This window comes from Papaver somniferum, chromosome 9 (assembly GCF_003573695.1).
Source record: "Papaver somniferum cultivar HN1 chromosome 9, ASM357369v1, whole genome shotgun sequence".
Taxonomy (NCBI): Eukaryota; Viridiplantae; Streptophyta; class Magnoliopsida; order Ranunculales; family Papaveraceae; genus Papaver; species Papaver somniferum.
Window position 1 is genome coordinate 40,161,632 of NC_039366.1, and position 72,089 is coordinate 40,233,720.

The 72,089-nt window shown below is 38.0% G+C and overlaps 2 protein-coding genes and 1 pseudogene across 2 annotated transcripts; all 3 read left to right on the top strand.

Annotated features, from left to right (window-relative positions):
* Window positions 1-12,267: 12,267 nt before the first annotated feature.
* Window positions 12,268-16,971, top strand: LOC113308060 (glucomannan 4-beta-mannosyltransferase 9-like). Its single transcript, XM_026556532.1, has 8 exons — window positions 12,268-13,115; window positions 13,238-13,336; window positions 13,794-14,046; window positions 15,203-15,450; window positions 15,641-15,754; window positions 15,868-16,067; window positions 16,162-16,380; window positions 16,478-16,971. Exons 1-8 carry the CDS (start codon window positions 12,795-12,797, stop codon window positions 16,638-16,640), a joined length of 1,617 nt encoding a protein of 538 aa, XP_026412317.1. The 5' UTR covers window positions 12,268-12,794; the 3' UTR covers window positions 16,641-16,971.
* A 149-nt stretch (window positions 16,972-17,120) lies between these two features.
* Window positions 17,121-20,823, top strand: LOC113311838 (annotated as a pseudogene).
* A 25,755-nt stretch (window positions 20,824-46,578) lies between these two features.
* LOC113309515 lies at window positions 46,579-48,389 on the top strand. The gene is made up of 2 exons (XM_026557946.1): window positions 46,579-46,598; window positions 46,796-48,389. The coding sequence occupies exon 2, from the start codon at window positions 46,857-46,859 to the stop codon at window positions 47,802-47,804; it is 948 nt and encodes a 315-aa protein (XP_026413731.1). The 5' UTR covers window positions 46,579-46,598; window positions 46,796-46,856; the 3' UTR covers window positions 47,805-48,389.
* The last annotated feature ends 23,700 nt before the right edge of the window (window positions 48,390-72,089 follow it).

The following is a 72,089-nucleotide window of genomic DNA, read 5'->3' on the forward strand; positions in this document are numbered from 1 at the left end:
AAGATGCATTATCATTGATGTTAGCTTTGATAAAAAAACATTAATAAATGTTTCATCTCTTCGTGATGGACAATCATCCTCATGCTTTAGCATCGCGATGTTAATTTTAGGTTAATACACAGTTTTTTGGGATAGTAATGGATCACCTAAATTTTTTGGATCACATTTGGAAAGTTTTGTATCACAATGCAGGATTTTGAGTGGTGAGAATATTCCGGTCATAACAAAAGTTTTTAGGTTAAAATTCCAAAATTCAAGTTCGGAGCAAATTTTAGTTTATGTGGTGTAATACCCTGATTCGGTAGGTAGGGTTCTCCGATTGAAATATAGGTAATGGTTTGTCCTTTCTTAAAACCGAAGAATTTTCAACACAATTGACTTTAGAGTTCGCAGAAAAATCTGTAGTTAAGCGTGCTGGGGATGGAGTAATCCAGTGATGAGTGACCTCCCGGAAAGCTTCTGCTGGATGACCGCGGCGGTTCCCGTTGAAAACCCAACATTGCCGGAAAACTGCAGTGGCTAAGCGGGGATAATATTGGTGGAGGGACGGTTATTACAAATGGTATCAGAGTCGATGATGGGTCACCTATTGAGGTGAAGGAATACACTGGACGAAATGGCAGCACTAAGAGCATGGAACGTCGGAGATCTGGGCTTGCATACATCTACAGGAGCTGATGGCGGCTCTAATTTAAGTTGTTGGTATTGTAATACCCTGATTTGGAAGATCGGGTTCGCCGATTGGAATATAGGTAATGGTTTGTCCTTTCGTAACACTGAATCCTGTTCAGCATAATTGACTCTAGAGTTGACATAAAACTCTGCAGTTAAGCGTGCCCGGGTGGGAGCAATTTAGGAATTGGTAACATCCCGGAAAGCTGTTGTTGGATGACCGCAGCGGTGCCTGTTAAAAACTCCACACTGCCCGACAACCATAGTGGCTAAGTGGGGAAAGGATCGGTTGAGGGACGAGTCATTACATGTGGTACCTATTGGGCTAAAGTGCATAGGTTGTGTTATAGATATTGGACCACCTAGCAAATCCTAAGTCATGATTGTAGGTTTTGGATCATGGAGTAAATTTTGCGTCCTGGTGCGTACTTCGAATCATGAGACATATCTGATAGACAACTTTTGTGTTACAGTGACAATACTTCATAATGCAAATCAAGACTCAAAAGTAAAATCATATCATGTAACTTATGCTGAATCACGACATAAATTTTGAGAAAATAAAAGGGACAATTCTAGACATATTGAAAAGTACCGCAGAGATCTAACGGTGGTCTGGATTACCATTTATCATTGGGATATGTAATGAGAAAAAAAATACTCCAAGCCATTTTTCTCACATGGGATAATCCTACAATAAATCTAAATCGAGTCGAATTTCTTCCAGAAAAACCCTAAATGCCTAAAAACGAAAAACTTCACTGCCTGAGTGCGGCTTTGCTCAGATCGGCTCCTTTGGAGAAGAACTCAGCAAATTAATGACCATCATCAACCTTTCTGACCTTAATTCACTCTTCCCTGTAATTTTTTTCTTCAGTTTTCGTTTCCTTTTTGGGGTTAGTCGGTAATGTTATTGTTGTCTCTAGGTTTAGTTTTCTATTTGGACGATTAGATTATGGCTTATGATCTGATGAATAGAAGAAAGCAAGTCATTCAATCTTTTTCAATTTTTTACTCGGACCAAGTCGCTACAATAACGTCTCCAGCAACTTCTCTTTCAGATTCTGACATTATTTCTGTTTATGCTTTAGATTTACTTGTTTTACTTTTAGCATTATATCTTTTCAATATTAGATCAAGGGATTTGCTTCTAGACTTTAATCTTTGTTATATAGAACATGTGATCCTTCCTATTACTATGTTACTTTTGGTTGTTGATTGTTGTTTGATGTTTGTCTTCCTCACTTGTGATGTCCTGTATTACCACACATTTGATAGTGCTATATTACGGCGATTAATCAAGTTTCGACGAGCTTATTTTTCATCGAAAACAGAAAAAATGTTTCAAGTTTGGTTGTTTGGCAACTCTTCAGGAAAACAAAAACGGAAACCTTAATGGTGGATTTCATCTTCTCCCTGGTTTAGGGGTATTTTTATTTTACCTTTATTTGCCTTAACCTTAGATTTAGTAATATGTTTTATCTGTACTAGAAATTGGAGGTTGATTCTGGCATCAACTATAGCCAAGGAAACAACAACAACAAGATCAAGATCACTATATCAAGATCGACTTCAACAACTGTTACAAAATCTCCAACAACTGTTAATGCCTAAAAATGAAAAACTTCACTACCTGAGTGCTGCTCTGCTCAGATCGGCTCATTTGGAGCAGAACCCAGCAAATTAATGACCATCATCAACCTTTTTGACCTTACTTCACTCGTCCCTGTAATTTTCCTTAGTTTTCGTTTCCTGGATTAATCGGTAATGTTATTGCTTTCTCTAGGTTTGGTTTTCTATTTGGATGATTAGATTATGGTTTATGATCTGACGAATAGAAGAAAACAAGGCATTCAATCTTTTTCAGTTTTTTACTCGGATCAAGTCGCTACAATAACGTTTCCAGCAACTTCTCTTTCAGATTCCGGCATTATTTTTGTTTATGCTTTAGATTTACTTGTTTTACTTTTAGCATTATATCTTTTCAATATTAGATCAAGGGATTTTCTTCTAGAATTTAATCTTTGTTATCTAGAACATGTGATCTTCCTTTTACTACGTTACTTTTGGTTGTTGATTGTTGTTTGATGTTTGTCTTCCTCACTTGTGATGTCCTGTGTTACCACAAATTTGATAGTGCTATATTCCGGCGATTAATCAAGTTTCGACGAGCTTATTTTCATCGAAAACAGAAGAAATGTTTCAAGTTTGGTTGTTTGGAAACTCTTCAAGAAAACAGAAACGGAAACCTTAATGGTGGATTTCATTTTCTCCCTGGTTTAGGGGTATTTTTATTTTTATCTTTACTTGTCTTAACCATAGGTTTAGTAATATGTTTTATCTGTACTAGAAATAGGAGGTTGATTCTGGCATCAACTATAGCCAAGGAAACAACAACAGCAAGATCAAGATCATTATAGCAAGATCGACTTCAACCACTGTTACAAAAGCTCCAACAATTGTTCAATGCCTAAAAATGAAAAACTTCACTGCCTGAGTGCTGCTCTAATCAGATCGGCTCATTTGGAGCAGAACTCAGCAAATTAGTGACCATCATCAACCTTTCTGACCTTACTTCACTCGTCCCTGTAATTTTTCTTAGTTTTCGTTTCCTGGGTTAATCGGTAATGTTATTGCTTTCTCTAGGTTTGGTTTTCTATTTGGATGATTAGATTATGGTTTATGATCCGACAAATAGAAGAAAGCAAGGCATTCAATCTTTTTAAGTTTTTTACTCGGATCAAGTCGCTACAATAACGTTTCCAGCAACTTCTCTTTCAGATTCCGTCATTATTTTTGTTTATGCTTTAGATTTACTTGTTTTACTTTTAGCATTATATCTTTTCAATATTAGATCAAGGGATTTGCTTCTAGACTTTAATCTTTGTTATCTACAACATGTGATCTTCCTCTTACTACGTTACTTTTGGTTGTTGATTGTTTTTTGATGTTTGTCTTCCTCACTTGTGATGTCCTGTGTTACCACAAATTTGATAGTGCTATATTCCGGCGATTAATCAAGTTTAGAAGAGCTTATTTTTCATCGAAAACAGAAGAAAGGTTTCAAGTTTGGTTGTTTGGCAAATCTTCATAAAACAGAAACGAAAACCTTAATGGTGGATATCATCTTCTCCCTGGTTCAGGGGTATTTTTATCTTTACTTGTTTTAAGCTTAGGTTTGATAATATGTTTTATATGTACTGGAAATAGGAGGTTGATTCTAGCATCAACTATAGCCAAGGAAACAACAACAACAATATCAAGATCACTATACCAAGTTCATCGACTTCAAAAACTGTTACAAAAGCTCCAACAACTGATACAAAGATTCCAACGTCGATTCACTCCATTACATCCCGATCCATACATCAAAAGACTCGTTCAGAGTTACTGATACTTAAGACTCTGTTACTTAGATTTAGGTGTAGTATACCGTTACTTTAAAAAACTTAGTTTATATAAGCTAGACTTACATGTTCTTGAAAACACGTGGTTCAATTTGATCCAATCACTACTCTATGCAGTTAAACAAATTATTTTTGTTTCAAAACCAATTAGGCCATGTGATACCATTTGGTCCTTTTGGAGTTTTAGAATGGTTTTTAAGTCTGTAAAATTATGATGGATAGTCAAGAATTAGTGGAGATACTTTGAATCTGATGATAGTGTAATGATCTTGAAAAAATCATGTAACTGTTTCCGGTTTTCAAAATCGGCTACAATATTATGTGGTGTTGTGAGATTTTTTCTCTTTTATGAAAAAAAATGTTAAAAAATCTAAGAATGTTTGTATATTGTGCATTAAGGAGTAACACTGAAGAGTCCGTTTGCCACCCAAAATAGTTCGCAACAAACTTGTAGAGGAGCTTTTGAACATTTTCCGATGATTAAGAGCTCCATTTAGCACAATTAGATTTTCATTAAGTATCAGAAAAAAAAAGTGAATTCTCAAGGGAGAAAAAAGGACAAACGAACCAGAAAAAGAAAAAATAAACAAAGACAAAATCAGAAATAAATTAATGCTCCATTTAAGTTTTATTTCCTCACTTAAGAATGAGTGTCGGTGGCTGTTGTTGAGTGTGGAGCACAAGCCACAATACCTGTAATTTTCATGATAATGAGATGCCAACTTTCCACAAAAAAATCTGCCATGCAAGCAATAAAAAAAAAGACAATAATATATTTTTGGAAAGAAAAATGAACTGAAAAATGGGTCCGAATCTGATTAAGAAATGATGATAACTTGTTTAAGTTAATTTTGTACCTAAAGAAGGTGAAAAACGGGTCTGAGTTGTAACCCTCTTGAATGAGAAACCCCAAAAAAAGGACAACTTCAGTGTCTCATATCAGACAAGATTTATCCCTCCAGCATAGAGATGACAAAGTTTTATAGCATAATTTTTAACATAGAAGACAGGTGAAAAGAGAATATCCTCTAATTTTTGGTCCCATTATCATTTATTAACCTAGCTGCGGGGTGTCCCAAATTCTTGATTTTTCTAAGAGGACCCATTTGTCAATTTACACGTGTGATATGAACAAAAATTTGTGCTGATAAAAAAAGCATTCAAGAATAGAAGGCAAAGCATAAAGTTTTTCCCTAATCAAAGAATTATGCTTTGATCCCACAAGCATAGAATTCCTCTAAATTCTTCTAATTAACCAGGTGATTTTGTTCATTTAATATATTGTCTGTGGATCTTATAATCTTGACCTATCTTTTCATTTCCTTAATGGGTTTTCCTTTTACTTTTCTTACTTTCTACTTTGTTCTGTTTTCTCTCTTTTTCTTGGTGTTGTGTGTTTAACATGGAAGAAGAAAGTTCATTTGGTAGGGGGTAGTTGGTTCATTTAGGGTTCATAGTTTCATACTTTAAGCATCATTTTGTAGATGAGGATTTTGAAATGAGACATGCATAATTGGTCTATTACATGTATGTTTAGTAGTTGGAAATAAGGTGAGAGGCCCTTGTTTATGTGACACTAATTTATATACACTTGCATACTTTGACTCATGATATGAGTATTAACTAATGTTTAGGGTAGGGAACTATTCCAAACCGACACTCTCTAGTTTTTATGCAAAATAAAAATAAAAATAAAAATAAAAACAAAACAAGAAAAGGTTACCCACCTGTTTGTTCGCGATGATGTAACATGTTTTCGACTGTTTATTTCATGATGACCATGTATTCATCCAAGAATCAATCCGGGTGGGCTTTGAAAAAATTACCCACTTGTTCGTCGGTGATAATATTATATGTTTTCGAATGTTTATTTTCCTGATAATTATGTATTCAGCCAGGGATCAATCCAGGTGGGTTTTGAAAAACATGTTCTGAAGATTTTGAAAAGCATAGTTTCACCTCATAGTGTTTTTCGGTGCATTCCGTTTGGTAGATTTCTTGTTTTAAAGTTATTAAGATGTCTGCGTAGGAACGTATATGGGCGCACATTAAGAAACACCTGCACCATATATGATATTTTTTTTTGTATAAAGATAAAGAAAAAAGCAAAAAGGAAGGGAACAATTTTGCAAAAGATAATTTGCTTTTTTTTTTTGGGTGGTAACTGGTAACTGGGATTTGTACATTTTATCAGTGGATTTTATAACTGTTGGAGATCAATCTTTTTAACGGTTGTGCTGCTATAACAACTGTTTTAAATGATTCGTAGGTACAAGTGATAGTTGAGGTCAACCTCATCAATCAACATGGAAAATGGAAGCATCACAAGATACTTGATTAATTATCAGTCTCTTTTCTTTTCTTTTCCTCTTCTAGGGTTTTTTTCTAAAAGAAGAATTAGAGACAAATTAATGAGATGATGGGACATCATTTCTAGGTGTGCATTACAATGAGCCTAGCTATCCATCTGCCTATGAATCAACACAACAATGCCTTATTTAAAAACCCATACAACTACGATCATAAGAAGCAAAGTTAGGAGGAGCTACATTTTCACTTTCACTTCACCATTAAAGGAACTCTTATCTTAATTAGGTTATGTTTTCCCATACACAAGTACATTCATTTAGTTGATAATACCTTTTTTTTTGTTCTTTGGAAGCAAATGACAACATATCTAATTGATAGTACGCACACAAAAAACCTCTTAAATTTGCCAACAACAAAAATTAATAATAAAAAGAGGAAAAAAGTACCTGAAAAAAATATTTTACAACATTTACAAGATATAGAGTAGAAAAGAAAAAAATCAAAAGTCATCTGATGATCTGATGATACCAGTGAACCGAGTTTAAAACTCATCAGCACCAACTGAAGAGAGATCAACTGCCTTCACCCAAGCGAGTAAGAAAGTTCTTGCTTCAAAACTTAAATCACCATCCATTTGAAGTACATAATCTTTCTCAAATGTACGTTCGTTCCGTTCTCTCCAAATCACCCAAGAGATAGCGGCAACAATGACAGAACTATTTCTCTATTTATTGCATACAAAGAGAGGAAGGAAGGCTATGTATGAAAACTAATTTTCTCTCAAAATGTTTCTATGACTTTATTAAAATAAAAAAGCAGCCTAGGGCAACAAGAAGCTAGGAACACGCAAAGTGCTCTTTCGCAAAACCGCCCCTTGTTTCAGCTTTCTAGTCGTCTAAAATGATTTTTCTTGTTTATAAAAATAATTTATTTATTCAATGTGCACAAAATTTGAATATCTTTTAAATAAAATGATTCTTATTATACTTAGACCTTCAGACGTAGTTGATTTGGTGTTGCTTTGGTCTATTTAGTTTGGTAGATGAAGAAAGAACGTAATTAGAGCCAGGATTCACAAATTAATTGCAGACGTAACCATAACAAATACTAAATTAAACACATCATTTGGTTAAAAGTCTTGGTCTAATGATTTTGTTCTTTAGTCTCATAGTGCCCTGTCTTTCCAGTGACTATCAAACTTTATATCAGTATCTATGGACGGCATATATATTATACCGGCGTCAAATGAGGAGTTTAATTGAGGAATGTTTTTTTTTTATCTCAAAAGAATCCAAGAACCCATCATGTTTGATCGCACTAAAACAAAAATCTTGCATGAGCGAGACGTGCATAGGACCGCAATCGATCGCAATTTTCAGTAATTGGTTAGTACTTACATGCGAATGCCGACACTATAATCTCGATTATTAAGGGAAAACGAACAGCGATATCGTTGTCTATTAACAGTAATGATAAAAATTAATCTCAATAATTAGGAAAGATTGGAAATGTAATAGATGTCTACTAGTGGTGATGCGCAATTTTAACCTTGAATTAACGTGCATGATTAATTCTTTAATCCTATTGCTAATTGTGTCACTGAAAGCTCCGTTTTTCTCTTTTGCTCGTTTGTCATCTTTCCTTTATGCCCTTTCGTATTTTGTATGCACTGTCCACAAAAACAATTACCTTCTTTTGTACGGCTAAAGTCGAACACTTTTTCACTTTCCTGACGCGACAACATATACGACCCGGCCCCTGATATTGACTTTTCTTTTCATTCCAATGGTGTTTGCCATGGTGCATGTTTTCTTCGTTGTAAGCTGGTACAGGTTCCTCCTACACATCCTGATTATTTTTGAGCGAAAAAACATATAGACAGGCGACTAAATGCATATAAGTGAAAAATTGAAAGGTTTAAAATGTATTACGAGGTCTCTAATATCTAAGTAGCGTGTTTTCTATCATTCATGCTGAAAATGATTCTGATATCATAATCTTGCATTTTCTTGGTGATGGAAGCGTCAGACTCTGCATAATTATGGGATGAATTTAATATAGATGCATGTGTATATCTTGAGATATAGGGATCAACAACAACATGTGAGACGTTCAACAAAATGAGGCTGGTATTGCATTACGTACAGTAGAATAAGAATCTATTGGCCTCAACCGACAGTTGTTAATTAAGGGTAGTAGTAAATCAGCCATCATGAAGAATTAAAGTCTATTTCTTTAGAATCTTGTATATAAACAACAAAAAGAATATGTACACCATTGGAGAGTGTGGATTAAAGTATTATTTAGGGGTGGAATTTGATTTGATATTTTATAATACTATATTAGTGACATGATTAACCAGTTAAGTTATAGTACTAGTAGTACTAGGACTAAATTAGGGCTTAAGATCTGACCATAATGGGTGAGTAGTCTTAACAACAGTATTAGCTGTTGCCTCCTGTGAGATGAAACATCATAATCACCCAATTATATTTAATTAAGAAAGAAAGAAATTAGTACAGTATGAAACTAACTTACCATGAATTTTTATTTTGGAAATAAAACTTACCATAATATGCCTGCTAATAGGATCCAGTTTCGTGATTGAAAATGAAATTGATTTGGCTTGAATTGGTAACACTGAGGTCCCCCCATGGAAGGAATTGAGCTGGAGTGGATTCATGGAAAGCTTTGTTGCAACCTCTGGTCCAAACCCTGACCGAACAATCTATTGTTGCTGACAGTTTCGATTGTTAAAAAACCTGTTGTTGTTGACAGTTTCAATCACTGAGGGATTTAGTTCTCGTTGGAGCATGAAAATGATTTTCATGAGACATATAAAAAAGGTACACGACTCTACCTAGTTAATAAAAAGTTGAATTTCAACTTTGATTCAAAATTGTAGAGTTGTTGAGGAGATTATTAAATTCCACACGAAGGATCAATATCAAACAAAAAGCATCGTTTAATCATTTAGAATTCGGTAATCCCTGTAGAATTTGGCAACTTCCTATAAAAATTATGCAACACTGGTAACACTGTGGTTCCTCCATGGTAGCAACCGACTTGGATTCGATTCTTGGAAAGTTGTGTTCCAACCTTCGATCCAAATCCTGAACGAACAATCTGTTGTTATTGACATTTTCGATCATTGAAAAATGTGTTGCTATTGATAATTTTGATCACTGAGAAATCTAATTCTCATTGGAATGCGAAAATGATTTTTATGAGGCATGCATATAAACAATAAGACTCTACCTAGTTCAGACTGTTGAGCAGATTACTAAATTTCACGGGGTTTAGCGGTATCTAACAAAAACTACCTTTCAATCATGCAAATTTTGATAATCCTTGTGGAATTTAGTAACTCCAGTAATTATTATGATGAACTGGCTTTCATTCTTTGTAAACATCCAGAAAATTGAAAAAATAAAAACCGCGTGCACTTTCCGAATAGAATTATTATAAGCATCTTTTCATAAATCCGATTTCTAAATAAATTGGTTAGTTCATATGTTTTGAACCCCAAGTACAATCTCGATTCTCCTCCTAAGAGCTCTTTTTTTTTTCTTTCTTTTTGTTGCCTTTTTTACCATCTCACCTGAAAAACACCCATATTATGTGATTTACCAACAAACGTATGGTTGATCCATCCGTGCACACATGTATTCAATGGTGTAAAGCTAACGTCAGCAAGTGACCATAATGACAATCCAATTTCGCGCAAAAAAGAATTCCCATCCAGGAATAATTCTTTGCGGTTTTAGTTTGTGTGTTTGCATATTTATCCATAAGTCAAATCACATATGTAATTCTTGGAATAATTGTTGGAAGAGAAAATGGGTCATTTGTCCAAATATTTTTAAATCACGGTTCAAAAGGAGGAGTAAAAAATGGTCTGGGTGAAATGGCAAAAATAAATAAATAGCAAGGATGAAACTGGATTCATCCTAGCTTAAATTTAAAAAATAGCAAGGATGAAACTGGATACATCCTGTGTAAATTTAAAATAAGAAAAAATATTTGAAAATGGGCACGATGAAACTGGTTACATCCTACCTATTTTTACATTTTTTTCATTTAAACAGTATCAAAATCTAACTGTTCATTTCATCCAGGAATTGTTGATTTTGGTCTTTTTAACCAATTTTGTGTTGTTGGAAACTCAATTGAGGAATTTTTTTTTGTAATGAAATATAAAATAAATAAATTAAAATTGAAACATTATGATAAATTTTACGAGAGACGAAGTCAAATAAGCCAATTGTCCTAACTTGCTAATCGACTGTAAAGCTTTTCGAGTCTAAATTTATGATTTAACCTCTAAAACCATTTTATTTCTTCTTTGCTTCCACATAACAAAGTACCTGCCGTCTTTTCTCCTAGTACCTTGAATCATGGTTCTATGGGTGCATGCAAATCGTATGTTCGTGGCTTTGCCATTTTTTCTCTACTTGATGCGAACACTCTTCTTGTCCACTCCAGACGCTTTACCCTATAATGGCATTGCTAATCATTGATTAAAACTTTTCTTTTCTATCGGTATTTGGAACTTCGTACATATGTCACGAAATCAGACGGACATCAAAATGGAATATAACTTGAAATGAGACAATTCTCTTTACTTTTATTCAGTCTGCTTAGATATAACCTTCTTTTGAGTCAAGAATAGATTGCATTATTCCCATTTAATCATGATTACGAAAGATAAGAAGAATGAATCATTATCAAAGGAAGATAGAGACTTGTCTTATACTCCTTCATCAAACTTTCTATGATTCTATCAATACCAAAATTTACGCCTCACAGTGTGCATTCACGCACCCAAAATGGTCCACCAAAATTGGAACATGCTACTTCCAAATAAGCGTCAGAGTTTGCATGCCACAACAAAAACAAACATATATGCTACTTCCACTAAGGGAAACTACCAACCATTACACTTGAGTGTCGGCCGGGAAACGCAAGCCGGAAACTGAAGCCAAACCGAGGCCGAGCCGATTCGATAAAAGCCATTACAACACCCACCACTGGCCCCAAAAGTTCAAGACTTCCAGATGTGGGTTTTAAATTTGGACATACCTGATCTGACGTCTTGGAAGCCGTTTGAGCGCGAAGCCATCACGCAAAGTCGTCTTGAAGGTTTATACCACCTAACTGAAGTCTTTTGTGTTAAACTTGAATTTGATTCAGACTTGAACATAATAAACTACTAATCAAACAAACAGGTTCCACGAGGAAAGGAAAAGGTCATAAAACTTCTTCTCAATTCTATTATATGACTGCATATATCAACTAAGAAATGAACCACAATTGACCAAAAAGAAACTTGGTGGTAGGTGGAGGGGCAGTTGCCCCCATAACGGTCAAAAAGGATGTGTTGAGTATATGTAATCTAGATGCGGATGTTAGATGCCTCTGCCGCCAAGAACCATTTCTCAAAGTGGATTCAACTCAGTATGAGGAATAGGGGGCGGGCACTAATAAGAATGTTGGTTCGTCATGTTTTCCATAATTATGTTGTTTTTTTGACTTTTGGTAAAAATTCCGTTTCATTCTTCTGTACTTAGCAGTAAAAAGCTGCAATTAAATTAATTAATTTTGAAAAAAGGTAAAAATAATCTTGAATAGATTTTGGTTTTAAATTAGGATTCTTAATTTAATAACAAAAAAAGAAAGTTTATAAGTACGGTGACGTGAAAAATCCTGCCGTAAATCTGACACACAAAATTTGGAATTACCCCTTGTTTTCTGGTCAAGAAATCTGATTCATTAATGTCTTTTCTGGCTGACTGTCTGACTCATAAATATATATATATATATATTTTTTTTTCTGTATCCAATCTCTTTATATATAAACCCCTATCTCATTTCTTCCCTATCAGTGCAGTCCATCACTGAATCAGTTTTTGGGTTTGAGTTTTCTCTCTCTCAAATCCTTTCTTTGGAAATTTCTTAAAGAAAGAATCTGAGACAGAAAATTTTGTGTTCCTACATTCTTCTTCTTCTCTGTTTCTTTCCAAAATTGAGAAAAAAAAACAGAGTGTTTCTTATTTAAGAGAGATTTGGAATTTTTAATGCTTGATTTTTGGGTGATTAATTGAGTGAAATTAAAAGTGTGTTTTAATTATTTTACTCATTTTAAATCGCGGGGTTTCATCAATTTCTTTTCCATTCATCTGTATCTCTATAAATTCAGTGAACTGGTTTTGAGTTGTTACAAACATTAATTCTCGTTGAGTCATAGAATTAGAGTGCGTGTGTTTGAAGAATTCCAATTATATAAATTCACATCGCAGATTCCAAATGCCTTCTTCATAATCCCACTTCACATCTCTTCTGTGATTCTTCTCCTCCTCTGCTCTGTTCTCTTCCTGAATTTGCAGAGTGAGAGAATAACAAACAATGGCATCTGTAAATCTACTTCCGGAGACGTTTCAGGCAACAAGAGATGATATTCTGATTCAATTAAAGATGGTATTTGAAGCACTAAAATGGCCATTAATCATACCAATTCTCAAGATTATGCTCTTCTTTTGTTTGATTATGTCGGTAATGTTGTTCGTTGAGAGAGTTTATATGGGAATTGTTATCAGTTACATAACATTGTTTGGAAGAAAACCAGAAGTGAGATACAAGTTTGAGCCCATTAAAGATGATGAAGAATTAGGGAATTCCAATTATCCAATGGTTCTTGTTCAAATCCCAATGTACAATGAAGATAAGGTAATCTTCTTTACTTTTTATTTAATCAATCGATTCCTTTACAGATCATTATCATCAGCGCGGATTCAGCATAAACCACGAGCAATTGCGTATATCTCTAAAAGTGCTGATTCTGATTACAGGTTTATCAATTGTCGATTCGAGCTGCTTGCGGTCTATCATGGCCGTCGGATCGGATTATTATTCAAGTCTTGGATGATTCAACTGATCCTGCCATTATGGTTAGCTTCTTCATCCATTTTACACCACTTGATTATTTATTTTTTTCTCTCAATTTTAATATATTTATTTATTTACTTTAGTCAAAAAAAGTAATTAGTTACCTCCATGAGCCCATTAATGGAGAAGAAGAAGAGGAATTCTTCTTTTTTACCATCTTTAGATTCTGGCTCTGATTCAGATCCTTTCCATTAATACTCAATTTCTAGAAATTACTACTTTAATTGAGGGGCAAATAAAAGGAAACTGTTTTTATTTCTTTCTTGACAGAATTTATTTCCATACATGCTGAATTGAAAAAACAAGTAGGAAATTATTGACTCACAGTTAATGTTTTTTCTTTTTAGTAATTTATTTTGTGATATTATTAATTTGAGGTCATATTTTGTGATATTATTAATTTGAGGTCATATTTTGTGATATTATTAATTTGAGGTCATATTTTGTTGTGTTAAATAGGATTTGGTACAGTTGGAATGCCAAAGATGGGCAAGCAAAGGAATAAATATTAAATATGAAATCAGAGAAAATAGAGTTGGTTACAAAGCTGGTGCACTTAAGGAAGGAATGAAACATAGTTATGTTAAGCAATGTGATTATGTTGCTATTATGGATGCTGATTTCCAACCTCAGCCTGATTATCTTCACAAAACGATTCCTTATTTCGTCCATAACCCTCAAATTGGTCTTGTTCAAGGTCGTTGGAGATTTGGTAAGAACCTCATGCTTTAACTAACTTTTCTTTTTTTTTTCCACAAAAATAAAGAGGATGTCATTTTTCTTGTGCACTAACTAGTAGTCTTATTAATGAAAGCGGATTTTTGAAACTGACATCCCCATCCCCATCCCCACCTATAACGATACGATAAGTTCAGTTCCAATTGACACCGACAAATTCACGTTTCCTCGCAGCTTGTATAGTAATCTTAACCCAAATTCAGATTAATCTGGTGAAATTTTAAACATGTAAGATGAATAAGGCATATTTTTTTTTGCAGGATTTTCATTGGTTTTGGTTCCGATTGGAATTTTGCTACAATTATAGGAGGATTTCTTTTATTAAAAATGTATTTTTATTAACCCTAAAAATTGATCCAAATTTAATTTGTTAATTAAAATTAAGACATAAGCGAATAATTAGGGAGGAGTGTCGGTGGGCTTGATGGCTTCGCTGTTTTCTTTTGTAACTTCTTTCAAGAAAGTTGGCGTGATTTGCTGAATTGATAGGCCCCACTAGAGAATCCAACATCAGTGCGACACGTGCGACAGTTGGATAGGATAATCAATAGCTAGTACTAGTAGTAGTGCACACAGTTCGTTTGACTTAAAGTCAGATGCTAGTCCAACTCTTGTTAGTTAGTCTGACTCATAATTTTCAGATCTTAACCATCTAAGTAATCTGACTAAAACATGCCCATCTAGTTTTCTTTGATCGTTCAGATTTAGCCGTTGACGTGTATTGAACTCAGATTTTTCTTGATCGTTTATTAGAATTTAGATGCTGACGAGTTTTAAATTCCGATTGACATACACGTTAAAATTTCCTACTCAACTCCATTATTAGAATTTAGATACAAGTGATTTTGAGGAAGATCTGGGATATTAGCATCACTATGTCTCTCCCCCTCCATTATTAAATAGTAGTCCTCACCGACAGACCATTTGCTCCTCCTCTAAAGATGTTGTTAATTGATTGATGATTCTGCTGTCATTTCTCTGGATTACTGTCCTGATTTGAATTTGTTGCTACTCAATAGTAGTAGTAGTGTCCAAATGACTAATAAATAATTTCAGTGTAGGGTCTAATTAAACAATGATTTAACAGTGATTAGTATTTTAATCTGTGTTTGTTTTAACTTTTCTAACAGTGAATGCCGATGAGTGCTTGATGACAAGAATGCAAGAAATGTCATTGGATTATCATTTTAAGGTTGAGCAAGAAGTCGGTTCTTCGACCTACGCTTTCTTCGGTTTCAATGGAACTGCCGGTATCTGGAGAATTGCTGCTATCAATGAAGCTGGTGGTTGGAAGGATCGTACAACTGTTGAAGACATGGACCTTGCTGTCCGTGCTAGTTTGAAGGGTTGGAAATTCCTTTACCTTGGAAATGTGCAGGTATTATAACTCATTATGGCCAACATTATCACTGTTGTTTCTGTCATTTCAATAACGTTAAGTTGTGTACCCATCTCTAGTGCTACTTGGACCCGACAGGGGCACGCAGCAAAAAAGCGTCGGTTGTTCTTTCTGTTTTTACCATTTACCCCCGGTAACTAAGTAAATTTTTGCAAACTTACTGCTACAGGTAAAAAGTGAATTGCCAAGTACGTTCAAGGCTTTCAGATTTCAACAACATAGATGGTCATGTGGACCAGCTAATCTGTTCAGGAAAATGACAATGGAGATTGTCAGGAACAAGGTTAGTTTTTATTAAATTTTTTCCAGCTAATTCTCTTATTACAATATTGCATTAACTAATTAAGCTGGATTATTCTAATGCAACATAGTCTAATTACAATGTACCTATTGCAGAAAGTGACACTATGGAAGAAAGTTTACACACTCTACAGTTTCTTCCTTGTTCGAAAGGTCGTTGCTCACATCGTCACGTTTATTTTGTACTGTCTTGTAATTCCTGCAACCGTTTTCATTCCTGAAGTCGAAATTCCAAAGTGGGCAGCTATTTATATTCCCTGCGTCATTACCATTCTTAATGCATTTGGAACACCAAGGTAAGTGTACTTTACTAGATAAATTGAACCAAAAGAACTTTACCCAATTCGGTGTTAATTTTTTGATTAATCTTTTTTGATTAAATATGCACAGGTCTGTGCATCTACTGGTTTTCTGGATCCTATTCGAGAATGTTATGTCAATGAACCGTACCAAGGCGACATTTATCGGTTTATTTGAAACCGGAGGCAGAGTAAACGAATGGGTTGTCACTGAGAAACTAGGAGATGTTAATAAAACCAAAACAGCAGCCGTTAATGCTAAACCAGCAGCAGTCAACAAGAAACCCAGATTCGCAAGAATCGGAGAAAGGTGCGTGTATATATATATGCTGCAATATGCAATCATGACATCCAGTTCTTGTTATGAGTTATGTTTCTTAATCTCTCTCATTTTGGATTGAATGCAGATTATTCATGTTAGAGCTTTGCGTTGGCATGTACCTATTCATCTGTGCCTGTTACGATCTGGCTTACGGGAAGAACCATTTCTTCATATACTTGTATGCACAAGCAGTTACTTTCTTCATCATGGGGTTCGGCTATGTCGGCACTATCATCCCTTCCTCTTAAAAAAGGCGATACGACATTATTATTCATCCGTCCAATTGGCGATATCGTCGTGTCACTAGTCGACAATCATAATCATCTGTAATCTCTCATCGCCATTGTCCCAACAAGACAGCAACAACAACATAAAGGAGCATTGTCATCTCTTTTTCGATTCTTTTTCTACTTCTAAAGCAAAATAGTTATTGGGACTTGATTAGTTCTGTTTGTCGTCTTTTTTTTTTTTTTTGGATAGAAGTTTTCTCGATGTTTAGGAATGGAAAACAAACAACAAGAAAGAAATTTTGAATTTGGATATTTATTATATATATGGGTTTGTGATCATCATCATTCATTTTGATTGTTTGCATAATTGTAAAAATCATCTGAATTCTTCTTCTTTTGCATGAATTTATCTATCAAAACAAAGAATACGACATAAATTTTTGGCCCCAAGAGAGAGCCCATAGCGCATGATTTGATAAGTCTGTAGATCCCTACAACATGTGGTCTATCTGGTTGTCCTTAACCAGTTGGCGGGCAGCCAAGATTATTGGGGAGGTATTGGAAAATGGACAAGAATGAACAAAAGTGACAACTAGCAGTCTTGACTTGGTCACTGCTTTAAACCAACGATTCAGCCATCGATACGGTATGCCGACAATCTGTATCGGGGTTGTTGCCGACAGTCTTTGCTGTGGAATTAGCACCCAAATCATACCCGCAGCCATTGTATGGTTCGCATTCTCCTCCGGCAATTCCGAATTCATCAACCTCCTCAGAATTTATAGGACCGGGCTGGATTTTATTCTCAGATGCATCTTTTAAAGAAAAAGACTACTCCATCAGATGCATTTCTCCTTTACTCAACCGACCTAAAGAAATTTGTTAACCTTGCGGCTAGATCGGGATGGGCCACCTTGGCTCTTCAAGCAGAAGCCCAGGAATTGGTGGTGTAAGCTAACTGGCCCAAGAATTCGTGGTGTAAGCATGAAGATCTAACTATTTTGCTGACAAGTGACAACTCTTATCTAAACTTGTAGGTTTCCATATTTTGTTTATTTTGATTTTCTGCTCCGTTTGTTTTCTTTCTATAGTTTGGGTTTCCTAATTTAGTTAGATCTCTAAGCTATATAAGCTTCTCTGTAGAAGTGAGTTTTTTTTTATCAGAATTTCAAGGTGCTTGATCCCCAATCAAAAGATTAGAGTCTTTATTTATCTGTTTTAGTATTAGCACCCTAACAGAAGAAAAGAGAAGGTATGCAAGCTCAACAATCTCCATCTTCTGCTATTCAAGGTGCTGGTACTTGTGTTGAAAAGAAGCTCGAAAGTCTAGCCTCGATGATTGCGGGAGTAAGGTCAGATGAAAGAGAGTTACAGCTTGAGGCGACTAGACAGTTTCGGAAACTACTATCAGTGGAACGAAGTCCTCCGATCGACGAAGTTATTCAATCGGGTGTTGTTCCTAAATCTGTGGAATTTCTAACGAGAGAAGATTACCCACAGCTACAGTTTGAGGCAGTTTGGGCTCTCACAAACATTGCATCGGGAACTTCAGATAATGTTAGGGTTGTAATTGAGAGTGGAGCAGTTCCTAATTTTGTCAGACTTCTTAGATCTCCAGGTGATGATGTTCGCGAACTGGCTGTCTGGGCACTTGGGAATTTGCGGGTGATTCCCCCCAATGTCGAGATCTTGTTCTCGGAGAAGGGGCTTTGATACCGTTGCTTCAACAGTTGAATGAGCATGCCAAACTTTCTATGCTTAGACGTGCCACATGGACTTTGTTAAACTTCTGTAGGGGCAAGCCTCAGCCTCCTTTTGAACAGACAAGAGCTGTTCTACCAGCGCTCCAGCGTCTCAGTCATTCAACAGATGAAAAAGTCCTGACATATGCTTGTTAGGCCTTATCATATTTGTCTCATGGTCATGGTGGTATAAATGACAGAATCCAGGCTGTTATTGAAGCTAATTTCTGTCCACGTCTTGTGGAGCTTCTAATGCATCCTTCCCCTTCAGTGGTCATCCCCGCGCTCCGCACTGTTGGAAATATTTGTACTGGTAATGATATGCAGACACAGATCATTATGAACCAGCAATTACTTCCTTGCCTTCCGAACTTGCTTACGAAAAATCACAAGGAAAGCATCAAGAAGGAAGCATGCTGGACCATTTCAAACTATTAGATGTGTATATAATCTGCACTAAAACTGTGGATCTTATCTGCACCAAAGATGTGTATATAGTCTGCACCGTCAGTCCATGTATAGTCCAAGTCTTCAGGAATATGCTTATTGAACCTGTTGTAAGTCCGAGTCCTATGCATCTTTGGTTATTGTAACAAGCCCTGTAAACTCGTTCTATCTGTTAGGTCTTTCATTCCTTGTAACTTGTATAAATACTTAATGTAGAACAATCTGTAGTGTGTGTGAATGATTAATAAAATCAATTCCTTAGAATCTTTGATGGTATCAGCTTGATCCATCCTAGGACCTATCAGTTTGAATCTCAGTTTTCTCTCAAAAACCTTGGTCGCTTGCAATATTTCTTGGGCCTTGAGGTATCACGTTCTCCCAAAGGTATTTTACTTTGTCAACGCAAATATATTCTTGACATTGTGACTGACTGTGGTCTTTTGGGAGCTAAGCCTTCTCCTTCTCCAATGGAGCAACATCTTAAACTACTGCCATCCTCTGGTGATCCTCTATCTGATCCCAGTATTTATCGACGTCTCATAGGTCGTCTCTTGTATCTTCAGGTAACACGTCCTGATATCACATTTTCTGTTAATTATTTAAGTCAATTCATGCAACAACCATGCTCTGGTCATTTGGCTGCTGCACATCGTATTGTTCGTTATCTTAAAGGTACCGTTAGTCATGGTATGTTTTTATCTGCCTCAAGCTCTTTGTCTCTCTCGGGTTACACCGATTCTGATTGGGCAGGCTGCCCTACAACTCGTCGATCAACGACAGGTTATTTTATGATGTTAGGGGACAACCGTATTTCTTGGAAGTCCAAGAAGCAACCAACAATATCTCTTTCTTCTGCTGAAGCAGAATATCGTGCTCTTGCACGACTTACTTCTGAACTGCAATGGTTGCATTATCTTTTCACTGATCTTCGTATCACTATTCCAAAACCTATTCCCATTTATTGCGATAATCAAGCTGCCATTCATATTTCTGCTAATCCTGTTTTTCACGAACGAACTAAACATATTGAAATAGATTGCTATTTCGTACGTGACAAACTCCTTTCTGGTCTAATCAAACCTACTTATCTACCGTCAACATTACAATTAGCTGATATTTTCACAAAGCCGCTGGGAGTGGATCATTTTCTTCGCCTTTCTAGCAAGTTGGGTCTTCGTGCAGATGGTCCTCAGCCTCCAACTTGAGGGGGGTATTAGATGTGTATATAATCTGCACTAAAACTGTGGATCTTATCTGCACCAAAGATGTGTATATAGTCTGCACCGTCAGTCCATGTATAGTCCAAGTCTTCAGGAATATGCTTATTGAACCTGTTGTAAGTCCGAGTCCTATGCATCTTTGATTATTGTAACAAGCCATGTAAACTCGTTCTATCTGTTAGGTCTTCCATTCCTTGTAACTTGTATAAATACTTAATGTAGAACAATCTGTAGTGTGTGTGAGAGATTAATAAAATCAATTCCTTAGAATCTTTGACAAACACTACAGCCGGGAACACGGATCAGATACAGGCTGTCATTGCAGCTGAAATTATAGGCCCTCTGGTACATCTGCTTCAAACTGCTGAATTTGATATAAAGAAAGACGCTGCATGGGCTATCTCTAATGCTGTTGATGGTGGCACCGATGAACAAATCAAGTATCTGGTGGGCAAGGGTTGCATCAGACCACTGTGTGATCTCCTCGTTTGTCCCGACTCAGGAATTGTCACAGTGTGTTTAAAAGGTTTAGAGAATATCTTAAGGGTTGGGGAAACTGAGAAGAACTTAGGTACCACTGGTGGTGTAAATGTATGTGCACAGTTGATTGATGAAGCTGAAGGGTTAGATAAGATTAAAAATCTAAAGAGTCATGACAACACAGAGATTAATGAGAAGGCAGCGAAGATTGTTGAGACTTACTGGATGGAAGATGATTGCCTTCTGATGACGCAGCAGCTGCTGCTGGCCCATCTGGGTTCCAGTTTGGAGGGCCAGTTTGGAAGAAGTTGAGAACATGGTTTTATCCATCTTTGTAGTATGAAGCATACGAATGTTTTCTTTTCTTCCAACAGTTTACAATCTTTTTATTTTCTTGCGAGTTCATGTGTATATTTTTTTTTAATTATGTTTTATGAATAACCATCACCTGGTTTACAAGATAACTAATCCACAGTTGTCTCACAACTGAGTTCACGAAAATAAAGTTTTGCAACCAAAATGTTGATTCAATGAGGATGATATGCGTGACATTCCATTATATCACTCCAAAATGTTGATGTTTGTGTTGTTTTTTCTGTCCAGGTTTTATCCGGTCATGAGGTTTTGTTGACAACGTTTTAGCGAGGCTAGTTACTTAGCATGTTGGTTATCTAAGGATTCTATTCAGAACTTTTTAGCGAGGCTTGTAACTACTGAAAATCCAGTAACACACCCAAATAAGAAACGAAACTGATCTAAGACAGGATAAGAGTTTTGGATCGGAAATTCTTTTTTGATTAACCACTCCAAGTAGTGAAAAATATAAGTTCTTGAATACAAGAAAACCCTAATTTCTCGTTCTAAGAAAAGCTCTCCCTCTCTAAAGAATCCGCCCCTCCATACATTGTCCAAGGACCCCTATTTATAGACCAATCGACCCTAATGGCGTACAACTCAGTTTACTTCGTCTGGATCTCGTGGAGATGCTTTATACTTCATCCAGATCATTTTCCATAAAGTTTTCCCCTTTCTTTCGCTGACAACTTTGGGTGTTTTTCGGGATAGCTGTATCTTTTCTTACTCCATAATTTACTGGCTTCACCAATTATCTTTTCAGGCAAGTAACCTTATTTCGCCAACCTTTATTTCGTGGCTAGTGTCTTGTTGGGTACTCCAATTTGATTCGTTTGTGTTTTAGATTCCTTATGCGAGATACTTCGTTTTAGGATGCTTCCTCTTCGTGCTTCGTGTTATTAGTTGGTGGCGAGGTAATTCTGACATTTGATTTGACAAGTCACTGACCGGGATCTTTGAGTGAGATTCTTCAGTCCTATTTCGTGTCTTCCTGTGCGGCCACGTGGTGAGCCTATTTTGTGTACCTACATTTTGCCTTTTCTTATTTCGTTTGAATTATACGAGAATGGAATAATAACCGGCTGAGATGCATTGGCTGCCACGTTTTCAACCCCTGGTTTCCACGGGACCATGTTCTTTTGGTAACCGGTTATTGCCGGTCAAGTTTCCTCGAACGTGCCGACAACTTGTTTTGCCGGTAATCTTCCACTTACTATAAATATCTCGATTTAACCCTAGTTTGGGTTTCTTCTTCCTTCTCTTTTCTGTGAAGTCAAACCATTATTTCTTCTGCTCCTGTCTCTGCCTTTGTTATCACCTTTCTTTTCTCTCAACTTTCTCACTTTCCCCTATCTTATTATGGATCCAAAGAATGCCTCAACACCTCGTTCAAAACCTTTGATGAATTCCACGCAGACTTCCAGAAGCTGGGTTTGTCTTTAACTCCTGCCGTCGACTCCTCTGTAACTCCTCCCGTCTCTGCGATTACCAACATGGAGCTGAACTATAGATGGATTCTGTCTGATATTTGGTCTGCAGACAAGCTGATCATCACCGTTGGTCAATTAAGATCCGGGTTATCCTTTCCTCTCTACAACCCTTCAAACCCTGTTTTCCTTGAGATTTTGAATAAGCTCCAGTGTGGGTTCTTCCAGCTTTCTGGTAATGTAATTCGCATTTCCAACGAGTTTGCAATTCGCTCGGGAAACCACACTTCGCAGGTTCCGTCAATAGCTGTGGAATTTGATCCTCGCGACTACAATGCAAACTCCTTCGCGGCTACTTATTCCGCTAGGTTTACAAGCACTAGAAAGTATTAGGAGTGGGGTATTGAGCTCATCCGGAAGACTATCTCGGCCTCATCCAAAGCTCTTTCTTTAGACGTGGATCCTCTCAAACTGGAACAAGACGAAGACTAGGCGATGCTCCCTTTGGTGGTAGGGGCCCCTTTTATCCGGTGTGTTGACGAGAAAGGAGTTCCTCGTGAGGGTCATCTTCCTCAGCATTTTTATCTCCCTGGTTGATATCCTTGGAAGCTTAGATGGTTCATGCCCGCTGAGGTATTGTCTTGCTTCTTAGGCCTCTCTCTTGTTTTTGGGCTTTGTTTGTTCTCACACCTCTTTTCCTTTTATTTAGTACAAGATGCCTATTGCTGGTCTTCTCAACGATCGCAAGGAAAGGAATGTTACAATCGAACCTTATTCTCGTAAATAGGTATCCACTTCGCTCATCACTCTCTTTTCTGTGATTAATCTCTAACCCATTTTTCTTCGTAGGGTGATACTCTCCTTGCTAAACAATCTTCTTCCGAGCCAACTGGTGGACGAAAAAGACGTGACCCTGCTTCGCCCTCCCCTTCAAATCAGGTGTCTTTACTTTGTCGAAATTGTCATTTCTCGTGTTATGATCATGCCGTTTATCAATCGTATTGATCTTGCTATTTCGCAGACTTCATCTTCCCATGTCCTTCCTTCTGGCGAGCCCAAGAGAAAGCGTAGGACCTTGGGTCTGGCTAGTTTGACCGTGGTTAGGAGCTCTGTTGCTGTTCCAAGTCAACCTACTCTTCCCAAGCACCAATCTTCCTAGCCTCTTACAACTTCTTCTTCCAAGCTTGCTGATTCTCCTATTCCTCCTCCTTTGGTGGTTCATGTTGAAGAATCCCCTGAAAAGACTTCCCCTTATGATAAAGGTAAGCAAAGGGTCTCGTCTGTCTCATCTAATCCCCTTTATGATCCTGCAATTAAGTTTCTGCAAGATATTTACCACAAGGCTCGCGAAGATCCAGCCATGAGATCTCGTGCTCTTGAATCTCTGGTGACTTTTAGCGCTGACGACTTTGTTTCTCAAGATGCATCCGCATTGTTGAATGCCTCTATGAATTTGTCTCTCCAACAACATTCTGCCTTAATAAACCTGGTGAGTATTTTATGCTCTTTCAATTATGCCTTATCCTCATTCCGAGATACATTTTTAGTTTCCGGTCCTTCGATTCGCAGGAAGTCAATCGTCACATGACCAGCCTCGTGGAGATTAGACTTATTCGCGAGAAAGCAAAGAAGGATGATGCTCAAATCAAGTCCTTGACGAAGGAGCTTAGAGAGGATAAGGAGTATTCCAGCAAGCAAGATAAGAAGATGGAGAAACTTCAAAGTAAGTTTCTTCCCCTTGCAGATTCATTCCTTGCCTTTGCTGTTACTTATGTTATTTTCTTATTTCGTATTTCGTCAAGCTCGATGCATGCAACGCCAAATTGATGCTTCTGAAGTGTCTGCCTCGCTGGAAGATATTTGTGCTGAGAATCTGTACCTCGTGACCCAGAATGATTGTTATGTGGCTGAGAACGCGATTTTGAATGAGAAGGTCGAGACCCTTTTCTCGCAAGTGGACTGCCAGTCTATTGATTGTTCTCATAACGAAGAGCTGAATCTTCATCTTCATGACGAGAACGAGCGACTTAAGATAGAACTTCAGCGGGTTAACAATTCCCTTACTACTTCGAGGAATCTTCATTCCTCGTCGTTATTAGCCTATAAGAGGTTGGAGGAAGATAACGAGCGCGAAATCAGTAGAAAAAATCAGTTTGTGGTTGATCTTCATAAATCTCGCAACAAGGTAGCTGGCTTAAATGAGGAAATTGATTGTCTGAAGAAAACGGTGGAATTTCTTCAGGCTCAGCTGGATAACTCCTCACGCTCGAAGTCTGTCAAATCTTCCTCCCAAACCAAGTCTCCAGATCTTTGCAAGAACAAGAGTGCTCTCGTCATTCAACCTAGCAAAGATACTTCGAAGTCTGGTCACGGTAAAGGTTGGGATAATGCATATCACGAGTTATGCGTTCAACTCCAAGAGTCAGATCTAGAAATCTCCAGGCTGGATCATTTGCATTCTGATATCCAAGAGACTTTGAATACCACTATCTTACAGATGGAAGGTAGCTCTAGGTGCAATGCGAGATACTATCGGTTATGTCAAATTTCAGATTTCTGAAAAAATCTTGTTTTGCTTTTGCAGAATCCGAAGAGCGTTATAAGAATCCAGTTTTTCATCTTTCCCACGAAAGGGATGAGTCTCGTAAAGAAGTTTCTTGCCTCAAAGATGAGGTTAAGGATTTGAATGTTGATATTGATGAGATGATAGAATATTCTGGGAAAGTAGCGAAGTTAGATCGCAAGAATACCCAGAACCACATGGTCTCTCTCTTTAACAACTTCTGCGACGAGAAAGGCATTCCTCATCCTATTTTTCCTCTGGAAGTTTTTTCCGACGTCGATCAACCAGTCAACCGCGAATTATCTCAGTTGAAGAAGAGAGGCTCACTGAGGGTGGAGGGGAGCAAACGATCAATGAGACCAAGGTCGAGGAGGAAGAGTCTAAGTGTGCCTTTTCTTGCTCAAGTTTTCCGGGACAACCTTCGAACTTGGATGCAGATACTGGTGCTGGTTTTGGTGGGGCTGGTGGTGAAATCCCTGAGACAACAGTTACTTACGACCTTCCTCTTCAACAACAATCTTAGTTTCCCTTCTCCCATGTTTTCAACTTTAATTATTATAACAATTTCTTTATCTGGGCGCTCCCAAGATTGGGGTGAAAAACATCTTGACTCCTTTTATATATTCTTAATACTTTTGTTGACTATGTCGATGTTATGATTTTTTATTTCGCCAAGTATATACCCGCCGAGGGAATACTCAAAAGAATAACAAAATTTAAAGTATATAGTTGCCTCTTATTCTTTTGTGAATTTCCAAGGTATGAATGAAAGGTTGGTATCTTGCTATGTTGATTTCGCGCACAAGCTATGAGAGGTATAACCTTGTTACTTGCCTCATTGCGTGTTCTTTCTTTAATTTTTTGCCTATGCTTCTCTTGTTGTCCTTACTTTCGCTGCTTAACCTTTCTCCATTGTCCTTTGTCTGCCTTTGTATTTTTACTCATTTCATGATAATTTCGCTTTATATATTGTTCTTGTGTTATCCATTCATGTGTTGCTTTCCAAGGTCATATTGTGCCTCCTAATTAAGGTCTTATGGTGCCTCATCCCTTTTGAAGGATCTTTTCGACGAAGTGTCAGACTCTTATTATTCTTTCAAATAATAATCCATCTACCTCGTCTTAACATTTTTGTGAACCCCATTTCGCGAGAATACGACAAACCTAGCTATTTATTCCCATGAATGTTAGTCCCATGACATTGCCGTCTTTTTTGGTCACACAACTCCCTAATCTGGAGGGTGCCATCCCTTTATATTCCCCCTGATTGCCCCTTCAAGGAGGTTAACCCTAACATGTATGTTGGTCTCCTCCCATCCAGTTATTATGACATTTAGTTGTTTTCGTGACCTCTTATCTCCTTCGTCGATATGACTTGAGATTACTAAGTCACACCCTAAGTGAGGTTTATTTGGAATTGAGTGCATTGTAGACAATACTTGCCATACGTACATGGATGGTAACGCTCCAGACGTCCCAGGCACCCGCAGCTCAACCGAATACGTCGGCGCCTTGGTCATACTCCGCACTCCTTACCGAAGGCCATCATAAAAGGGACCCTCAGCGGATAGGTATTATCATTTCCCCTAACTTCCTTTCTGAGAGTTGTTCACTACATGCGTTAGGTCTTGCCTCTTGCATTTTCATGCGAACTAGGGTGCATGCCGTGGATTCCCAGCCTTCCTACGCGAAGGGTTTAACTTTCCCTGGAAACTGTTCATTTCGTGGGTCTTATTTGCCTCCTAATCTGAGGTCTTATTTGCCTGGTTCGTGGCTTATTTCCTTTTGAGTGCTTTGCGAATATGAAAATCCATTTCCTCCAATTGGCTCATCAAAATTCAGAGATGTCATTGTCGTTATTTCATGAGTCTGTTACATTACTAGATGATAAATTCATTAAAGTTAGTACATTTATCTCATCTCTCTGATTCTTTATTAATATCAGTTCTCCTCTTCTAGGAGGATGTACTCAGACTGGTACCTTTTCAACTCTTTCATCTTCACTTCGTTCATGATTCTGAACAACATTGGAAACAATGGGTGTTTGGTTGATAATGCATAGATGAACGAGCACATCAAATCATCTTCGGGCAGCCTCCCTTGTAGTTCTCCGCAAATTGAATCCCATCTTGCCACAACACTTCGCAAGCTTTCATTCTCCCTTTGCTTTAACGAAAATAGTGTTGTTATTTCTGGTTTGCATGGCTCACTTCTCGCATATTTGTTCATCATTTCTGGTTCTTCCTGCATTCCATATTTCCTCCCTGTCACTGGGACATTGCTTGATGCGCCTTTCTCTTTGTCACCATTAATTGCTGCATACGATATTCTTTTTCCCTGAACTCCCTCCTGCTGCTTTCTATGGCTCTTTTCAGATCTTCTCGTTCATTTTGTTCCCCTCGCCCCTTTCTATCTCGCCAATACTCATGACGTCCTTCAGTTGCCAATTTCTTTCCCGAAGCATTTTCTCCCCTTTGGGTGTTATGTTCCGTTTGTTTTCTTTTTAGGTGATTGTTCTTAATCAAGAGCTTCTCGTTTTGCCTTTCTAGCCTTATTTGTTCTTTTACCAAGTCTTCCTTCGCCTTTATTGGTAGAACTCCTCCTTTAATTGCTCCATCTCCTTGTCTTCGTCGCATGCCTCATTTTCCTTACCAAAATGACCGGATAATTCAACACCTTTCCCAATCTCTTGTATTGATACCTTCTTATGCTTGGAGTTGTTTGCTTTTGCTCCGCCTTGCGGGGTTCGTTTTTCCTTGGCGATGGGGATTTCTTTCTTGCTTCTCACTACTTCGCTTCCTTTATCTATTTTTCCCTTCTTCGTTTTTCCACTTTGCTTTATCTCAACTTGTCTTTCCTTCTCCGGACTTTTCTCGCGATCTCTCTCATTGAAAATCGTCATCTTATCTACCTCCTCCATGTTTTTCTGCGTTGTAATCTGTTCCTCGCTTATCCCAATGGTGAACACCATCAGTTGCTCCGCTCTTTTTTGCTTCGCATACCTTCCTTTTTTGTTCTATCTTCCTTCTCAGTTTCTCATCATAGTTGTGGACATACTTTTCGATACAATCTCGCGCATCCTTTAGATCTCCCTTAATCTCGCTTATTGCGCTTGGCATGGGAAACCGTATGGTCTGATGATATGTAGATGCAACCCTTATCCCATGTATCCACGACCGACCTATGAGAGCGTTATAAGGTGAGTCTATATCTATCAGACAAACAATAACTTTTGTTTCCAACTCGCCTGCGAAAATCTTTACGACTAATTCTCCCTTCGGCCTTGACGCAACCCCGTTGAACCCATATATATTATATGTCGATGGTACAAGGTCTGAATCTTTGTAACCATGTTTCTAAATGCATGATAAAAGAGTATGTCAACCGAGCTCCCCGTATCCACCAGGATTCTGTCTATTGCCCAAATGTTCTCTTTCTTGACTTCGTCATCCTCCCACTTTGAGTATTTTCCAAAATTTAAGGTTATGACCAATGACTCTGGATGTGAAGCTCCTCCCTGTGGTGTGTCCTTTGGTAAGAATGTTATCTCCCTATTTTTCCATTCTTCTAATGGCTCCTTCTTCGCCACACTGAATATCTCATTCCCTTCGAAGTCCCTCTTATGCACTCTTTTGAGTATATTATCATGGAAACTTTGAATGCTCGTGGCTGAATGTATTATCGAATTACAATTCAGTTTGTGGGTTCCCCGATCTATTTCAATTCGGTACACTTGTTGATTGTCCCGAGATGGGGGTGGGGGCGGTTATACATGTCCCTCCAGAAAATGAACGAGCTTCCCTTGTTCCACTAGGAGAATTATAATCCTTCGGATGTTTCGACAGTCATTCGTGTGATGTCCATGAAACCGATAATATCTGCAAAATTCATGAATCCTAGTACTCAAAGGTGGTTCTCTTCCCAGATTTGGTGAGGGCGGAATCTCTTCTATTAGCACTATCGCTTCCCATACCTTCTCCACAGTTGTATTGAGTCTTGGAAGCTTTACATCTTCAAAGGCCGGTGCATTTGGTCTTCGCTCTCCAAACCTAGGTCCTTGATTGCTTCTGTGCTGATATCCTATGATGTGGCTTCGGGGCTCATAATTCCTTCATCTTGACTCCTCGTACCTCTGTTGATCGATCCACTCCTGGTCTCCGCTTGACACGGCTATAAGTTTCGCCGGAATTGGGGTTGAAGGTTCCACTTTCTCATATTTCGGATCATCCTCTACAACATGTACTAATATTGGTAATAGCCTTGAATTTCCTTCCTTTGCTGGAGTTGGTGTTACTTCGGTGCCTTGCCTATGCTTCTCTTTCAACGCTATGTATTCCTCTTGGTACTCCATTAATTCATTCATTGTCAAGGAGTTCCAGATTATGAATATTTGCTTGTACAACAAGTCGGTTGGGAATAAGGCATTCACGAAGGCTAGGATAAATTTTTTCTCATCGACTCGTCCTGCGAGTTCGCTACACACTGTCCTCCATATCGTTACTAGTCCTCGCAAATTTTCCGTTGGTCTTCGCCTTAGGTGAAATAAGGTCTCGATTCCCGGCCTCAGCATGTTGTTACTTATGTATGTTGTCAGGAATATTCTCTGTAGGTCTTTAAATGACGAAATCGACCTTTCTGGTAGTCCATCGAACCATGCCAACGCTTCGCCAACCAAGCTCGCCGGGAAATATTTACAGAGTACTGCTTCTTTTCGTCCCCACTGCATCAATGATAGAGTATACTGCTTCAAGTGTTGCACAACACTTTCCGATCCACTGAATATGCTTGAAAATGTCGGTAGCACGCACTTCTCAGGAATGTCCGCATACATTATCTCATAGGTGAATGAAGATTTATCTGCCTCCTCTATCGCCTCTGCCAACTGCACTCTGCCACTTCTTCGTGAATTGTTTATCAGTGTCCTCATATCTCGCAAAACCTCTTGATTCAGGTTTTCTTTATTTCCTTCGCGATGGTCGCCTCTCATCACGCTAAGCCTTCATCTCCTACGCCTGATTGCTTCCTCGTGTCTTTGGTTTACATCGTGTTGCCTTTCCTCTTCTCTCCTCCTCTCGTTTTCGTTCCTTCTTTCTTCCTCATACCTTCGTCTTTGATCTTCCCATATCGTTTCCTCCAACGCCCTTCTCAGATCTCTTTCTTCACTGCTTTCTCTTTGTTGTCTCCTCCGTCGTCCCCGCAGGCGTACTTCCTCTGTCGTGTCTCTTCTTCTCCTGACGATATCGTGTTTCCTTCCGAGTCCATGGCGTCAGCCGCTGCTTCCTCGTTAAGTTGACGATTTTGTAGTTCCAACATAGCATTTTGCCTCATCAGTCGAGCATGCTGCTGCGCTAGATCCCTGTCTCGTTCCCGTTCAAGGCGAAGTGTCTCCCTTAGCTGCTCCAACGTCATGTGTTTTTCATCAATGTTTTCTTCCAACTCTTCATGGGTCATTTCTTCCTTTGCAGCGGTGTCCGTGCCAGAAGTGTGTATCGATCCTTCCCTAAAGTCATCTTCACCGGTATGATTATTCCGTCGTCGGTTCACGCCTTTTGTTTCCCCTGTAACCGATGTTTCTCCCCTTTCCATTATTCCCCCTCTCTTCTCTTCCAAACATTTGCTTCTTCTTGTCGCTATCAATTGCCTCGCTCGATCTGGTGTTCTGGCCATCAACTGATCCTTGGTTCGGTATCTCCAAATCTACTTCCGCCTACGATGCAACACCCAAAGATTACTCCCTCTCCTAGATTTCTAATCTTAATTTCTGATGAATCGTTTAAGATCTACAAAGCCCTAATTTAAAAAAAAAAACTCGCTAAAATCTCTAACTTCTACAATTTAAAATAATTTCAAGATTTCTCTAACTCTTAGATGAGGATGAATCCTCAACCCAAGTCCCTGTTTCTGGACGCCAAAATGTAACTACAAAAAATCCAGTAACACACCCAAATAAGAAACAAAACTGATCTAAGACATGGTTAGAGTTTTGGATCAGAAATTCTTTTTTTATTGACCACTCCAAGTAGTGAAAAATACAAGTTCTTGAATACAAGGAAACGCTTATTTCTCACTCTAAGCAAAGCTCTTCCATCTCCAAAGAATCCGCCCCTCCATACATTTCCCAAGGACCCTTATTTATAGACCAATCGATCCTAATGGCATACACCTCATTTTACTTCGTTCGGATCTCGTGGAGATGCATTATACTTCGCCAAGATCATTTTCCGTAAAGTTTTCCCCTTTCTTTCGCTGACAACTTTGGGTGTTTGTCGGGACAGCTGTGTCTTTTCTTGCTCCATAATTTACTGACTTCGCCAATTATCTTTTCAGACAAGTAACCTTATTTCGCCAAACTTTATTTCGTGGAAGGTGTCTTGTTGGGTACTCCAATTTGATTCGTTTGTATTTTAGATTCCTTATGCGAGATACTTCGTTTTAGGATGCTTCCTCTTCGTGCTTCGTGTTATTAGTTGGTGGCGAGGTAATTCTGACATTTGATTTGACAAGTCACTGACCGATATCTTTGAGTGAGATTCTTCAGCCTATTTCGTGTTTTCATGTGCGGCCACGTAGCGAGCCTATTTTGTGTATCTACAAGGCTAGTTACCTAGTATGTGCCAAAATAAGGAATAGTTTTGTAATTTTGAATTTAATGACACAACGTATGTGCCAAAATATGTGTCCAACATAAAAAAGGAACAAAAGAAACAAAAACTAAATAAAAAAAATTAGATCGATGGATATAACAACATATGGATAAATCATAGATTGTTTCCTATTGTTGGCTTGTTGCTGGTATTATGAAGAAAAATAGAAGATACCAGAGAAAAAGGTGGTGTTCCTTCTCAGAGAAAGAGGAGCAGCAAAGAAGAAGGAGGATGTAGTTGCAGGAAATCCTACACTATACCCCTCACAAGATTTCATTAACATTCAACTCATTTTAGATTAACAATCTTAATTTCATTGATGAATCTTTGAACAATCTTATAAGAAAAGATAAAAGAATCAAGAATAACCACTGCTCTAGATTTTCTCTCTCCTATTTACTTGCTTCTCAATCAGAAAAGATCTCCCCCCCTCCTTACAGCTGATCGGCTCTTTATATAGAGTTTTACTTAGTGGATGACAGTTAATCTAACCTTTATTTTCGGATATGGCTTGCGACATTCTCGCAACCTTATAAATTTTAATCTCGCAAAATCTCTAATTTTCGCAGGACCATCACATTTTTCTCATGATTTAGCTGACGTCGTTTATTATTTCGCTTCTGAAGTTATTCTGCGACACTGCTGTGTTGTGTTGTTAATAATTTCGCTGAGATATTATTGCTGCAAGATTCTGATCCTACATCTTGCCTCTTCTCATATCTTCTCTGCAAAGTAGAAAATGATGTGAGAAATGCCGCAGCTGTTCATCTCTTCATATTCTGCATTTATCTCACGTATTCTTTCTTCCATCTATTTCTTGACACGTCTTCCGTAACCGCTGCTTTTCAACCGCTCACGTCTTTTTTCCTTAATGGTGTTTATTTCTTCGAGTAAAAAATCTTCTTTATATATTTTTCTTACTCTTCTTTCCATTTTATTTTTACTTTCTCTTCTCTTTTTATTCTCTCACCTCTGCAACTCTATTGTTCTTCCGTAAGTTCTGCTACTGTAATTCTTCCCTCTTCAATCTTCTTACTTTTTATCCATTCCCATACTATATATTCAGATATGCCTCCAAGTGGCCACAAACATGATAAAAACTTAAAAGATGTCCAAAAAGATCTTGCTGAGAAAGGTTTCAAACTTTCTACCATTCCTGGTGAAAGTGCCAAGTCGATTCTTTCTATCAAACTTTTCTCTGATCAATATTGTGATGATCAATAAATCATAATTTCGCTAGGTCAAATTCTCGCAGGTCTCCCCATTCCTCTTTATGACCCAAATATTCCTCTGTTCTATAAAATTCTCGCTCACTCGGGATTTTCGTGAGCTATCTTCCAATTGAGTGGGGATTGCATTCGTCTGATGCTAGAATTCGCTAACCGTGGTGCTGCTAAAGATCTCTTTACTCCATAGAACTTAGGGATCCTAAATTCGCAGACTTGGAGATAATTGCTGAAAAATACACAGTAGCGAGTTTCTTTGAAAATTATGAATTGATCTCCATCAAGAAAGAGAATACTCGCTGGGGTATTCGCTTGAAAAGGAAAGATAATATTGATGAAGCTAAAATACTCATGCAAGACATTTATTGGCATTCTGGTAAGAACACAACTCCTCGCCAATCCAAAGATGATAAATGGTATGTTTATCCCTTGATGCTGAAAGGACCTTACATTGTTGGGTCAAATGTCCTTCCTGAGAAACTCGCTTCCTATCAACCTTGGGTATTCTCTTGGCCCGAGAAGGAGAAAGAGGTATGTCTCTTCCAGTGTTACCCACTTTATATTTCTTTATTTGTCTTTATTCTTTTGTTCATTGACTCTTGCGACATTCTACAGATCCAGAAACTGAAAGATAGCTATCACAGGACTAGGAAGGCTAGTACCTTGTTATCTCTTCGCTCATACACAGATGAGGTAAGAAATATTCTCTTATAATTTTAAACAGTATACTGTTGCTTATATTTCTTATTTCTATCTGTGTGTGAAGATTATTGCTGAAATAGAAGAACCTGCCAATGTTGCGAGGAATGGTGATAAAGGCAAAGGTGCTCTTCACAGGGAAAAACCAACCGCCCCTCCTTCAAAGAAGAGAAAAACCCATTATTCCTCTCCTTCAAATATTCCTTCTCAAGTAAACTCCGAGAGTGATGAGGATGATGAGGATAATGATGACCTTGCTGCAAATGAAGATTCTCCATCCGAATCTTCTATGGCTAAGCTCTCTGGCCTCTTTTCTGACTCTTGGGAAGGAATGAGAGATAATAAATTCTCTAATACCTGCAAAGCTCTCGCTACAATTTGCAATTTTCCTTTAATGGATGGTGATAATTCTCTTCGCTAAGTTTCTAGATCAGTTACTCCCAACTTCCTGCATTCTCTTAATCCTTTTTGCAGACATTCATTCATCCTGTTGTTTTATCTTATTTGATTAATCCTTTTTGCAGACATTTATGGTCTTTCCGATGAAGCTACTATTCTTCGTTCATTTCCTAATGCCTTGGATAATGATACCCTTATTGAGTGCCTTAATAAATATTTAAATAGTTTCTCAAATGATAAAATTTCATCTCTTTCTCTGAATGAACTGAGATCCAAATTTCGCCTCTTAGAGATTGACCATAGATCTAGTTTAGGCTTAGCCAACCGATTTAAGCGTCTCTTTCTTAATTCTAAAAAGAAAATCAATGAGCTAAGAACCAAAATTAGCGGTCTCATAGATGATAAGGATCGCATCTCTGATCAAGGTGCTAAGGCTTTGGAAAAATTCCAAGAGACCCTTCTTGAAGTTCAACTTTAACGAGATGAAGCTAACCGCAAGAATACCGAGCTCTTCGAAAGAGAAAACCAAATTCGTTCTCGTCTCCTTATAAATAATGAGGATGAATTCGCTTGGGCTGCGAAAATCTTAGATGATGCCAGAAATGATTTAGGTGTAAATGTTAGTCTCCAAGTTGAGCATACAGCCTTGATTAGAGATATGATTTCTGACAGAGAAGGTTATTAACTGTTCTTCTTCACTAATCTTTTGTTTCTTATGAATTTTCATCCAGTTATTAATTATTGCCTTTTGCTCATAGATTCTCAAAGTAGATATCGCGAAAGAATTGAGGAACTTGAAGCTGAAAAAGAGGAACTCGCAAAGAATCTTTCTTCTCGCAACGGTAAGTATTCTAGATTAAAAAATCAAATCAAGATCACTGTTGCGAACTTTAAGAACGATGCTATGCATTTTCGCAATCAAACTATTCAAATGGTTTGTGATGACCATAGTATTCCTCATTCTGATTATCCTTGTCTCTTGGAGGAGATCCCAAAGAACATTCCTAGTTTGACTATTTCTGATAGCGAAGCTGATGATGAAGAATCTGATGGTGATGAAGGTTCTGATGGAGATAAAAGTTCTGATGCGGACGAAGAAGGGAACAAGTCTGATGAAGATGATGAAGGATCAATTATGAAGTAGTCTTTGTTTATTATTTAATCTTCTGTAATATTTGTACATTTATTCCTTCTTTTTGTATATTTGCGAATTCTTTTGGTTCTCCATATTCCTTAATATATGAGTTTCTTTCATTTTGACCTGCATTCATTAAAACAATTCTTCCTTGCAATATGGTTAATCAATATAATCATTAATTTTTTATTTTTTGCGTAAATCTATCATGTGGAGACAAATAACATTTTCTAATTTCATTCATTCCCATACTTGCCTCTGTTATTTGTATCCAAATGGGAGATTTTGCTGATTTTTCTTATTTTGTGCCTCAACTTCGCGGTTGTTTATGTATAATTTTGCAATCATATGCAAAGTGAATTTTGATTCTTTTCAAAATCTCATCCCTGTGTGGTCTTATTTTTCCTTCCTAGTTAAAGGTCTTATTATGCCACCTCTTGTCTTTGCGACAAAATCGCAGGACGTCCTTGCACTTTCATGCAAAAATCCATTGATCTTGCCTTAACTTTTCTCTTTTGTATTATAGCCTCTTCAGGAATGTTGCGAAAATATAATAGGCCTAAATATTCTTGCGAAAATAAAGCCCTATTACATTTCCGTCGTGCGACGAAATCGCAGGACGTCTTCGCACTTTCATGCGAAAACCCATTGATCTCGTCTTATCTTTTTCTTTAGTATTATTTCCTCTTCAGGATTGTTGCACAAATATGACAAGCCTTAATACCCTTGCGAGTAAAAAGCCTCATGACATTTGCGTCTTAAGACACTTATCAGCTCCCTAATGGAGGGTGCCACCCTTATCTCCCCCCTGCTTGCCCCTTCAAGGAGGCGTACTTCTACCATAAAAGGTTAGCTCCTCCCATCCAGTCTTTACAACAACCAGTTGTTTTCGAAGCCTCTTATCCCTTTTACCTATAGGGTTTATGGTTACGAGACTGCACCCTAAGTGGGGTTTTCTTCGGGCCGAGTGAAGTATAAGTCAAGACTCGATCTTGAATATGATTTTGTAATACTTCTCGATCTTCTACTCTGTAGTCTCATATTTTCCATCCTCAATTCGTGATTTTGCCTTGTTAAATTCGCACGTTCTTCTGCCTCAACTCTTCTTTATTCATGTATTCTTCGTCTCAACGTTTTTAACGCTCCAATTTCCTCATCTCCATGAATTATTCCTTCATCTGCTTCTTGATTTCTCTCTACCTGTCTACGGTTTCTGGTTTGCTGCTCTTCTTCTACTTCTTCTGCTGAATTTGATTGCCAAGTGTGTATACTCACCCTATCATAATCTGTATTCCTCCCTTGTATTAGTGTTTGTTGAACTGGTGGTTGAATTTTATTTTCTATATTATTTCTCATTCTAGTAGATTCTCCCATTTCACTTCTTTCCCTTCCAGCAATTCTCTTGTTTCTTCTAACAGTAGTTGGTTGTTCTGATGTATTTCTTCTTCTAGCCATTTCTTCAATATTAATGAATTGCAAGAGATTATGTAAAATTCTTAATCAATCACTCCAAATCTTCACAAATCTCAATATTAATCTTCAATTTTTTCTAGAATAATCTTCAATTTTCAATCCCTCACTGTTTCTAGCGCCATCATGTAGTTGCAGGAAATCCTACACTACACCCCTCACAAGATTTCATTAATATTCAACTCATTTTAGATTAAAAATCTTAATTTTATTGATGAATCTTTGAACAATCTTACAAGAAAAGATAAAAGAATCAAGAATAACCACTGCTTTAGATTTTCTCTCTCCTCTTTACTTGCTTCTCAATCAGAAAAAATCTCCCCCCTCCTTACAGCTGATCGACTCTTTATATAGAGTTTTACATAGTGGATGACAACTAATCTAACCTTTATTTTCGGATATGGCTTGCGATGTAGGATCCAAATATCACACAATAGTAAGAGTTTGCGAAATTATAGATAGATCCTGCGAAGTTATAGAGAGAGTTTGCGAGAAGGTAGCGAAGCTTGTGATAGATGCATTTATGTGTCTATTTTGTTCTCAATTTTCTATATTGTTAGACTCGATTAAGTCTTTATTGTGTTATTTTATATCTTTGTAGGAAATTTTAGAGAAATAAGCCCTTGCGGCGAAATGGGCTCAAAAAGTGGTGTTTTACACCCCGGAGAAAATTACTAAAGGCACCCCAGAAATGCACCGGAAACGCCCCAGAAATGTGCTTGAGGAACCTAGAAAAATTACTATTTCCACCCCAATTGCTATTCGCACCCCAGCTCTAGTTAAGGGCACCCTTCCTCTCAAATTCAAAAATAAATTTTGTCGGGAAATTTTCTTTATACACTGGTAGATTTTCCAATCGATTTTTGAAGGTGTTATAAGGAGATTAAATCGCTGAAACTTAATGGGTATATGTGATATGGATACAAGAAGTTATTGTGGTGGTTGGGATCGATCAAATTTGACCAGATAATCGATTCTCGATTAAAGAAGGAAAGAAGAGATATCGGTTAAACTTGGAAAGAAAATTACGTAAAGATGCTGCATGGGTTGTGGAAGTTAAATGCAGATATTATCCTAGGTTGCATATCAACAGATTGTGGAAATTATCAAGACAATTAACGCATGCAGAGAAAGAAAATAAGAAATTATTCCCAAGAATAATTTTCCTTTACTGTGAAGATTTTGAGGAATTAACGGCGAGATTTGATGCGCCTGGAATGTATGAATAGGAGATAATGAGTCCTAGAAGGGTTGTCGAGAGTTTGGGGTCGAGAGGAGGTCCATAGAAGCAGAAATCAAGAGTTGATGAAACTCTGTTGCTGCTGCTGCTGATGATGAAGAACACCAAGAACACGAAGAACGGACCTGCAACAACGGTCGTTTTTCTACAGTAATAACGACTCACACCTGTGGGTCGTACATCAGGCAGTCTTATTTTCCACAGCGTTTGCGACACAGCGGCAGCAGTCTTATTTTGTCACTGAGGGTCGTAGGTCTCTGGTTTTACTGTATTTCTCATATTCTCATCATTTGTAAACCATTTTTGAGCCATAATAAATTATTTTGAGAGCATTTTTATTATGATGAGTTAAACCCCAACAGTGGGACGATGGAGGAGGCCGATCTTCATACATGGGTAATTTATTAATTCTTTTCATGACTTTTGCATTAATTTTAATTGAAATTATGATTTAAATTAATTAGTTGTGTTTTGATTTGATGGGTCATGCTTAGCTTAGATGATTTGATGTCCCATGCTTAACATTTACACCTTATATTTTGAGAATCTATCTTGGCAATAAATTAGGGTCGATATATTTAATATATTTTTCGAGCTATTATTGATAAAAGAATTATTATTTGAACCTTAAGAAATGAATTTGGCGGAATCCTAGTCCCAGTACCTCTCTACCAATTTGTCAATATTTTTGTATATAATTTTTATAAATCTAAAAATCCTTCACCTTCACAATTCCGAGAGCTTGAACCTCATTACTACAACCACAAAAAAAAAAATTTAATCAGCTTGCGGGAATGTAGTTTGGGCGCGAGATAATATGAGTTGTACCCCACTACATATGAGCTGTCATCCACTATGTAAACACCTATATAAAGGGAAAGTCAGAGAGAGAGAAGACAAGTTTAGAATTTGTATTATTATTATTTCCTTCTTCTTCCTTTACCAACTTAGAGCTCCAAATACTCATTAATGGAGTCTCCATGTAATCAAGATTTAATTACAAACAATCATAGTGGAGATCCCTAACCCCATGGATGTAGATCAAATTGATCGAACCACGTAAATCTTGTGTCTTATTTTCTATTTTCATTATCTTTATCTTTATTTTCATATCAAATAAGTTTAGATCTAGAAATCATAATCATGATAATACAAGGGGTGTGTTGTAGGATTTCCTGCAACTACATGCGACATTCTCGCAACCTTACAAATGTTAATCTCGCAAACTCTCTAATTTTCGCAGGACCATCACATTTTTCTCATGATTTAGCTGACGTCGTTTATTATTTCGTTTCTGAAGTTATTCTGCGACACTGCTGTGTTGTGTTGTTAATAATTTCGCTGAGATATTATTGTTGCGAAATTATGATCCTACAGAGGAAAAATAAAATGAGAAACCCATCTATTCTTCTGACCTAATTTTTATATATATATCACCATCAGATTAAATCCCTAAATCTAATGGTCAGTATTATTTGGTACAAACGGGACGGGACGGTATGAGACATGAATAGGGTCGTGTACCTGTACCCCCTAGAGGCTGGTTCTCAGTTTTTTGAACCGGTACCTGTACCACCTTCATCGGGTCGTTACAAAACCAGATACGGTTCCACCGGTTTCGGTACGGTACGGTTTTTCGTCTCGGTTCTTGTGCACCCTTAGTCCCATGTTCATAACAAGTATATTGTTTATCATACTGTCGTGGTTAAATGTTAAACAAGAAATTGCAGAATTAAGCATTGTTCCTGTTTGAGTGAACTTTAGGAAGATTCCTCTATATATGTGGAATAAAACTGGTTTAAGTATGATTGTTAGTAATCTTGGGAAACCAATTATGACGAATAAACACACTTTGAATAAAACAAGGATGATCTAGGATAGAGTGTGTGTGTTGAGGTTGATATTGAATGTGATTTTCCTTCCATTATTCCACTTGTTGTGGATAAAAATAAGAGAATTAATTGAAGTGAAGGTGGAATACACTTGGAAACCTCCAAAGTGTGCTAAATGTAATTTTTTTCAACCAAAGGTGATTGAGAAATGGGTTCCAAAACAATAACCCATGATAGTAGATGCTGAAGGATGGATTACCAAATCAAATCTTGGAGATTGCGCAAGTACCTAATGTTGCAACACTTTGGAAATGTAATTACTAAAGTACCTCGGAGAGAATTAAATATTTAATCCCTATCATCATGAATGTTAGTATATATGGAGATTCAAATTTTAGAGTATACAGAAACACACTGATAATTGTTCCAAGTGCTACCTTCCTAGTTTATAAGTGTACCATGCGTTGTATTAGAATTATTATTGGTCTCATGGTTATTCGTCAGTATCAGGTGCTGTAAATTTTTGTGTTAGAGCATAGCTCGGTTGAACCCACCAAGCGTTGGTATGTCAATTTTGGTTGTCATATTTTAGTGTGTTAAAACTCATCTAAGAGTCGCTTGATTATGTACTAGAGACAACTTCGTTTAGTTTAGACTAGAAAGTCTAGGAATGTTGAGACATACAAGTATTACTCGAAGACCTGAAGAACGTGAAGAAGTAACGAACTACAACGACGACATCATCCTTCCTCTTGAGGTTAGTAATATTGAGTTGAACTGTGTCATTCCTAACATATCTTTCAAGTCGTGCTATATTGAAAACATAACTGCGAAGCTGTGTATTGGATATATTACTCTAGTAATGAGACATAATCACATGATTATAGTATTAGGGAATTGGACTACGAAGTATAACACTTATCTTTTGAACTTCGTAGATATGACATCGACATAATCTTATGAATGTTGTTATGATTATGTGAATGGGTAATGGTGAAGATTTCATCTTAGGAAACAATGTTTTACATTTTTTTAAAGGAAGTACATTCATGAATTATGAACCGAAAGGGAAATCGCTAGGCTTATTGGTACGGCTATTCATTGCAAATCTTTGGATTACCAATATGTGTGAGATGGTAGAAAATCGTAACTTTTTTATGTATCTTGGTACAACTAATCACAATGCCTGACTTATGATTTGGTATGCCTAGTTTTGATTAATTAGTGTAACCGATCCTAAGTAATCACCTGAGATGGTATGATCGATATTTGTAATTGGTGTGACCGATCCTAGTAATGGTGTGACCGATGACAGAGTGTTGTGTGATCCTTGTAATTGGTGTAACCGATCCTAGTGACTGGTGTGACCGATCACAAGCAATACCATGAGTATATGGTAACCCGTCCTGTTAACTGATGAAATCGGTCCTGGTAACTTGTGTGACCGATCACAAGTGTTTCCATATGAGAGTATAACCGATCCTAGTGATTGGTAGAATCGATTGATCCCATGTATGTGATTTGATATTTGATCAATCACATAGTAGTCTTGGAATACATGTGAACAAATTTTAAACTTGTTTGGAAGTGTGGTAAAATCGATTCCAAGAATGTAAATATGAAAGATGATTTACAGAGAAAAGATGTCAACATACTTTGAACACAAACAATAACTCTTATCATTTATTGTTCAAAGATATTCCTTAGTACTTAAGAAAATCCTATACCGAAATTAATTGAGAATCTTTTAATTAAGGTTTTTGGTTATATATGTTTTTAATTACCATCAATTAAATGCATATCTCTAGATAATAAAAATTAGTAATGTGCATTTTTTAATTGGAGATTTTCTATTGAGAGATTTCGGAAAGTATTGGACAAGCATTTACTGGAATTATGAAAACCGAATCTTGCCATTCATTGCATATCTTGAGAATATTTTCGGTTTTGGAAATTCCTTGGTGTCCAAACATCCTTGGTCTATAAATACCTAAGTTTGCATTTCTAGCAAACTATCCTAAGAGCTAGGAAAACTTCATCTTTTTGTTATTTCTAGTGGAGCCATCTATCGGAAGAGGAAAATACCCTAATTAGGAGAAATCTCTTACGAATGCTTGTTTAAAGACTTTTGTGGGATCAAGAAGCTCTACGAGTACTGTTGGTGGAAAACTAGATAATTGCAGTGTTATTAGTTTTCAGTTGATTTGATTGTCTAATGGTTGTTGAAACTTTGATTTCACCTAGTTTATTTATTCTTGAGAATCTTCTCTTCTGATATAAGATTCACTCAAACAAGATCGAAGTATCGACGGGATCTCTAGAACTGTTTGTATATCTAAAGACATCTTGGGATAATCCATTGTTAACATACTCCGTTCTGTGCGTGATTGATCACAAGAGATTCAAGTGGTGTTATGCAGGTTTTAATTGAATATTAAAGAAGATTTGAAGACGAATAAGATTTCTTATTGGTTTCTCATATCTTTGTGTTGCACATACTTCTAACTAGAATCAGATTTATTCGATTGATTAGTTTCCTGAGATCGGTAACGCCTAATAGTTCTCTTGTGATCTATTTTCATTATTACAGATCCGAATCTTATTATTTAGGTAATTTATAAGTGCATAATTCATATGATTTTAATATCCATTCCATACTTTTTTTAGCTATTATTCTTGCATGTTTTCGTATTATTACTCTTGTTTTCTCTTATTTGTCTCTATTAGGTGAATCATCCAGAAAGGAGCTACAAAGTGCTAAAACTAGCGAAGAAGAGAAGTATTCCAAGTGCCCAAGTCCAAGAGAAGTTGAAGAAGTGCGACGAAAAAGAGCAAAACGCTCAAAATCAAGAGACGGGCCAAAAACCAAGATTAATTCATTCAAATTCAGGATTTCTTATCACCATGGTTCATGATATATCAAAAAGAAATGATATATCATCATTCCGAATTCGGACGAAGAAGTTGTGGGAAAAACAATTTTCTTATCCAATACTGAAGACACGAAAGTATGCAAACGGGTATGCAAATGGGTATGCATACTTATTCCCCTGGATTTAACTGAAATTTAAGCATGCAAATGGGTATGCATACTGGTAAAGGCCAAAATTCACGGTTAGGGTCTTTATTTCATAATTTCGGGTCGGGTTCTTAAGACGACTATGATACTTGGAGGCCAAGCATTATATACCTATATAAATAGGTATTAGGCCTTTCATCAATAACATATCATCTCATATTAGAAGTTAGGGTTTATTCAACATCACAACCTAGAGTTTACCCCTTTAAGAGGAAACCACCATTCTTCATCTTCTTTGTAATATGAGTAGCTAAATCCTTCGTTGGTTAAGGATGAATTCAATGTTCTAAGCGAGAAGCTTTATTAATAATACAAGTCTATTTGAGGTTTTAATCATCATCGTTTGTTTTCATTATATCTAGGGTTTATGAGTGATTTTTAGATTGATTTGTGTGCGCAACTAGATTAGTCTATTAATCATTCTATTGTTAGTAGAGAGTTGAGAGATCCTTAATTGTCGTGCATCTCCTACACAAGTAGAAAACATGAGACCTTGCAGACGGATTCTGTAAAGCAATGGTGTGTCGAAACAACACCAGTAAGTGAACCGAACATACTGAGTTTAACTGATGGAATCAAACCTGAATTCACAATCCCTAAAGCGTTCGATCGAGTTACACCTTGTAAGCGTACCTCAAGGCGGCTTAGTTGAATAGAATCCGGTGACTAAGCGTACCTGTTATCCGGTGATACAAGGAGTTTTGGGAATAGCTAAGCATACCTGCTATTCTACGGTTGGTGATGAATGGTTCTAACGGAAGATAGATAAGTATTTGAATCCAGTAATCGCTTGGTAACGGCGAAGGATTCCTTAATCATCCCTTTTATTTATTATTGTTTTTATATTATTATTAAAACCAAAACCCCCTTTGTCTTTCACTTTATTTTGCTGATTCAAATAACTTATTAATTACACAGCTCTCTGTGGGAACGATCTCTTACTACCGCTATATTACCAGTTAATTAGTGGGAAATATATTGATTAATTTGATTGCACATGCGACACACATCAAATTTTGGCGCCGCTGCCGGGGAGTAGTCTTTAATTGATTTGGTATTTGTTTAGCTTGTTTTTATTTTTGTTTTTAGATTTTTGCTTTTATTTTCTCTTTTGTTCTTGTGAGTCGTCATGTTTCCTTACGGAAATCATATGTGTGGAGCACAAGATTACACATACAACAGTGTTAATCAATATGGATTTCAATCTCATTCACATGACAACTACTAACCATCCTCCGGGTATAATCAAAACCAATATTTTGGCTATGATCGATATCAAACGGAACCTTAAGGATATTCTCATACATGTCAACAACCTTATGATGGTCATGTAAGTGAACAATCAATAGGATGGAAGGATAGTTATGGTTTTGATCAATTATTTTCTAGTAATGTGCAGATGAAAGGGAGTTTGGAATTAAAAAGTTATGATACTGAATCAAAACATATTCCTATTTATCGTGTTTTTCCTTCACTCTTTCCAAAATAGGAAATTGTGCATAACGATGGAAAGTGTGTTAACATCAGAAAAATATATGTGCGATACAACCAACTAGAAGAAGCCGGTGCATCACATGAGACTCTTGACGAAATTAAGAAGGCCATAGACATGAAATTCGAACATCGTTGGGATGTTGACGATTTTGAGGTTGAGAATGATTCTGATGAAGATGAACAACCTCTCGGAAGTCCTTGCAACAATGATACGATTATTCCAACTCCGAATCATAATAAAGATCATTCGCCTATTCAAAAGGAGAAGATTGGGTATGACATATCTATTGTTATAAATGGTGTAACGTACTTAGCGGAGATATTATGAGTTGCATCAATGAACTAGACTTTTTAGGAGAGGACTCCAATTCCGATGACGAGAGTGTTGAATAAATGGATATTGAGAATGAAACCAAATTGATTGATTTCGTGGAAGACCCAATTGAGCTAGATAATAATAGTTCGATAGAGGACCACGATATAATTGAGGTAAATAATTCAATGTTAATTAAGAACGATGAGGATCACATACAAGGTTTGTCTAATCCTTTGCATAATTTTATATCCATTGATCCTTTATATCCAATTGAAGTAGTTTCTCAAAGATTTGTTAACCTAATTTTTAAGAAAATGTCCCACTTAGGACTGGAGTTATGTGCTTCCAAAGTTTTAACGGATTATTTTTCTTCTAAGTATCCACCACTTGATGTGTTTGATTCGAGTATTATGCAGGTTCACCAAACTGAGGAACCTTTTGAAGTTCCCGAATTTTATGTTCTTTATCCACTTCCGAGTGTAGAAAAGACTAAGTGTGGAGGAAACTTCAATAAAGTGGTAGCTTCAATATTTATATCTTGTTCTAATATTTTGGTGAAGCTTTTATTGGAATTGCAGATTGTTATTTGGAAGGATTACCAAATTTTCAGATTATTGGTGTAAAAACGATAACAATAACGTCGGGCTAACGATGTTAAACCAAGCGCTTCATGGGAGGCAACCCGTCAGTTTTGTATCTCTATCCCCTTTTATTTTTATTTTTCTTAGTTTTTCATATCCTACCTTGTATTCCCATCTTGAATTTTACAAAGTCCTAAATCTATAGTGAAAGTTTTGACGAAACTATTCTCGTCAGAAAAATTCTGACTGCGTACTTGTTACGAAAATAGCTCTCGAGACTTTTTACGGAGTCTGATTTGAGTGGTTTACCCCAACTTTTAAATAGGACATACTTAGCTTTGTTTTCCAAAAAGAGTCTGTTAAGTTGGAGAGATTGGCCTGGACATTTGAGTGGGTATTTTTACATAACTTTTTCAGATTGTATTCTGTCAGTCCGGAGGCCATAAAAGTCAGACCGTTTTTCGAAATACTGTGCCCTTTTGACACCTCATAGAAAAGACGTACGCGAAGAACTTTTGTTTCAGATGTTTTTTCTAGTCCCCTACCCATTTGTGCAGTTCTAAAGTTTTTTTGTGATGAACCTGTTCTCACATTTCCAGAATTATTAAGGGATAACCGGTTCTTGTGGATGCATGTTAGCTGGCCGTACTTAACTGTCCGTTTGTCCTTCTGTTAATCTATTTTTAGTTATTAGTAGCTCGTGCGACTCGCACTTAGTAAAAATGAGTCTAATCTGGTACTTATATTCCAGTAGAGTCTGTATTTCAGATCTTATGAAAATTAATCAGAAAAATTATCTTTTCTCCCTTAAATTTCTGTTCTCCCCAATCTAATCTCTATCCTTAGAGGTTAATAGATGTTTCTGTATATCAATTGTAGTGTAGATCACTACAAATGGTATCAGAGCACTCTTTCCTGAGTGACCTGGTTACAATTGAAGATCAAAAGGAATTTGATAAGCTAACTAAGAAGGTTGATTCTCTGATGAAAATTCAGGAAGACTTACTTAGGGAATTGAAGGGTTCAAACAACAATCCTTTACCTCAGCTTATCTCCAGCTTTAAGAGTTTATCCGCTGAATTGAAGGTCGTTGAAGATCGTTTGAGCAAAGTAAAAGTAGATGAAGGCTTGCCGGAACCCTCATCTGGATTCATACCCAAAATAGATGTCGATTTGAAAGTATCTCCTACAACAGTAGAATAAGGTAATTGTCGATCTACACCCAAAATTGATTCTACTGATATTGATGGAGCCAATGTTACCAATCCAGTTAAGGATTTACATATCGATTTCAGTGTTTCTCTTAAATTCATACCTAATATTGGTTCTGATGTTATCAAAGATTTACTTCTTCAACCTATAACTCAAAGTAGATTTATATGCGATACGTTGTATGGTTTCAGTTTCAGTAACAAGTTTGTTTGATTGAGGTAAAATATTTGAGACCATGTTCTGGAAGTCTTTGCCGAAATGTTTAGCTGCCCATTGTTCAATTCTTTGTCAGCGTCATACTTACACAGTTGAAGGAAAGAATTCTGAAAATCTTAATTGCTTGGAGGGAATGTACAAACTACACCATCATGATTGTTCTTATCTTTTTCCCGTTGACATTCACTCGATATATCATAGTAAGTGTGCAACTACATCTTCGAGTTCTTATGCGAAATTGAATTGTTTATTGTTACATATGGGTTTCAATCGGACTTTAGTTTTGTACCTGCAATTATTCCTGTGTTGGTTAATGATGCTCTTATTAGTGATGTTTGGAAGATGCTTGGCTCGTTTTTAAAGAATGATTATAATGAGAACTTTACTTATGTGCCAGATAATAAGCTTGCGTATAACTTGGAATTGTTGAAAATGGTAACAATGGATATGGTTGGCAGATGTGTCTGAAATGGTTACAATGGGATAGTATCACCTGTTACGGTCGTGGTCCTATAATATTTCATCGCAGAAGTAGAGATTGTTCCTATGATGTCCTGGTTTTTACTGGAAGAGTAATTGATAGAGGAAAATTGTTCCAATCGAGTAGGAGTTCTCCTTATGCAAGCATTAGCTCTAAACTCTGTGTTAATATTCTTACTTCTTGTGTGGTAATTCCACATGGATTGATTGCAGTGCATAAAAATGATTGGGAATGGGTGTATGAGCCTTTTCTTAGACTTGGGTACCTGTCCAAATTTTCCTTTGCAAATTTAATGGTGATTTCAAGTGCTAGAGAAGATGGTAATGGTGATACTAGAAAGCAGTCTGACAGAATGCAGCATCAACGTCACGTTCTCTGGACCAATCAATTGAATTTTCAAATGCCAGGGCTAGGTATGTATGGCAATGCAGAATATTTTTTTAATCCTTTGCTGGTAGAGTATCTTCTTGGGTTCTTCAATCTACAACATAGGGTTCTATATTGTCATATATTTTTTCTTAGTGGGAATTGTGTTGCTTGGGTTTTCCAGTTTATGAGAACCTATTATACATCAGACAGAAAAATATATTTTCCAGTGCTCAAGGTTTTGAATTCAGAAGGTGCTATTCTCTGGGATGTTTCGATACTTCAAGTGATAAAGGAAATTGAGTATGTTATTGCACAGAGAATGCTTGATCAAGGGATGGCTAGAGACATCAGTTTTCTGACTCAAATGGGACTAGTTCGGGAAGGTATTGTTACACCAATTACAAATTCAAGTCAGAATCTGCTGGACATCACGAGCATGAGAGTTGGTTGGTTATTTTACATGTGTGCGAGAAGTGAAAAATATCTATGCGATAGCCTGGTTCTTGCTAGAACGCTATTTGATCGAGGGAAATTATTTGAATCTATCAGTAGGTAATTTTATCACAATACAAGCAATTCTCGTTTCAGTTTTGGTATGCTTATTACTGGGTTGATTGTTCTTTATGGCATCATTCTAAGCCACAACTTGGTTTTAATTGCGATGGCGAATGTATGTTTGTTTGTTAAGAAGGGTGACATGGATGATGCCAGAGGGATGTTTGATCAAAAATTTCGGCAAGGTAATGTTCTCTGGGCTGAGGCAATACTTCAAGTGACTAAAGAAAGTGAGTTTGAGAATGTGCAAGAACTAGAAGGGGCTCAGAAAGGGTTGTGGAGTTTAAGATGGGATTATTACTCCTTACAACTTAAGGATTTACTGTATGAGAAGATGGAAGCCAAGAAAGGAAAATATTTGTGTTATTCTTGCTGCAAGGCTTTCAAGGTCAAGTTTAAATGTGTCCATCAACATCATATTGTGCTACATTAACCTCAGAAGCATGAGAAGAACTTGGTAGTTGCGTGTTTAGTCATCAAGGCACTAATCCACCAGAGGGTAATAGAAGAAATTTTCATCCATAACCTTGCTGGAAGTGGAGTAACAAGTCTCAGGCATTGGGTTGAGTATCATTTGGTCAACACTAAAGAACTTGGTAGTTGCGTGTTTAGTCATCAACGCAATCTGGTGCCTTACTGGGTTGTGGTAGAGTCCAAAAGAAAATTGAGATGAATGAGTTTACATCTGTTATGGAAAGTGATATCTCTATTATGGAATTGGTAGAGCCAGTCTTCTTATATTCTATTTCCAACTTCAGCCTAGAATTCAAATCCAGTTCTTGGGTCAGAAAGAAAAAATTCAGGCTAGACGCAATTATGCTCATCTCAGGTTCATGTAGTGTTGGTGATGAAAGTTGGAAGGTGTCAGATTGTGCTTCAGATTTCGCGATTCATAAAAGAGAAATGTGTAGTACAATGGTTGCTGGTAGTGTAAGAGTCCTTCACAGTAAGTTGCGGAAGGCGGCATTCTGGACCTTACAGAAAAATTCGAAGCAAATTGCAATTTTACCTCAGGTAGTTCATCAAATAGAGGAAAGGGCTGCTAACTCAATGATGTCAGCGAATTCCTCTCATAGTTCCTGGATTATTATGCACAAGTTCAAAGATAGAGTTAACATCATATTAGACTCAAAGCTATGGAGGGTTTACAATCAGGTGATGCTTGAGAAAGGTGAAAATTCAGAGCTACAGGGCAACAGAGAAGAAATTATCTCCCCAAGAAAAGACTGGCAGGTGAAGATTTCTATTTTAGGAGTGGGAAATTGTTTACAAATACAACTCCACATGAAAATGGATGCTGAAGGTGTTCACAAAGCAGTGGATTCTGAAGATACCATGTATGTTTTCTTTGGAAAACTAAGCTCGAAATACTTAAGTGCAATGATCAATTTTAAAGGTAGAGCAACAACAAATTTTGAAGGGGAACAACAACTAAGCTCAATGCCTACTGTTTAGATGAATGGCTTCAGATTTTCAGGGACCTGGGTGTTAAAGTTTACAGAGTTCATATTTATTATTATACTCGAGATGGGACTCAGGTCTGCAACAGCTGTGCTCCTTGTTGGTCAAGATCATTTCACATCCTTGAGGACAAGGATGATTTGAAGGAGTAGGATTTGTCATGAACCTGTTCTCACAGTTCCAGAATTATTAAGGGCTAACTGGTTCTTGTGGATGCATGTTAGCTGGCCGTATTTAACTTTCCGTTTATCCTTCTGTTAATCTATTTTTAGTTATTAGTAGCTAGTGCGACTCGCACGTAATGAAAGTGAGTCTAGTCTGGAACTTATATTCCAGCCGAGTCTGTATTTCAAATCTTATGAAAATTAATCAGAAAAATTATCTTTTCTCCCTCAAATTTCTGTTCTCACCAATCCAATCTCTATCCTTAGAGATTAAGAGATGTTTCTGTATATCAATTTAGTGTATATCACTACATTTTTCAGCGCTTGTTATGTCAGAAATCAGAATTTTCGGTTTTGAACATTGAGGAAAATGTTGAGTTTAAGTATGGGGGTGTAGTTAAGCATTTTAGGCTTGCATATAAAATAAATAAATAAATAATACTCTTTGATTTCTCGTGTTAGAGCATAACTCGGTTGAACCACCAAGCGTTGGTATGTTAAGTTTGGTTGTCATATTTTAGTGAGCCAAAGCTCATTTAAAGAGTCGCTTGATTATGTACTAGAGTCAACTTCGTATAGGTTATCTTGAAAGTATTAGGATATGAGGCATTAAAAGTATTGCGAAGACGTAAATAAGTGAAGAAGTAAGGAGCTACAACGACAACATCATCCTTCCACTTGAGGTTAGTGATATTTGACTTGAACTGTTTCATTTCCTAACGTATCTCAAGTCGTGCATATTGAAAACATAACTGCGAAGAATGAATGATTACACTCTAGTTATACATAGTATTAAGGAATACAATACGAGGTTTATTGCTTAACCATTAAACTTTGTATATAAGACATCGACATAATCGTTTGAATGCGATTGTGATTATGTATGGGTATAAGGTGAAGATTTCATCCTAGGAAACAATGTTTTACATTTGTTTAAAGGAAGTAAATTCATGAACTTGTTTTGTGAATCGAACGGGAAATCGCCAGGAATTATTGGTATTGTTATTCATTGCATATCTTTTGAACTACCAATATGTGTGATTAGTTAACCGCTCATGACTTGTTTATGTTCTTGGAAAAACTATTCACAAAGGCCCGACTTTTGTATTGGTATGACTTTTATTAGTGAAATCGATCTTAAGTAATCTGAAAAGGTGAGGGTACCCAAATATACCTCAAGCTAAAACTTTTCCTACCTATATGTCCTTTCTCCGAAAGTGATTGTCTATGGACTGAGTCGAGACAATACAACTAATCGGTTCACACTTCGTGTGATCGTCTATGGATAAGAGATCGAGACAATGCAACAACGAAATATGTTACTTGATAAAAAGGTTCGTTTTTAACCAAACACAATAAGATTCACTTATCAAGTAAATGGGAATTAACGTTTGTGTAATTTACTTTAATTATAATAAAACAATTATAATGCGGAAATATATATAAAGTAAATGACACATCAAGATTTTGTTAACGAGGAAACAGTAAATGCAGAAAAACCCCCGGGACCTAGTCCAGATTGAACATACATTTTATTAAGCCGCTACAGACACTAGTCTACTCCAAACTAACTTCGGTCTGGACTGTAGTTGAACCCCAATCAATCTCACACTGATCCAAGGTACAGTTATGCTCCTACGCCTCTGATCCCAGCATGATGCTACGTACTTGATTCCCTTAGCTGATCTCACCCACAACTAAGAGTTGATACGACCCAAAGTCGAAGATTTTAATAAACAAATCTGTATCACACAGATAAGTCTACGGTGATAGATAAATCCGTCTCCCACGAATATACCTATGAGTTTTGTTCTAGCTTTTTATAAATCAATGTGAACATGAACCAATTAATAAACCAGACTTATATTCCCTAAGAACAACCTAGTTTTATCAATCACCTCACAATAATCTTAATCGACGTAGCGAAAAAAGATATTTTGGAATCACAAACGATGACACGAAGTGTTTGTGATTACTTTTCTATCTTGCCTATCAGAGATATAAATCTCAAGACAATTATTACAATTGTGTTTGTAACGATAGAAACAACAAGATCAGATCACACAACTACAAGAAAAGTAGTATCGATCTGGCTTCACAATCCCAATGAAGTCTTTAAGTCGTTAACCTGGTTTAGAAGAAGAAACCAAAGATTAAAGGAGAACCGACTCTAGCTTAGCACAACTAGTATCACACGCAAGGTGTAGGGATTAGGTTTCTCAGTTGCTAGATTTCTCCCATATATAGTATTTTAAATCAGGGTTTGCAATCAATGTTAGCTTGGTAACAAAGCATTCAATATTCACCGTTAGATGAAAACCTGATTAGATTCAAGCTAATATTTCTCAACCGTTAGATCGAAAACTTAGCTTGTTACACACAAATGAAATGTCAAATTTTGGGTTTATGTAGCCGTTCCAAAACATTAACATTTGTTGGTTCAACAATAGTTAACCAAATGGTTTGCCATATGATCACTTTCATATCCACCATATTCTTCTTCACGATAACTAGTCCAAATGACTCAAATGAACTAGTTAGAGAGTTGTTCAATTGCTTAGATATTATGTAACTACACAAGACACAATCGAAACAAAAACGGTTTGATTCACTCGAATCGGTTCATGAACTTTATAGCCATGGTTTGCAAAAGCATTCCTTAGTTTATATAAACATGAGTTCAAGAACAACCGATTTTAGATATAACCTACTCAAGTTCGCGGACTGGGTTCGAGAACTTCCGCCGGTTTGCGGACTGATCACAACTTTAACAACAATACTATGGTGATATGTATCACTCTCCCTTAGTCAATACTCCATATCACATGGAAACCACTCCCCCTTACATAATGATCCGAAAACCATATGTATTTGTAGTGTGAACTACATATTAATTCTCCCCCTTTTTGTCAATAAAATTGGCAAAGGTACAAGAAAGGGATCCTAATGAAATTTCCGAAAGAGACATTTCTTGACTAAAAGAAAACATATATCAACTTGTTCTTTAGATGCAATCATAAAGCCGAAGCTAAATGCATTCATCAAGGAGTTTATAAAGATATAAGATAACTCCTATAATATTCCACAACCGCACTCCCCACAAAGATTTGGCAATTAAGCGCAAGTTCAAAAGAACTCTCCCCCATTAAATGTCATTCCCGAAAGAACAACAAAAGCGAGCTTAATTTCAAAAGAAAAGAAGGATTTCTTTGGACATAACAAATCACATACAAGTATGAATTTGAATCCAAAATACTCAATTAAATTAACCACAAGAGAACCCATGATTAATTTAATCGAAAATGCTCAAACATAAGTAATATTATGGAGACTCAAAAATATACAATTAGATTAATCACAAGAGAACCCATAATTAATCTAATCGAAATACACAACCAAACTAATCACAAAAGTAATCAATTTAATTGGTCATGCTCGACATAAGAAAAATTAAGGAGAAACAACTAAATAACCAAACAAGATGATTAATTTAGTTGAAAATGCTCGACATAAAGTACCCCACGGGACAACAATATAGCTAATCATAAAAATAATTAACTTGGTTGTTTGATGCTCAACATAAGACACTTTACGGAGCCTCACAATAATACATAAAATATGGATCAAGGAAGATCAATTACTGCGGAATACACAAGGATTCATTCTATTTTCAATCACTATTCACATAACGACATTCAATAGACATAATCCTTGTAAACAAAAGATTTTAACCAATCTTCCATCAATAATTGACAATATAGGTTTAAGTTTTGTATTTGTCAGAAGTCTATTCATTCTTTTATCAACAAATGAATATCGACATACGAAAGACTTTACTTTTGACAAGATATGGGATAGTCAAGTTCACGGACGTAAACACACAAATCCCATAGACAATTGCAATATATTAAACCATAAAGATTAATACTGCAAAAATCATCTTCCAAACAAATTTAGAATTTAAACCAATAAATCTAAAAACATGAAGATGAAAACGTTGGACATAGCTATGTGTAATCACAATAATGGTTATTCCAAACTCTAGTTATTCTTCTAACAACACAAAATAGAAGATTTACTAGGCAAATAAAGAAGAGAATCAAAGTTCGTTGAGAACCTATCTTTCAATGAATCCATCAAAGAAGGTATCACTGATTTCCTTTATTCTCTTGACCGTGGACACACCGTGTTCGTAAGTTAGAACATTAACTTTGCGATCAACAACCTGAGCAAGTTATCTAGCCTTGGCGCAGTCCATGATGAGATTCTTTTGATTCCGTATCAGAATATTCTGATTAACAAGGATTCTGGTCTGACCATCCAAGAATTGGTTTATTTGCAGTTGAAGATTTGCAAACTCGACCTTTGAATCGTTCTGAACACGAATTAAATCCTTGACAGAATCATCAATCCAGGAGTTGTGATCCGTTCTTTCAAGCATCTTCTTTAGAACAAGCTCTTGAATCGACTCACGTCCTTGAGCGTCTTCCTCCATATCAAGATGCACAATCTCTTGATATTTTGCAGAGTTCTCCATATAATTTTTGTTAGGGATGGAGAGACACAATATAGAGTAATATATATGTGTATGTAAACAGGAAAAGGAAACTCTTGTTTTTGGAAACCCTAAGAACTCTCAAGAGGAGGACGCGGACGTTTGTGGACTGTTAGCACAAAAGCTCGCACAAAAACCCAAACTTAAATAATATACAACATACTTGAGTATTTCTCAATAAATTTCCTTGCACCTCTCAAGTTAGAAACAAGGAAAAGAACACTTGGAGTCAGGTGGTAGAGTGGAAATTAATCCCACTATGATCATCGAGAAAGGAGTTGTATATATCATCTGACAGTTTGACTTTCGTGTTCTTCGCCTTTCTTTGATTTTTTTCATCCCGGAAGAGTAAGACACGGTGTGTTTACCATACCCGTCAGAAGGCTTTCTCTGAGGACTAAATCTAGGACCTCTTGCAACTAGTTCAAGAGGATCATAATAGATAGGAATCCATTTTCTAGACTTAGATTTACCAGAAACAGTCTTATAAACACAGGGAATACTTTTATCGACATCACAATAATTTATACCACTAAAATGTATTTGAACCCTGTGATGATTTCTAGGAAAGAGAACATATTTATAAGTCTTCTGATTTTCTTTGGGCATGCGATTCAGTGCAGTAGTCAACTGACTATTTGTTCAATTGACAGTGGAAAGAAGCAAATTATGAAGTTTAGAAATTTGTTTCCACCTGGCAAAACAATGGATAGCATAGTGATTCTTTTTCCCACAAAATGTACAGGTTCGTGGAGGAGAAGCAATAAACGGCACCTGTTTTAATTTCATAGACATATGAGAAGATTGCAAGTTATGTAAACCTTTCTTGACACAACCTTCTTCTGGAAGATCCTTCATGTACTACAATCCATGAGAATTAGTTTGTACAGAAGAATTCCTCCTTAAGACAGAGTTTTCCTTTTCCAAGAATCTACACTGTTCATTGGCTAGAGTAAGGGATGCTTCTAGATTCTCCTTTTCGACACGAAGCCTGTTAAGCTCTGATGAATGCGTCTCGATCGAACGTTTATTAGAACATTTAATGCACTTATGTAAAAAATTACCAGGGTATCTTTTTTCACATGCTAAACTAGGGTTTCGACACACAAAACCCTAAGCCGCACAATCGTTGCGCATCATGGCAACTATGCCAAAACCAAAGCCGCACAATCGTTGCGCATCATGGCAACTATGCCAAAACCAAAGCCGCACAATCGTTGCGCATCATGGCAACTATGCCAAAACCAAAGCCGCACAATCGCTGCGCATCATGGCAACTATTCCAAAACCAAAGCCACACGATCGCTGCGCATCATGGCAACCATGCCAAAACCAAAGCCACACCATCATTGCGCATCATGGCAACTATGCCAAAACCAAAGACGCACAATCCCTGCGCATCATGGCAACTATGCCAAAACCAAAGCCGCACAATCATTGCGCATTATGGCAACCATGCCAAAACCAAGCCGCACAATCGCTGCGCATCACGGAAACCATGCCAAAACCAAGCCGCACAATCATTGCGCCACACGCGCCATCGACACATGCCAAGCGACGCTTGCGACCTAGCATGCCAAGCCGTGCAAACTTAGGGCCAAGCTGCCACACGCGCCATTGGCACATGCCAAGCGTCGCTTGCGACCTAGCATGCCAACTCGTGCAAACCTAGGGCCAAGCCGCCACACGCGCCATTGGCACATTCCAAGCGACGGTTGCGACCTAGCATGCCAATCCGTGCAAACCTAGGGCCAAGACGCCACACGCGCCATTGGCACATGCCAAGCGACGCTTGCGACCTAGCATGCCAAGCCGTGCAAACCTAGGTCCAAGCCTCCACACCCGCCATTGGCACATGCCAAGCGACGCTTGCGACCTAGCATGCCAAACCCTGCAAACCTAGGTCCAAGTCGCCACGCGCTCCATTGGCACATGCCAAGCGACGCTTGCGACCTAGCATGCCAAGACGTGCAAACCTAGGGCCAAGCCGCCACACGGGCCATTGGCATATGCCAAGCGACGCTTACGATCTAGCATGCCAAGCCGTGCAAACCTAGGGCCAAGCCGCCACACGCTCCATTGGCACATCCCAAGTGACGCTTGCAACCTAGCATGCCAATCCGTGCAAACCTAGTGCCAAGCCGCCACACGCGCCATTGGCACATGCCAAGAGACCCTTGCAACCTAGCATGCCAAGCCGTGCAAACCTAGGGCAAAAGCCGCTACGCGCGCCATTGGAACATGCCATGCAACACCTGCGTTTTGCATTACCACTTGCACCCGATGTGCAACCTACAACCAAGGCATTCCGCAGAAGCCATTGGAACATGCCGTGCAACCCTTGCACTTTGGCATGCCGCGCCTACATCAAAGGCCACGATTTCTCTTAACATGCAAAATCTCGACCATCGAAGGTCGCCACTGAGCCGGCACATCTCTCAAGCTCAACTTATCAAACACCAACGACATGCTACACGTTTTCCACGAAAACACTCGAGACATCAATACATGTCACAAACTGGGGGATGCTCTTTAGGGTTTTGGTTTGGCGGTTTACAACGTGCGGCATACACAAATGCCCGTTTGAAGATAGTGTATTAAGAATAAAAAGGTTAGTAAATGCAGGAAGTAATGGTGAAACGATCTTTCATTATGGAACATCAATTCCATCAAATTCCATCAATACCAGGTGTTACCACCTCTTCCCATTTAAATCATCCGTTTCTTTTTCTTACGAGGCCATAGTACGTTTCACTTAGACTTGTATAAATAGGTCTTACCTATTTACACCAAGACAACAAGTTTTTTGTCAGGACAAATCCAATACTCAGAAAGGCAACTTTACTAGCTTTCAAAAAATCTTTCACCTTCTGATACAAGTCAAGTAATACTCTTCCAAAACTGTTTTTGTCTCAACAGTCTCTTCGCTTCCATCCCTAAACCATCCCTTCTCCTCCTCTTTGTGACTGAAGCAAATCCGGAACGGCCATTTCTTGGTTTAGGCCGGAGTTGTACAGATTGATCTCTCGAATCTAAAGTACTCCCGTGCAGTACATTTGTTTAGGGTTTAGATATGTTTCTCATTCACTTACCGGAATTACCAAAATCGGCAGAAACGATTTTCACCCATAAACAATTGGCAACCCCAGTGGGAGATTGATCTTTCGGTTACAATGCCAGTTTTCAATCCTTGATCTCATACTTCGATCCAAACCTCAGGACGACGAAAACAAGCGATTTGTTCTGGGATCTATAACTTGATTACCAGCAGTGATCTGCAAAAAGATGGCTGGGGACTTCACAGGAAGCTCCAAAGCGACTGGGGACTTTCCGCAGTCACGACAATGATACATACAAAGCCGGTTTTACACGAGAAGGATCTTGTTTTCATCAGAAGACCCAGAAAACTGAGTAAGTCTAGACTGGACGGAATATACGAGAAGGATCTTGTTCTCGATAAAACCATCATCCTATTTCATCTTATGCTAACTAGCGGCACACGCTTTCACGAAATCAATATCCGCAAGTTATAATCAAAATAATACTATTAAAATCATTCATTTCAAAAATAATACGGTATTCTCAAAAAATACCAACCGTCTATCAAAAATCAATCAAACTTCAAACCAGACACCCTGTGTGCCTTTCAAAAAAAAAAACTAAGCGAAACTTTGAAAAAAGACAGAGAAACATTCAGGGAAAGTTTTCCAACAGGGGTATGCTCTTCTTGGAGAAAGCCACCCTTACATCTTCGAGAGCCTCTCTTTTCAGAGTCAACGTCTTGGAAAGTTCTTCGATTTCTGCCTCCTGTTGTGCGATTTCATCCGCAGAAAGACTTTCGACTACTGCGGTTTTCAATTTCTGGATCTCAGCGAAGCCCTTAACAAACCATGGAACGTTGAACTCGTTCTCTACACACATATCATGATGATACTTCCAACTGGTGATGACGTCCTCAGAAACAGTATGGCCAGTCACCTCGCACATGTCCTCGACTGAAGGCAGGATTTCTTCCACACGCTTGACCAGTGAGAATCGATCGGTGATCTTCCTGGGTGTGGCAATGTGTCCATGTCTTTCCCAGATCTTGGTACACAACACCTCGTACTAAGCGAGCACACTGAAGCCGTCGACCAGCACATGACATGGGTAAGGAACCAAGTACGGGGTATCGAAAGGGGCACCTGCAACCAGACCCACGACTGGCGAAGGGTTCTCTCCCACGCTTGCATTAACGGTCATCAGAACATCCTACGCTGTTCGAGTCGTGTCCATGCTCTTCATTTGATCAACTTCCATCTCCAAGGCGCCAGTAGTAGTCACAGCTTGAGGCAAATCTTCACGAACCTCTATCTCAGAATTGTCTCCAGAATCAGACCATTCCTCAGATCCTTCATGCAATCTTGAGTTAGACGTTTTTCTTCGGAAAAAAAGAAGAAGAGAAGGAAGAAAATGTGTGCAAGACTTACCAAACCACTTCCCGAAGAAGATCCAGTGCCGCTTTCAGAAGAACTGCCTTCATCTTCTGAACTCTTCTCTTTCTCTAAGTCTTCCCTATCACGAGAGGGCTCGACACTGCCGACCTCTTTTGAAAGAGTTGTTGTCTCCTGACGACGAGCAAGTGCAGTAAAGGCGTTAACACTACCGAAACCATGGTGGAAACAAGATACAATTATTCATAAACGAAATAAAAATCTACACGTTTTAGTTGAACCAGCAAAGAGGCAACACCTACCTGAATATTGGAGGAGTTGAAAGACACGAGAGTCGTCGGGTCTGTCAAAACCGAGCGGAATCCACCAACGCGGTTCTTCATCCTCTGTTCCTTCACCTGGGGACTGTCCACATTACCAGACGATTTTCGCTTAGTTGCAGGAGGATTTCTTAACATTGGATGCTTTGCCAAAACCTCAGAAGTGGGTCTACAACAGGCATTCGCCACCATATGGTTCACAAAACCCCGGATAGTAAGGAACTCATCTTGCCAGAACTCACTATACTTAAAAGTCGTCGAAGGAACTCTTTCCGAAGGAAAGAAGGGTAGACGCGTACCCGGTTCAAGAACGCTGTAATTAAGAGAAACAAGCAACGAATTCTTAGGAATAACCGGCTGACGAGCAAGAGGGACCCCTTGGTCGAAACCCATGTGACGATCAACACGATCAATATTATAAGAAGCTACTTGGAACGATCCCCTAAAGAAAGACGACATCTAACTGGGCATGCAACTCCGCATGAACAAATCTTCACCAGCACTCAGGTTATCTTCGGAAAGCAAATCCATATTCGGAGTGGAAGCAAAGGTGTTAACCTGAACTACGGACGCATGCACCGGGGCCCACGGGCGAAAACCGACTTCATGAAACTTATCAAGGAACCTAACCAAGCTCAAGCCATCTGTTGGGCGCCTGTTCACCCATCAGAGTATTCTGGAGCCACCCCAGCTCGCGGGAATCGAAGGTAACGGTTTCGGAGCATACTTCTCGAAATGCTCCCATAACCACGCTTGAAGGAAAGCAACATGGACATACGAGTCCACTTTCATAAAACCGTTCGAAACACGCATATCCGCAACCAAGTGATCCAAATGCGTATACAAAGAACCAAGGAACAGACTGCCAATGGGAAGAACTTCACCTCTCGCTAACCTTATGGCAATCGCCGGAAGCTCTTGTTTTATCTCTTTCTTGCCGGAACCGTCATCGAAAACGTCCCTAGACAACCAGAGAGCCAAGAATGCCGCAACATAAAGTGTACTACTCTTTTGACTCGGTTCCAGCTCATCCGGGAACCATTGGGACACCCACCAGCCGTAGAAACACTTTTCATTCTCTTTCCGAACGAAATCTTTCGACTTCGCAGCAAGATCAGCTCGCATCTTTTCTTCATCTTCTGACAATTGGATATTAAGGTTTCCTGTTACGGGAAGATTCAGTAGAAGGGCCACGCTTTCTAGGGAGAAGGTCATTTCACCCCCCCCTGCATACGAATTTATGAGTATCCGGGCACCATCTGGAGATAAAAGCAACTAAACCAGGGATGTCCTTCCTAATTTGAAGATTTGCGGAAGCCCTAACAACGTCAATGATTTGTGCTCTAGTCAAATTAGCACTTATATGTTCCTGGCTCACCATAAACTCATCCATTTATCAAAGGAGTGCAACGGGCTTTGACACATTCTGAAATCAATATGGGAAGCATAGTACACCCCATTATGAAGACAAAACCGTATTATGCTCTCTGGTCGGACTGAAAGGGTCCTCCTTTCATCCTCCGAATCGGTCAAGAGAATTGGCACGAAATTTGGATGATTTTTCCGGGCTGCGGGAAGGGGCTTTGTGAAGAAGTCATCATCCGTGTTTGGTTTGGAGCTACTAACGTCTTTTGGTGAAGCAAGACTTCGTTCAGATGACATCTTGTCGGAGTTTCTTATGGTGCTTTGGTAACAAGATATCTGCACCAACAGGGGAATACGAGAAGAAATTATCACCCACACATAACCACACCAAAACAAAAGAAAACCCTAAGAAATTAGGTTTTCATAAACATACTGCCGCAGTATTCATGACGAAAAGTCTATGGGTTCATAAGAATCACGCTTATGACTCGATTCTACGAGGACATGCAAGAACAATATTTTCTATGGGTTCATACGAAACGTATATATAGATAGAGTTTTCGTACTGGAACACAAAAATATATAAAGAGTTAAAGAAGAAGCATCGGAAGACATACCTGGAATGCTGACTCTCCTTGTCACTCTACCGCTAACACGAAGGTATGAAAGAGCAAAGGTTCAAGATAAAAAGAGAACACCCTTTTTATATGTATAGGCGTGATAATTGAGGGGACTTCGAATAGGGAAAGGATTCCCTTTTCAAAGCCGTGCCTGGAGAAAGGCAGTCGGTCCCGCAATAGCAAGCTTGGACACTTCCAAAAACGCACGCACCCTCCTTGCTAGCACCAGTCCCACCAAGCACTCCATACGCGCCAGCTTCCCAATCCGCGCCAGCTACCAATCCGCGCCAACTGCCAATCCGCGCCAACTTCCCAATCCGCGTCAGTTTCCCAATCCGCGCCAGCTTCCCAATCTGCGCCAGCTACCAATCCGCGCCAACTGACAATCCACGCCACACCATGCTTTCAAACACCATGATTTCAACGCCATGATCTACCAAACGGCCCACGCCCATTCCAGGATCATTAATACTGAAAAGTCCCTTTCACACTCAGTCTATGCTAGCAGCTCTGCCTCGCGCTCCAAAGCCTGACCATAAAGACATATAAACGACTGGGATTTATACAAAGCTACCAGATGCAAGGATTGTGAATTCTACTTACATCTCGAAAAAAGGTCAGACAAGTCTCCTTAGCCCTTTTTCACGACCTCAGTTCTATCCTCGTCTGTCACCATCTTATGCTTACCTTGCAACAAGGCCCCTGTTCCAAGCTAAGCAAGGGACTTAATGTTGATGGTGGTTTTTAGACAAGGGGTAAAATCATAAAACCTTATGCATAACATGACGTCACAGGTGACGCTAAACACATTTATTAGAACATTTAATGCACTTATGTAAAAAATCACCAGGGTATCTTTTTTCAAATGCTAAACTAGGGTTTCTACACAAAAAACCCTAAGTCGCACAATCGCTGCGCATCATGGCAACTATGCCAAAACCCTAAGCCGCACAATCGCTGCGCATCATGACACCTATGCCAAAACCAAAGCCGCACAATCGTTGCGCATCATGACAACTATACCAAAACCAAAGCCGCACAATCGCTGCGCATCATGGCAACTATGCCAAAACCAAAGACGCACAATCGCTGCGCATCATGGCAACTATGCCAAACCAAAAGCCGCACATTCGTTGTGCATCATGGCAACCATGCCAAAACCAAGCCGCACGATGGCTGCGCATCATGGAAACTATGCCAAAACCAAAGCCGTACAATCACTGCGCATCATGGAAACTATGCCAAAACCAAAGTCGCACAATCGCTGCGCATCATGACAACCATGCCAAAACCAAGTCGCACAATCATTGCGCCACACGCGCCATTGGCACATGACAAGCGACGCTTGCGACCTAGCATGCCAAGCCGTGGAAACTGATGGTATTTTTCAATGATGTTGTAGTAAGATGATTCGATCACTCAGATTTTTTGAGAATTTCTTTTAAGACTTAATAAAGAAAATAAGTAAAAATATATATACACAATTTGTCACAAGATGAAGAGACACTGAGACGCGGGATTCCACTACTTTTCATGTTGTTATGGTTCAGTCATTAACTCTAGACAATATAGATCAAACAAAAGAAGTTGTGACTCTAGTTCTTTGCCAAAAATAGATTTCGTAAAATATTATTTGTAAGTTAAAAGCATGACGCATCTAAAGTATTTAAAACTAAGCATGCGGCATCTAACAAAATAACAAATAATTAATATAAATCATAAAACAATTAAAAATATGCAAAAAGTCAATAAAAGAATTAATTCATTACCACAATCATGAAAAGTTGCTTCCTCCGTTGTCCCAGTGACGGGGTCTAGCTCCGCATGGTGAAAACACACTCAAAGGAATTTTTCATTGCTCAAAAAGGTGTTTACAAGGAGAAAAGGTGTAAAACAGGCCTTTGTAACAATTATAATTGTTACAGATGCAACTGTTACAAAGAAACATTGTTACAAGAGGTGTTACTAACTGAAGATAAGCGTGACTAATGGACTGTTACAGAACAACTTGAAATATACGACCCTAGAAAACGACTGTCCTTAACAACTAATGTTCTTCATGTTCATCTTCTCTGCAGCAGCAGAAACTTCTCTCTGCAACTCGTGATTTGATCACTCTGTTGCTCTCTGTTCTAACCCCTAACTCTCCATCCCCCTTCTATGATACACCAGAAGCCTTATATAGGTAACAGAACCAAGAAATCTCGCGCAATCACTCCAAAAATTCTTCAATTACTCGGCAGTAAATGCAAATATTCTCGAGATATTTTTGTTCCTGATTTATCTTCTCACGCTGTTTTCTCGTGTAAAAACACTCCAAACACGTTCATTCATCATCCAAGAAGTGGTTAAACTCGCAGCAGGCACATGCAAACCTCTTAATCACACACAGAAAACTCGGGTTACTCGTGATACTTGTTTTATCCAAAAGCAATCATTCGGCCCTTGTTGATCGATTCTAACCCATATACCCGTCCTGTTTTGTCGTAACTGGACCATACTAATCCAAATTACCGATAAAATCTCTCTCAAATCATTCCCTATTTCAAACTAAAAACCCGTGAGAAACCATCCTTCCCTGTTTTGCAAAGTCCACGTATACATCCCAAGTTTATCAAAACTAAACACGCTACCATCCCTGTTTAGGTGTAACAGGGTGAATATAACCAATTGTAGCGTTTAAATCTCCCTAGAATACCTAGAAAATTCGAACCCTAATTCTTCCCGTACACTACACTTGTTCCCGCCAAAACTGGATTTTGAAAGGTTGGGGATGACCTCCCCCTAAAAGATAAGGGGGTGTGAATAGCATTCGGCTCCCTGGGGTGCAAATAGTAACGGTGGTGCCCCTTAGTAATTGAGTGCCCCTTAACTGAAATTGGGGTCCATTTAGCAGCTGTCCTCCCGGGGTCCAAATAGCACTTTTTGAGCAACTTTTTCCACACAAGTGTATTTCTCCAAAAACACCTACACAAACATAAAAACACCATAATAAGTACAAAATCAAGCACTAACAATAGAGACACAGAGGACAATTCAGATACAAAATGTGTCTATCACAAACCTAGGGCCAACCCGCCACACGTTCCATTGGCACATGCCAAGCGACGCTTGCGACCTAGCATGCCAAGCCGTGTAAACCTAGGGCCAAGCCGCCACACGCGCCATTGGCACATGCCAAGCGACGATTGCGACCTAGCATGCCAAGCCGTGCAAACCGAGGGCCAAGTCGCCTCACGCGCCATTGGCATATGCCAAGCGACGCTTGCGATCTAGCATGCCAAGCCGTGCAAACCTAGGGCCAAGATACCACACGCTCCATTGGCACATGCCAAGCGACGGTTGCGACCTAGCATGCCAATCCGTGCAAACCTAGGGCCAAGCCGCCACACGCGCCATTGGCACATGCCAAGCGACGATTGCGACCTAGCATGCCAAGCCGTGCAAACCTAGGGACAAGTCGCCACACGCGCCATTGGCACATGCCAAGCGACGCTTGCGATCTAGCATAGCAAGCCGTTCAAACCTAGGTCCAAGACGCCACACGCGCCATTGGTACATGCCAAGCGACGCTTGCGACCTAGCATGCCAAGCCGTGCAAACCTAGGGCCAAGCCGCCACACGCGCCATTGACACATGCCAAGCGACGCTTGCGACCTAGCATGCCAAGCCGTGCAAACCTAGTGCCAATCCGCCACACGAGCCATTGACACATGCCTAGCGACCCTTGCAACCTAGCATGCCAAGCCGTGCAAACCTTGGACCAAAGCCGCCACGCGCGCCATTGGCACATGCCATGCAACACTTGCATTTTGGCATTACCACTTGCACCCGATGTGCAACCTACAACCAAGGCATTCTGCTCAAGCCATTGGCACATGCCGTGCAACCCTTACACTTTGGCATGCCGCACCTACATCAAAGGCTACGATTTCTCTTAAGATGCAAAATCTCGACCGTCGAAGGTCGCCACTGAGATGGCACATCTCTCAAGCTAAACTTATCAAATACCAGCGACATGCTACATGTTTTCCACGAAAACACTCGAGACATCAATACATGTCACAAACTAGGGGATGCTCTTTAGGGTTTTGGTTTGGCGGTTTACAGCGTGCGGCATACACAAATGCCCGTTTCAACACAGTGTATTAAGAATAAAACGGTTAGTAAATGCAGGAAGTAATGGTGAAACGCTCTTTCATTATGGAACATCAATTCCATCAAATTCCATCAATACCAGGTGTTACCACCTCTTCCCATTTAACTCATATGCTTCTTTTTCTTACGAGTCCAGAGTACGTTTCACTTAGACTTGTATAAATAGGTCTTACCTATTTCCACCAAGAAAACAAGTTTTTGGTCAGGAGAAATTCAATACTCAGAAAGGAAACTTTGCTAGCTTTCCCAAAAGCTTTCAACTTCTGATACAAGTCAAGTAATACTCTTCCAGAACTGTTCTGGTCTCAACACTCTCTTCGCTTCCCTCCCTAAACCAGCCCTTCTCCTCTTCTTTGTGACTGAAGCAAATCCGGAACGCCCATTTCTTGGTTTAGGCCGGAGTTGTACAGATTGATCTCTCGAATCTAAAGTACTCCCATGCAGTACATTTGTTTAGGGTTTAGATCTGTTTCTCACTCACATACCGGAATCACCAAAATCGGCAGAAACGATTTTCACCCATAAACAACGCTGTTGAGTAGTTTCTTGGAGTAGTTTTTCAATATTCTTAGAGAAGCACTCAATGATGTTATAGAGTTCATGTTCTCGATCAAGAGACTTTTCAAATTCATCAATAAGCTGATCATGATCCTGAAAATCAATGATCTCAGTAGAATTTTTTGAAATTCTGGTGAGCTTCATTTCATCTTTTTCCATAGTGCCCAATGTGTCATCAGAGAGAGATATGTCATCACAAGATGGAGAAATCTTCTTACCTCGGGATTCGGAAGAATCAACTAAGGAGTAATCCTTTGAGGTATTCCCAAGACATTTGGCATATTTAAAATCTTTAGAAGACACTTGGTATGCGCAAATGTCAGAGATTTTGTCCTCAGACTTCAAAGACAGACTTGTAAGGTCTTTTAAGCGTATTTGCCTGCTCTGATACCAATTGAAAAAGCGGGGGCACAACAACCACACCCAAAATTTCTCTTAGCAATCTGTATGGACAAACTCCAATATACTTTCAAGAGAATCAACTAGACAGCCAGACTCAATCTAGATAAAAGTATATCAAAGAGTTTATATCTCAATCTCTCTATTTGATCTTTACTCAAGCAAATAGAATCTGCGACTCTTTATCAAAGAGAGATAACTTGGATGGTACCAAAGACTAATATCCAAGTGTCAATCAATTTAAATCAACAAACAAAAGGTCGGATATTCTAATTGATTGAACATAGCACAACCTGTGATATTTCAATTATATAACAAAATATAATACGGAAAAGAAATAACACAGACACCAGAATTTTGTTAACGAGGAAACCGCAAATGTAGAAAAACCCCAGGACCTAGTCCAGATTGAACATACACTGTATTAAGCCGCTACAGACACTAGCCTACTCCAAACTAACTTCGGTCTGGACTGTAATTGAACCCCAATCAATCTCACACTGATCCAAGGTACAATTATGCTCCTACGCCTCTGATCCCAGCAGGATGCTACGTACTTGATTCCCTTAGCTGATCTCACCCACAACTAGGAGTTGCTACGACCCAAAGTTGACGACTTTAATAAACAAATATGTATCACACAGAAAAGTCTATGGTGATAGATAGATACGTCTCCCACGAATATACCTATGAGTTTTGTTCCGTCTTTTGATAAATCAAGGTTAACAGGAACCAATTGATAAACCAGACTTATATTTCCGAAGAACAGCCTTGTATTACCAATCACCTCAAAATAATCTTAATCGACGCAGCGAAAAAGATATTGTTGAATCACAAACGATGAGACGAAGTGTTTGTGATTACTTTTCTATCTTGCCTATCGGAGATATAAATATCAAGCCAATTATTACAATTGTACTCGTAACGATAGAAACATCAAGATCAGATCACACAACTACAAGAAAAGTAGTATCGGTATGGCTTCAGAATCCTGATGAAGTCTTTAAGTCGTTAACCTGGTTTAGAAGAAGAAACCAAAGGTTAAAGGAGAATCGACTCTAGCTTAGCACAAATAGTATCACACGCAAGGTGTGGGGATTAGGTTTCCCAGTTGCTAGAGTTCTCCCTTATATAGTCTTTCAAATCAGGGTTTGCAATCAATGTTAGCTTGGTAACAGAGCATTCAATATTCACCGTTAGATGAAAACCTGATTAGATCCAGGATAATATTTATCAACCGTTAGGTCGAAAACTTAGCTTGTTACACACAAAGGATTGTTCAATTTTGGGTTTATGTAGCCGTTCCTAAACATTAACATTTGTTGGTTCAACAATAGTTAACCAAATGGTTAGCCATATGATCACTTTCATATCCACCATATTCTTCTTCACCATAACTAGTCCAAATGACTCAAATGAACTAGTTAGAGAGTTGTTCAATTGCTTAGATCTTATGTAACTACACAAGACACAATCGAAGCAAAAACGGTTTGATTCACTCGAATCGGTTCATGAATTTTATAGCCCTCTTTTGCAAAAGCATTCCTTAGTTTATATAAACATGAGTTCAAGAACAACCGACTTTAGATATAACCTACTCAAGTTCGCGGACTGGGTTCTCGGACTTAAGCTCACGGAAGGAGTTCACAAACTCCAACAGAAATTCTCGGGTCGAGAACTTCCGCTGGTTCGCGGACTGAGTTCGCGGATTTGGCTCACGCCACATTCCGTTTCTCTTGATCAACAAAGTTCGCAAACTTTGCTGGTTCAAGGAATAAGGACTTATACATATATGTGTTTCCACAATAATTCTTATATCCTACCAATGGTTATGTAATCTAAACTCTCATTTCAGTCATTGAAACATTCTTAGAGGACGTTATACAGTCATTATTCACAGACCATTTTTCGTCAAAGAAATTTCTAAAGTGATTGAAACATAACATGACTTTCGTCACTAGGTAAAGATGAATTTGGCTAAAGCGAAATCTTACCAACATATATTTTGAGAAATAGATAGGCGAGTTATACTCGGCTCGAAATAACAAATGTGTATAATGAAAGTCTATATATGAAAACGACTTTTGTCTCAAGAATAGGAGATAGAGTAAATAGACTTTTGAGTGACAAATAAGTTCAAGTCTCCACATACCTTTTAGCCGATGAAGATCCACCAGTTCCTTGAGTAGTCCTTCGTCTTGTATGATGATTTCCATGGAGTCTTGAGCTCAACTACACTTTCTATCATAGTCCGAGACCTTTAGCTATATAGGCTAGAAATCAAGACTTATAGTTTTGATCACTAACATTGACAAACATGCTTGAGATAGCAACGAATGCGAGTTCGACCGACCAATGCTCTAACAATTTGCTAGAAAGGAAAACTTCAAGTATTTATAGACAAGGAATTTTGGACACCAAGGAATTTCTAAAACCTAAAATATTCTCAAGATATTCATTAAAGCACAAATTCGGTTTTCATAATTCCTGGTAATGCTCTGTCCACAATTAATGATCGAAATCTCTCGAAAAATCTCTAATTAGTAAATGCACATTACTAATTCTTATTTCCCTACAAAATGAAGTTAATTACCTTAATTAAAAGATTCTTAACTTATTTATGTTTCGATCCTGGGATTCTCTTCCCTTAGATATTAAGGAATAACTTTGAACAATTAAAGAAATAAACATTCAAAGCACGTGTTCAAAGTATGTCGACATCCTTACTTTGTAAGTTCTCCTTCACACTTACAACCTTGAAACCGATTTGCCACACTTCCAAACAAGTTTAAAATTGGTTCATCTGACTTTCAAGAACTATGTGATTGATCAAATAACATTCAATCACAATCATGGGTTTATCGGTTCTACCAAAACAAGTTTAGGTTCTACCTTCCATTTGAGCATTGTGCATAGTCACACTAGATTTCCAAAATTCGGTTGACTAGGTACTAGGATCGGTTCCCCACATATATATGGTATCTAACTTATACGTTTCAACCAAACTTGACATCCCAACGTTTGGTGGGTTCAACCGAGCAATGCTCTAACAATCTCCCCCTTTGTCAATTTTAGTGACAAAACTCATACATCATATGGATAAACAAATTACAAGAATTCATTACGCTTGATTCCCGATTCAACAGCACAGTAAACTGATTACATTCAATCCTTGAGAATGTCGTTGTTGACATTATAATAACAAAGCTAATACTCCCCCTAAGGAAGATAGGTAGATATTCAATCCGCACGTCTTTGATATACCACTTCATATTACATGTTACTCCCCCTTAGTCTGTGCTTTCACTCTTTCGTTTAGATAAAACGTTTAAGCACCAATGTTCTTTTCCTTAGCGATACCAATCAATATAAAATCAATGCCAGTGTCACTTGTTTACTCCATATATTTCTCCCCCTTTTTGTCACAAAATGACAAAGAAACGAAAAAATAAAGGACAACACAAAAAGAATCTTACAAATCTCAAAATAGACTTGCAACCTGTAGAGTTAGGCACGAGGGTTCCACACATCATGTTATGATAACCAATATCAAAACCAAAACTACAAATAGTTTTATTTTGATATATTACCAAGAAAACAATTGTCCGAAATAATTTTTCCAATATAGTTTAGAAAATTAAAAATCAACTAAGTACCTTAGTCCATGTGCTAAAAATTCACCAAAATAAAGATAACTCTATTTTTCTCATCAAGTTCTAATTATCCATAAACTTAAACCTTTCAATTTTAAACAAGACAAGTACTAGGTTAGTTAACTAGCATTTTTTGTTAAGGCATTCAATTAGACTTGAATAACCAAAAACTCACTTCGATAAGTCTAACTAAGATCAGAATTAACTTAGTTTCTCTTATCCGGAATCAGATTGGACTAAACAACTCATCCCGTAATCCTTTTATTTCGTTAAGCTATAAATAATTCATACAAACCAACATAAATCAACTTGCATAATAATTTACCTCAAACGGAAGCAATTGAAACAACATAAGCATTAAAACACCGTAATTGCACCGAAATTTTGTAAACCTAAACAGTTGATACCACATAATAAAACAAGATAACAATAGTTTTTCTTAACCGGAACCAATTGAATCACACAGGTCCACACACACATCATGGAATAAACATCAATTGAACCGAAATTTTGTTAAGAAAAACCAATAAATATATATGATATAAACTCAAGTTTTCTTAAACTGGAAAACAATTAACTAACAAGGTTGTTACCTCAAATTTCGCATCCACTTCTCCAATATGATTGCATCTTCTTCCAGGGAGAATTGATATCGAAATTCATCATGTTGTCATCCTTATGCAAAAACAAAAGAATAACAACAACCAACCTTTACCAGAAAAAGGTTGAAAATCGGTTTTAACAATTGCAAGCAAAAGTTGAAAACCGTCGAAACACATATGCTTTTATGCTAAACCAAAACATATTCAACATATTGTGACTTTTTCACATATTGTTTCTACCATAACCCCTCATGATTCTTTGATAAAGGCTACCAACATGGGCTAGAACTTAATCCTTCTAAATCAAAAAGTCACCCAAACCACAAGGGTTCACAATATATGAAATCGAATATTAAGGTAGTAAAATCGAAATCAGACATCCCATAAATCAATTTGCAATACACCATAAATATTCAACATGAAATCAAGTATTGGAATTACCTCAATCTTGTAGGAAATTGAATTATGAAACCAACTCAAAAAGAATGAGGTCATTCCAAGTTCGGACGAAGAAGTTATATGCAAAACAGTTTTACACTCCTCCGTATTGCACCTCTCACTAGGATCGGTATCCTTTTGTTGCACCTCTCACGAGGATCGGTGCCCATGTGTTGCTAGTGAAGGATCACAATACTAACCTTTTTTTGACATAACTTTTGCATACGATGTCCTAATTTAGTGATTTTTGGCTCGTTTTAACCGTAAAAACAAGAGATACACATATATGATCAGTAGATATCAACATCATAATGTTCAAATTACCGTTTCTATCAAAAGTTCAAATATAGATAGAGAGGGTATGAGAATAGAAGACAAGAAATCTCCCTAAAGATGTTAATTAATCATATCATAAGCGAGAGATCATGTGCTCAGTTTTACGTGCTTCCTCACCCTTCATAAGATTGAGCACCAAGGTGAGCATGCACATTCCAACACAACTAGGTTGTGTTGAGTTGATCCTTGTATTGTTCGTCACGAGTGACTAAGACCGAATCATCGTTCTTGACCTATTGCTTGGTTTGTTTTCTCTTGTTATATCTCTTGTTTTTCTTCTTTGACTTGTGATGAAGAGTGTCATAATCACAACGTTCACTAGTACAAGAGATTTCAGACATAATGTTTATCTCTTGTCTTTCAAGAAAACTCTTGTAATTATTGTCACCAACAATTAACTTTTGGTCCCTTGTGATTAACTTTTGGTCCCTTCTTGGCTATAGAGGACTTCGGGACCCATTTAGAGTTGGGTTTCACATGAGCAACTTTCTCCTTCATACCATTAGGATCATTGTCCTTTTGAATATTTTGTGAAACACCCTTTCTCCAATGTGAAACATCAGATCTTGTCTTTGCATTTACAAAATTATCTCTCTTTTTGTATTCGGGTCTTTTATGAGATGACCTTGTCGAGCGATATGCAAAATTTGAACTTGTAGGATCAGAATTTCGCGACAACGATACGCTTGCGAAATTCTTAACAACGCATTACAAAAGTGTCGCAGAGCACTTTGAGAAACGATACAATAGGTGATATTAGCTTAAACATAAGAAAAATGTAATAACTTTGCAAAGATTAGAAGATCTGCGAAATTAACATTTGTAAGCTTGCGATATCATCGCAAGCCAGATCCGAAATTAGGGGAAATCTTAGTTGCATATGAGCTGTCACCCACTAGGTAGAATCCTATATAAAGAGAAAGGCAAGAGAGAGAAAGGGGATAGATAATCAGAAAGAAAGACACACTTTAGGAGAGGATACATTCTGTAGAGAGAGAAAGTAGAATTGGTTGTATTATTATTATCTCCTTCTTCTTCCTCCTTCAAGAACCTAGAGCTCCAAATACTCATTAATGGAGTCTCCATGTAATCAAGATGTAATTACAAATAATCATAGTAAAACCTAACCCCATGGATGTAGATCAAATTGATTGAACCACGTAAATCTTGTGTCTTATTTTCTATTTTCATTATCTTTATCTTTATTTTCATATCAAATAAGTT

Bases quoted from the DNA above. Each gene is read 5' to 3' on its own strand.
- LOC113308060 (XM_026556532.1), top strand. From the start codon at position 12,795: ATGGCATCTGTAAATCTACTTCCGGAGACGTTTCAGGCAACAAGAGAT. The intron at 13,116-13,237 runs GTAATCTTCTTT...TTCTGATTACAG, and splicing joins CAATGTACAATGAAGATAAG to GTTTATCAATTGTCGATTCG. The intron at 16,068-16,161 runs GTAAGTGTACTT...AAATATGCACAG, and splicing joins AATGCATTTGGAACACCAAG to GTCTGTGCATCTACTGGTTT.
- LOC113309515 (XM_026557946.1), top strand. From the start codon at position 46,857: ATGTGTCTGAAATGGTTACAATGGGATAGTATCACCTGTTACGGTCGT.